The sequence below is a fragment of the Taurulus bubalis genome, assembly GCF_910589615.1.
Source record: "Taurulus bubalis genome assembly, chromosome: 5".
Classification (NCBI taxonomy): Eukaryota; Metazoa; Chordata; class Actinopteri; order Perciformes; family Cottidae; genus Taurulus; species Taurulus bubalis.
In genome coordinates, this window is record NC_136593.1 from 16155227 (window position 1) to 16216174 (window position 60948).

General features: G+C 41.1%; 4 protein-coding genes across 5 annotated transcripts; all 4 read left to right on the top strand.

The window, feature by feature from the left end:
* Positions 1 to 21703: 21703 nt before the first annotated feature.
* Positions 21704 to 29833, top strand: pfkmb (phosphofructokinase, muscle b). 2 transcript variants are annotated; one of them, XM_079217710.1, is made up of 22 exons: positions 21704 to 21829; positions 23096 to 23169; positions 23664 to 23741; positions 24023 to 24212; positions 24392 to 24557; positions 24647 to 24691; positions 25548 to 25656; positions 25765 to 25860; positions 25932 to 26024; positions 26155 to 26280; positions 26429 to 26493; positions 26579 to 26642; positions 26762 to 26908; positions 26989 to 27059; positions 27328 to 27415; positions 27501 to 27653; positions 27759 to 27923; positions 28000 to 28061; positions 28165 to 28276; positions 28382 to 28481; positions 28565 to 28670; positions 29317 to 29833. In XM_079217710.1, the coding sequence occupies exons 1-22, from the start codon at positions 21745 to 21747 to the stop codon at positions 29453 to 29455; spliced, it is 2334 nt and encodes a 777-aa protein (XP_079073836.1). In that variant the 5' UTR covers positions 21704 to 21744; the 3' UTR covers positions 29456 to 29833. The 2 variants fall into 2 exon arrangements, with proteins under 2 accessions (XP_079073836.1, XP_079073835.1); XM_079217709.1 differs by having other exon boundaries at positions 27501 to 27923.
* Positions 29834 to 31090: 1257 nt separating this feature from the next.
* espl1 (extra spindle pole bodies like 1, separase) lies at positions 31091 to 45194 on the top strand (the record flags this gene model as incomplete). The annotated part of the gene is made up of 31 exons (XM_079218690.1): positions 31091 to 31171; positions 31391 to 31693; positions 31810 to 32562; positions 32766 to 32867; positions 32985 to 33096; positions 34080 to 34207; positions 34445 to 34638; positions 34729 to 34971; positions 35124 to 35268; positions 35373 to 35532; positions 35712 to 35851; positions 36105 to 36239; positions 36333 to 36449; positions 36553 to 36724; positions 36830 to 36958; positions 37071 to 37227; positions 38531 to 38640; positions 38844 to 39988; positions 40084 to 40489; positions 40751 to 40876; positions 41165 to 41378; positions 41548 to 41753; positions 42061 to 42188; positions 42637 to 42759; positions 42881 to 43030; positions 43115 to 43282; positions 43451 to 43555; positions 43672 to 43787; positions 43893 to 43976; positions 44482 to 44646; positions 44729 to 45194. The coding sequence occupies 31 exons, from the start codon at positions 31091 to 31093 to the stop codon at positions 44928 to 44930; spliced, it is 6519 nt and encodes a 2172-aa protein (XP_079074816.1). The 3' UTR covers positions 44931 to 45194.
* Positions 45195 to 46465: 1271 nt separating this feature from the next.
* Positions 46466 to 49474, top strand: pfdn5 (prefoldin 5). The gene is made up of 6 exons (XM_079217757.1): positions 46466 to 46560; positions 46899 to 47001; positions 47370 to 47401; positions 47513 to 47587; positions 47692 to 47797; positions 48718 to 49474. The coding sequence occupies exons 1-6, from the start codon at positions 46495 to 46497 to the stop codon at positions 48789 to 48791; spliced, it is 456 nt and encodes a 151-aa protein (XP_079073883.1). The 5' UTR covers positions 46466 to 46494; the 3' UTR covers positions 48792 to 49474.
* A 1088-nt stretch (positions 49475 to 50562) lies between these two features.
* On the top strand, positions 50563 to 60166 carry larp4ab (La ribonucleoprotein 4Ab; the record flags this gene model as incomplete). Its single annotated transcript, XM_079217809.1, has 15 exons — positions 50563 to 50575; positions 52694 to 52832; positions 53113 to 53374; positions 53673 to 53809; positions 55328 to 55431; positions 55739 to 55849; positions 56232 to 56285; positions 57034 to 57246; positions 57380 to 57483; positions 57655 to 57882; positions 58191 to 58242; positions 58420 to 58584; positions 58682 to 58860; positions 58962 to 59130; positions 59807 to 60166. The coding sequence occupies exons 1-15, from the start codon at positions 50573 to 50575 to the stop codon at positions 60164 to 60166; spliced, it is 2280 nt and encodes a 759-aa protein (XP_079073935.1). The 5' UTR covers positions 50563 to 50572.
* Positions 60167 to 60948: the final 782 nt, after the last annotated feature.

The window sequence follows — 60948 nt, forward strand, 5'->3', positions numbered from 1 at the left end:
GCAATACAATTATATATATATTGTGTTAAACTTTCCACACAGTTCTCCCATTTGGTAAAAAATAATAGTATGGTTTCATTCTGTTGTTAACTTCTCCATTCATTTTACTTCACCATTAGATCCCTCCATTTCTCCCCAATAGGGCTTAGTTTCTGCTCCCAATTTGTGTTATAAGTTTAAGAGCAGTTATGCTCAATATTCTCGTTAGCCACTTATCTTCAGTTCCGACTATCTCCTTTCCTATTTTTCCTCATAAAACAAAAGTCCATTTTAAAAACACATGATTTCAGATTTTCAATACACCTTTGAAAAACAGAACAGGACCAAAAGATGTGACTATAGTCCCTCAATCATTTTGGTGTTACTGTTGGGACTTTGCTTGCTGAACATTTTGGTAAATCGTTTTAGACAGCAGTTGCTGTGTTTCTGGACACCTGATGAATTCAGGTCCAGTATTCACTCTCCTTTAACTCTCTACTGACTCCTGAGGGAAATATCTGACTCTTCAACTACTAAATGCTCCACTATGTCCACCAGCTAGTTGCTCACTGTGTCCGTCTGCTGTTTGGAGCAGAGCCGTTGGGTTTAAGAGTTTTTTTTGCAGATGCTGAAAGTGTCGCGGTGAGAGTGAACCAAAACAGTAAAGTTGTGGACATGAAAGCTAAACAATGAGCTGAAACGCACTTTACAGCTCCACAAAGCTGAGGGGAGCTGCATATTTGTGGGCTAAATCGCTGTGGGTTCATCAATAACAAGCAAACCCACATTGTCACATGGTTTTCGCACTGTCTGGAAGGACACTAGGTTTGTATGACACAACCGCATCAATGTCACATCACTCTGATTAGAAACATGGAGTAAAACTATATAGTCTGTAGGTGTGCCAGGTAACACAGCTGGAGTTACTGCATCTGTTTTATGCTTTGTACTATATGGTAAAAGGCTGTTTGTTATCAAATGAACCATTCATTCTTTATCATTGTACCATGTTTGTTTTTAAGTCTCTTGCTTATTGGTCAATGTTGTCACTCACCACGGCTTTAAGTCTTTTCACAGAAGACCGATATGTTTCTGTGTCGGAGCATACTTTATCTAAGGAGAGAACAGGGGGTTGAATGATGTGTTGAAAAAGACAAGACAAGACGGCCATGGATTGTTAGAATATATCGAAGCTGCTTAGCTGGTGACTTATTATTTGCTGCATTCACAGCCGAGACAGTAAATCTCAGCTGACCAAACTCACTCCCTCTCTCTTTTTCTGTTTTTCATCTATCGTTTTTTTTCAGACGCAGTCTGCCAACATTTCTCTCATGCTCCACTTTGTCTTCCTGCCTTTTTGACAAATAATGACTGTGCATCACGATTGCTTCATTTAATAAATTGCCATAGTCATTATCTCTTTAACCCCCCTCTCTATGCGTTTTTCAGATTCTGCCATCTATAGCGAAACATTAATTGTTTGCTCTTTATCAACAGGCTGGCTAGATGCTCACAGGCTGAAATCCAGCTCTGTCTTTGCTCAGTGTGAGTGAAAAGTGGTGCTGGGTACTGTAGGACCTGAATAATTCATGCCTGCTCTGGCTATGTCCATGTGTTTTAAATACTGACTATGGACCTGGTAGTTATGAATCATTCATCAGAGGCGATTAAAGTCTGCTGTTAATTAACCCTTATCCTTTCACAGGAGTATGGAGAGGGTCAGTGACTGGTCCCTGACCCGACCTCTCAGACCACCTGCTCCCTGCCTCAGTCTCTCACTCCTGAATCCAACTGTCGGTTTTGCTGGAGGCACTGTGCAACTGTTTGTCTTTTCTTGGATAGGAAAGGTTGATCCAATTGAGATACAAGGACTTCTTCCCTTCAGAATCACCCCAAAAAGGTATTTTTTTCCCCAAGTGATAAGAGTATGCTGTATTGTTCAATATAAAAGACACTTTGGAAGATTTGTGAGTGTGCTAAGTAGCCTATGTTAAATGTTAAATGTGTGTATGTGCGTGAGTGAGTGTGTGTGTGTAATTGCCGTGACGAGACAAGATGTTGAGAACTCAGCAGTGCGTGTCGTCAGAGCGCCTGAACGCTCCACGGAGGGCCCACAGAGAGGAGGAATGAAGAAGAGACAGAAGGGGGTAGAGGGATGAGAGAAGAAGAGAAGGAGAGACGGATAAATGAATAAACAATGTTTATTGTTTATACAACAGAGAACTTCACAGAGACATCAGAGGGAGCAGCTGGGATGCTGTATGTGTGATTTGTGTGAGAGGAATTTGATCTAAGAGGCTGTGTGTTTAAGGACTAAGGTCAGATTATTACACCCAGTAATTACACCCAGTTCAGAATGTAATTCACTGGTTAATTGCCATACACAAATGTTTCATTATACACAGGATATATCAGCTGTATTTGAGTGTATTTGTGTGATATGTGTGCAGAAATGGAATGGTCTATTCAGATTTGGATGGATTTATTGGCCTGTGGATGAGAAAAGAGTGTTTACACTCTTTAATTCGTCCGTCTCCCTCATTTTCCAAATATATATTATTCCCGAAATGAACCAGTGAAGGCAAGAGTATGACAAGAACAAGAAGGAGAATGGAGGTTTATAAATATACAAAAAACGCTTAGTATTAGGCAGTTCAGGAGGCAACATAATACAGAATAAATAATACAGTGAAAAATATGAAAATGGCTGTCAGATTCGATTCGAGAGCTTGGATAATATAATATAATATTATTCTAATAGTATATACTATTATATTATATTGTGAAGAACAAGACTCAGAGTCCACGTGCAGGTCTGTGAGGCTGTAGTTTGGCACTGAAATGCTTTGAGCTGAATGCTAACATCATCATGCTAACATGTTAACGATGACAATGTTGACATGTAATGTTAACCATGTTCACCTTTTTTGCATGTTAGCATGCTGACATTAGCAGTTGATGCAAAGTCCAGCTGTGGACGGTGGGAATGTCCTTAGTTTTGCAGGTATTTTGGCCAAAGTAATTTTTTTTGTGTAAGAAAGGTCAGGGCATCAACATATAAATTAGAATTCACCCAGAAGGGAACATTAATTTCTGTACCAACTTTAAATGAGCAGTTTATATGATTAGGATGTATTTATTACAAGAAATGGAATATAATATTCATAACTATGTTTTCATTAGTGTATAATAATACTTAAACTCCTTAAGCATGGATTTTAAAGCATGCCACAGCTGTGTTGCTACAAGAGGCTGAACAGAGATCCCTCAGATATTGACTTTAGTAGTGCATCACTGAGAAAAAAAAGTGAGAAAAAACTTGGTTGTAATACAGACTCAAGAGATCTTGGCAACTTTTGACAATATCTTTGTAAAAAGCAATGGCAAATTGGCTGCAAATTCACCATTGCTGGCAGCTAAAATAAAATAAAATATCAACACAAATAATGATTGTTAAGTTAATTTAAAAGGAGCAATGCAGTGTTTGTTTGTATCTGGTTTGACTTATTAACAAATCATTATACGTAACACTGGAAAAGTGGCTAATTTAAGGCATTTCATTAATTAAATAAAGACTAGCAGTGGAAGTATAACCACCTTTGAATAATCCGTGAGCATTCCCAAGTTGGAATAACGGGAGGTTTTCATGTTCTTCCTATTCTGCCCACGTTGAGTGCATGCAGCATTCAAGTATAAAATGGCTTGCAGTGAATAAGATAGTGAGTCTCGCAGGAACCGAGAACGAGCTATGGAAGAATCTTCTGGATACAAACCAATAGGGCAAGAATAGCTCTATAACAGTGGTCACAATTTGAATTAGAATACTGTAGTGGCATCTCAAGACATTATCAAAATATGTTTATCATCAGCCTTACATTTGATGATTTGTTTGATGCAAATTACAACTAATTCCTTTTCATCTGACCACGTTCTTTTTCCCCATCAGACACCCACTTTGGCTCATTTTGCACAGAATTCATCATCAATAAAGAAAGCGGGAGTAATGTCAGAAGAGGGAGGCGGGAAGGAGATGAGGCCTCTGAGGACCCTGTTGATTTCTGACAAGTGAGCAGCATTTTAATTCCATGTATCAAGGCCAGTCGAATGCAGATGGACATGAACACACAAGCACACTCATATCTTTATAGGAACTTCCCTCTGGTCTATCTGTACAGTGTGTCTGTCTGGCTCTCTTAATACACGTACAAGCACTCAGCTGCTCCATCACCACAGCTGTTAACCTGTAACCTGTCCAGACTTTCTAACTCCATTCACCGCAACGTCCTTTTTGCAAAGGCATACAGTAGGTTGGTTGGTGATGCTACGAACAGTATATCGTTGACAGGGCCTGGGACTGATGGAGTATGTGTGTGTGTGTGTGTGTGTGTGTGTATATCTGGTGGTGGTGGGGAGTGACAGGCAGTGACGGTGGGTACACAGCATAACCTTTAGAGTGGAGCCACAGGAGCATGACGGCCAGACTCCAAGGTAACAGAGAGAGAGACAGCGAGAGGTGTGCAGGGTTGTTGGGAGGAGAAGGAGAAAGTCGACAGGTAGGGGAGGTATAAACTTCAATGTATTTGTGTCATCTGCTCTTCTTTCTGTTTGCTTTGTCCCACTGCAAAACTAAGCCAAGTGGTTGCATTTGAAAAAAAAGACTTAAGAAAACATATGACACACATCTCATGCCTGTGCATTTAATATACATTTGGATTTTGTTTTTCTTACCACAATACTCACATGCCCTTATATATATATTGATAAAGTTACAGATTGCTGTTATCATCCCATTCTTCATACTATCCATGAAGTGATCCCTTCTTAATACAACAACACTGTAAATGATGGGGGACAATATCCACAGTTCATATCCATATCCTTGTTATGTGTAAAAAAATAATTCTAAAGTTTAGCTGAACCTAATATGAGGAATTAGACAAATCAAGTTACTGTCCTTTATATATATTTCCCTCTTTGTGTTTCCATGAACTGTGTTTCTTTGCTGAGCCGGAGAGATTTGTTCTGGTTTTCGCTTGTTACTTTGTTGTTCGGACATGTGGCAAACTACATGTGACCACCAGGATGTAGATGCCCACTTGATTTGAAGCCTCATATTAGCTTTGGCTGAACATGAGAATATATTTGTGCACAGAACGACTGTGAATTAAGTGTCCCCTATTTGTGAGAGCACATATACAGTATAAGAGGCAAACTGCCTACTCTTGAGCATCAGTGATATCTACCCTGTTAAAGACTGTGAGTGTTAAAGATCTGAGTGAATTTCTCCTATTCCACCGTGACTTAATTACACAGAGACTTAAATTATTCCTCTTGTCCGGCGGCACTGATGCTAATTAGTTTCTCTGTATACACCCTGCACACACGTACATTTCACACACACACCATCTACATGTGTAATGACACGGTGCCTATTTACACTTTAGACACGCTCAGATGTACACACTGACACGGCTGAGTGTCTCCCTGCAACATTTAGCTCATTAGAATCTCTTTCCCGTCAATCGAGGCTTGGTGAATCATTTATAGATATTGAAGAAAGAATAGTTGGTGGAGGATGTGCGTGTCTAGTCCCTTGTGTGAGTTTTTAAGCTTCCAAAAGTCACTGGGTTTTTTTCTGCCAATACCGTCCTCCAGCTAAGATCTCCTGTTCATTCACGCTGACAGGCCACACACACACGCACACGCACACACACACACACACACACACACACACACACACACACGTTTAGAGCACACACTGAGTCCTACACACTGAATAAAAACACATTCACAAACATATACACGCTTTTGTATTTTTATACTAACACACTGTTTCCTGTCCATTGACTACCACTTAGTTTTTCCGAATACCATTTTTTTTTTTTAAATGAAGGAAGTGTTTATTTTGAAGTATATGTTGGTTTATGTTATGAATAAATAAAGTAAACTTAATTGCGCTTTAATTCACTTTAAACACAGTGCAAGACGAATAAACAACACACAAATGTGAACTTACCAGTGAATATTTGTGTGGAGACATGTTGTCCATCTACAGTTAGGGTTAAGATTACAGCCCCTGTGTTGTAATCTTAACCCAGTATAAAGTACACTATACTGTATATAGAGTACTATAATGTGAGGGGTTTATGCATTTATGACTCAGAGTAATCCACCCTGTTCCAGAAAAACATTACACTGAGTTTTCGCTTTGTAATATTTGCATTTTGAGCAAAAGTCTTCAATAGAAAAACCACAGTTTGAAAAAAATTCTTGATGTGCAATTTACTCTTTTACCCTTTAAGACTTTTTTAATAACTTTAACAAAGGGATTTGAGTGCATGAACATAACCATAAAAACATTAATGATGCTTTAGTTGTTGCAGGTGGATATTGTACTGCAAGAGCAAATGTTACTGGTAAAAAAAATATATATATTGTCAGTCGCGTATTTTGCGTATCCAACATATTTCCTTGTTAGTTGGCAAAGAACTGAAAATTCAGGTTGGTGGCATAATATCTGCCTCCAATTATATTTGCTGTTGCAAATGAATATGACTGTACTGTATATAAACTTATTTTATATTATCTATGATTAGTCACACATACCCAATCTAACAATAGTTTGTATGATGCTTTAGAAAGGCACATATGTCACATCATATGTAAATTTACAGGTCATTGTATTGTAAAGGAGAATTATTTGAGTGACAGTAAAGGTCTGTCCACCTTTTTCCAAAACAAATAATTCTGGAATACCAGTGAGATCTGCCTTTCATACAGGTATGCATGAAGAACTTAGCACATTACACATGCACATATAAATGTTCAAACACATACACATACAGTACAGACTCATATGCATCTTCCACACACAAACACACTGCTTGGACCTCGACCTGTGACTATGACAAGCCCTGCTGTCTGCCTCGGTCCTCTCCCAGGCTTTGGAAGAGGATGGGGAGGAATGCTAAAGAAACCAGGAGAAGCCAAGCATACAGTTCCACTGTGGGGGTGGAGGCTTGGCGTGATGGAGCTGGGGGGGAGGATGCTGCTCGCCACACCACACAGCTCTCTTTCTCTCTTTCCCCATCCTCTCAGCCTGCAGAGACCCCATGTGTGTCAGCCAAGCAGTGGAGCATTACTTCTGTCTATTTTACCTATTTCGCTTTTCCTCCTGTTCCTCTCATGCCTCTTTCCTTTCCTATTTTCTCTTTTGTGTTTTTCATACTTTGTGTTTTATCCTTATTAAGCATGTTTTTCATTTACGGGTGGTGCAGAGGAAGACCCTCAGGGCAAGGACAAATTAAAAGTCCACAGCTTCCAGCATACAGTATATGGAGATAGGAGAAGCAAATGGGAGGAGGCAGAAATGGAGATGCATTGCAGATTCCAGGATTGTGTGTGTCCAGAGTGTGTGTCTTTACCACCTTCTCTCCTCTAAAACATGTGGAAAAACTATTATTCAAAACCAGTATCGATTTGTCTGTCATTATTGGAGTAACTTAAAAAGAAAGAACTAAATTGTAAAGAAAGAAAGAAAGAGAGTTCCTAGAGAAGCGATCAGTTTGCGTATGTGTGTGTAGACTTGTTCCCTGTTAAACTTCTCCACAGCAGGTGTCAGCTGAAGAAGGAGACTTGGAGGCGGAGACATGGAGGAAGAAGGCAATTACTGTTGTGGAGAATTTTGTTTTGTTTGTGGAAGCAGCATTGTCTGGCTTGCTGCTAATGAGGCCCAGCGAGCTTGATAATAATGAATTGGGAAAAAGGTGACGTGTGTGTGTGTGCGTGTGTGTGTGTGTGTGTGTGTGTGTGTGTGTGTGTGTGTGTGTGTGTGTGTGTGACCCCGGCTGAATGTGGTATCACAGCACTGTTTGATATTGATCTGACCACACACACACACACACACACACACACACACACACACACACACACACACACACACACACACACACACACACACACACACATACACACACACACACACACACACACACACACACACACACACACACACACACACACACATGCAGACACTTTTCTCAGTATTTTCTTTCTTTTCCAACTTAACCTTGTAGCTTTTTAAAGAAAACAAATCTATGTCCATGTCAACTGTGCTTGGATTTACCTTTTTATAGACCTAAAGAACGTGTTAGTAAGGTGGGTGTGAGTTCAACCTTCAGCATTGTTTTTAAGAAATGATAGTTCTAGAATTTTCAAGCTCTAGAATTCCCTCTATGTGTTCTTTGTGGACATCTATATTTCTCTGGATGGAAATATCTGTTGATCGGTCAGTCCACCACTTTATTTCAGACTAAAATATTTAAAAAATATATATATTTGTTGTCCAGTCTGAGTTCATCAAAATTCAAATTTTGATCAAATGAAACATCATGATTTCTAGCACATGGTTTATATTCCTTGCATTAAGCAAGGAATATAAACCCATCCATATATTTGTATGGACAAATAGCCTTTTAACAAATAATACACAGCCACAAATCTTTGATCTTTGTCGTTCATTCCTGGACTTTTACATTATTCATTTGTAAGTAGGCTGAAACATAACATAACAAAGTATGAAATAACAACAATCAAGGTTGTCCAATTTGGATTTGGATTTAATATATATTAGGTTATAGTTTATAACCATATTCATAAAAAACGCTGTTCTGGCACAATTCATGCATTTTTCAGCAAAATTAATGAATGGTTGTCTTGTGCTGCATTTTTTATTTGATCACAAGAATCCTTGAAGCCAATATAATATGATCCCACCCATTCTCAAAAATGTTTTGTTTTATATATACAAATAAATAGTTGTATTGTTTTCTGGTGTAGGTGTCCCTCTCACAAACACAAACACAGATAAAATAAAGGCCTCCAAAGACAACTTTTCCAAAGGGCCCCTGTTGTCTCGAGGTGGGCTTGGCTGTAGACTTAGTCGTATTATTCTCTATTTTGTGATGTTTACTCGTGTCTACTCCGTGTCATGTACCAACCTTTCCTTTAAAATCAATACTGAGATATCTTTTTTTTAAGCCTGTTTGTAACTGACCTCTAATTTTGTCCTTTTTTAGCCGTCTTCCTCCTCATGGCAGTGGTGTTCGTCAACTCTGGGTTACTGTGAAGAGCAGTGGGATTTGGCCTGGATCTGTTATGAGAGCTGACCACCGTGATAACAACACCCATACACACACACACACATGTGCTGTATTGAATGCAACAGTCACCGCTGCCTTAGGGTGGCTTTGTGTGTGTGTGTGTGTGTGTGTGTGTGTGTGTGTGTATGTGTGTGTGTGTGTGTGTGTGTGTGTGTGTGTGTGTGTGTGTGTGTGTGTGTGTGTGTGCGTGTGTGTGTGTGTGTGTGTGTGTGTGTGTGTGTGTGTGTGTGTGTGTGTGTGTGTGTGCGTGTGCGTGCGTGTTTCAGCTGGGAGGGTGTATATATGTTGAGTGGTCAGGAGGGTGGGAATTATAACTCCCCTCACTTTGGTGTCTAAACGAAGCCCCTTAGATTCCTCCAGACTAACACCTCCCTGAGGAGAATGGATCAGACAGTCTGGAAAGAGGAATGAATGTGTGTGTGTGTTTGCGGGTGTCTGTGTGTGTGATCCCTGTGGATGTGCATGACCAGCAGCCATGTTGGAGGGTTTGGTTAGCATAGATAGACCAAAGACCACTGACAGCTTGGCTCCCTCTCCTCCATTACATTTTCTCGCCTCTCTTTGCACTCCAGCTCCTCTTTGTCCCTCTCCATCTTCATTGTGAATACAGCCTGATCCTTCCATTTCTACTGTGAACTGTTAATAGGCTATGTCAACACCAGCGGTCTTTTCTCTGAATGTCTGTCTGCCCACCTCCATCACCACCACCACCACCACCACCATCAAAAGGTGAATACTTTCAGCATCCAGCTTTTGTCTATGTAGCTGTCTGTTTTTGACACTTTCTCTCGCTGCTTTATAAACCCTCTCTCCTCTCTTGTCTCTCTTCCTCCCATCTCCACAGAGACGGTGACCAAAATATACAGTCTTGTTTTAAAAACAGCACACTTGTATGCCTTCCTCCAGCCATTTACCTTTTATCACGTCACATGTCTCCTTTCATCGCTTTCCCTTTCTTTTACTCGTTTGTATCCGGCTGGGCAGAGCACAGACGTGAGGTGCATTCTCCTTCTGACTTATTACTTAATGTGTTTGTCTCTTCCTATCATTTTAGTCCCCTTTTCCATCCTTTATCCACCAGACTAATGGACAGACAGATATTTAGAGACATTTAAGTCTGAGTTATCTTGTTCCCTGCTTCTGAGTCGAGTGCATGCGTCATGTGTCTTCATGCATCTGTAGCTGTGACTGTCTGCTGTCGCTAAGTCAAATGCTGGGGGTCTCTTGTCAAACGTGTACTAAGGGCTTTTCGTTCTCTCTCATTCTGTCTATCTGTGTGTTTTGCTAGCTCTCTCGCCCCCTGACCAGCCTGTCCCCCCGGGCTGGGTCAGAGGAGAGGCCAGTGGACCATGGCAGATCCCCTCAGTCAGGTCTCATCAGCTGGACTGACAGCTGTCAATCAATTGTCTGGGCTGCGTTGTGACAGGGTGAAGCGTTGATAGACAGTCACTGTGTTCGTGCGTGTCTTTACACTGATCAATAATATGCTTCTTTAATATCATCCGCCATTCAAAGTCAAACTTATTGTTTATACAAAACTATCCGAGGGATCATGATCGCTTTCTGTAGGGATTCAGCCTCTTTATTCAGTCTCTTTATTCAGTATGCTAACACAAGTTCATTATGAAATACGATTTGATTTCAAAGATCTCCTGAATTGGGCTTGTTTAAATAATGTCCTAATGATTGAGCATTCATTAAAGTCAGCCAGGTGACATTCAGCTCAGGAGCTTTCTTATTCATTTAAACATGCCTCCTGTGTTGGGTTATCAAGTAAGCGAAACATTTCCAGACGTTTGAATGTTTTTTAGCCAGTGGCAGAAGAGCAAAGTGGCGAGGATTTCTCAGCTTGTCTCTTTGTTGTGTGGGAGCAGTCACATCCATTGTTTATCTGCATTATTATTCTCCATTGCCACCAAATCACTAATGACACAGCATTCAGATCAAACCCCTCTATTTATGGCAGCCAGGACAGAACGCAAGCCGTATTCTGCAACAGTGTGGAGAAATAATGCCTGAACTGAGCGAGCCCGACGTGTAAGGCAGGAAAAGAAAATCCCAACCTTTCAACACTATTTCTCGACTGGATCATCACAACTTAACAAATGTAGACTGGATTCTAATTCAACATTTTGTTTCTCTATAAATTCTGCCAGTGTAAAGGTGCCCTTGACTGAAGCTAAAATGACACATCAATACCACAATGTTAAAATACACCATAACAAGTCAAAGCCCAGCATTCAAAATCTCACATGAGTAAAAGTGCATATGTATTGTGAGCAAAAATGTACTCAGTTATATTGTAATAAAAAGTTCACTATATATCACAACTCCAAAATAAACCGTGGAGAAACAACCTTTGAATAAGATTTGGGAAAATAACTTAGGAAACCAACCTGTTTTTAGGCCTCTGATCAAAAATTGCATACCCCAACTATAAAGCCACTAGTGCTATTTGAATAATTGTGGTGTTATAATAAAAGGTACACATGTGAGATTTTGTTCAGATGTGTAAATATCAGTCTTTATGTTACTGGTTAAGAGTAAATGAAGATGGCACACAGCAAAAATGAAAAGATTTCAGGTCCGCCTTGAAAAAAAAGCACTTTCAGGAGATTATTTCTTTGGAATGATGCAGCTGTAAGGTCTTAACTCTAACCCAAATCAAAGCACAATATGTGAACATTCTCTCTGCAAAGGTTGACTTTGATAAAGTGAAGCAGAACAAAGTTAGAGAGGGTTTAGTACAGAGAAAATTCAGACGAGGTCTCCAAAATTTACATTGGGGCACATTTGCGTACATTTGCGCAAATCTGTGACATTTGAATTTTTTCATATACCAAACCATATATTTCACTTATGGTGTTCAATGCATCCAAATACAGCAGTTTTGGGCTTTTTTTCATAAAACAAGCTATGATTTACAGTTTTATATAACAATCGCTCAGTCTTTGGTTTTCATATAGACACTTCATTCCCACGGCTGCTACTCCGAGTGAGCGCGGGACTGGTTCAGCTAACACTAACGGAGGTTGCTTTGATTTGAATGGTGCGTTCAACCGTTACTGTAAAAATGAGTATGGGCCTATGGTAATGCCGTGTTCACACCGGACGCGACGCGAATTTGCGGCGCGACCAGTTTACATGTTAAGTCAATCCACAGACGCGCTGCGGCGCGAATTTGCGAATGTGCGGCGAGATAGACGCGTTGGAGGCGGCGCGAACAGAACGTTTGACCTGGGGCGAACAAAGCGAAGGACGCGGCGCGAATTCGCGTGAGTTGAATTATCCCAACTCTGGCGGAGAAATCGCGTGACGCAAAGTTGCGGCAGCCAATCAGCGTTGAGAATCAGCGTTGAGAAGCTCTGCCCGTCACCACCGCCGTCTCCCCGTTTCTGAATGAAACTGCTGCTGCTCCGCCTGAACCAGCGCTGACAGCGGCTTCATTGAGACGCTGTTGTGGGACTACGGATAATAGTATTAACCCAGACACTATGGAGTTTGATGTTCCGACATATGTGGAGTTTACACAAAAAGTATAAAGCAGAACTGGTGGTTATTTCCATGGTGGATGGCATAATCGGTATCGTTTTACGGAGATACGCGAGACGCTGTTCCTGGAGGAGTCGGTGAAATTCACCGAGCTGTGTGCGGCTACGGATGATGTTATGAACCCAAATACGAGGGCGTTTCATGTTCCGACATGTTTGGGACTTCCACAACAAATATAAAGCAGAACTAGTGGTTATTTATTCCATGGTCGATAGCGGAAATGAAAGCTTCGTCGCTTGTCTCTCACAGAGGCAAGCAACAGAGCTAAGCCACGTCCCTTTGGTCGCGCCGCAAATTCGCGTTTGGTGTGAACACCCTCTTTCTACTCGCGCGAGTAAACTTCGGCGGTGGACGCGGCGCCGCACATTTGCGTCGCGTCCGGTGTGAACACGGCATAACACTATCATGATGTGTTCAAATGTAATCTTGTAAAATGTGTTTTTTGGTGAGAAACTTAAATTATCTCCAGGCACGCAGTTTTGCATCGAAATACGCCTCATCCTACCCCGATTCCCCCACAGCAAAACCTGACACATGCCATTCTTAAACTCAATCTAAATAACAACAGCACATTTGTTCCTCCACACAGAACAACACTTTTCTGTGTGAGACTCAACCTTATACAATATATACACATTTTATCGACTACATTATTCTGGTGATAAATGGGCCAAAAGGTACCGATCTGTTTGTCCGGAACGTCCTAGATGCCACCATATTCCAGCCTCTCTGGGTAGTATCAAGTATCTTGAAATAAAAAATTTTAATATGCGCGCGCGTGTGTGTGTGTGTGTGTGTGTGTGTGTGTGTGTGTGTGTGTGTGTGTGTGTCTTATGCCAAGGCTGCAACATGTGTTGATAAATTCAAACACCGCATCTGTCTATTCTCACATTCTCGCACATTTTAGCCTCTGTCTTGCGGGATCCTATCAATAAATATAGCTTTGCCCGTGTGGTTCCTGATCACAACTGATTAAGGTGGCCAACATTTTCTCTGCTCAAAGGGCCTTTCAATTGATTTTCTGAAGAGAGAGAAGCTTTTGATGATGTAGAGGAAGATGTTTCAGAATGTGAGTATCACATTTATGAAAATTCTGAGTCTGACTGACTTTGAAGATCGAGCATCAGCTAGTTCCAAAATGAAGACAAGCACCAGGACCAGCCCGTCAGCAGCAAATTAAGAAATATGGATGATCTGACCTCAGAGTTCTATGCTCTAACCTCAGGGTTCTACACTGTATCCTCAGGGTTCTATGCTCTAACCTCAGAGTTCTATGCTCTAAACTCAGAGTTCTATGCTCTGACCTCAGGGTTCTATGCTCTATCCTCAGAGTTCTATGCTCTGACCTCAGGTTTCTATGCTCTAACCTCAGGGTTATATGCTCTGACCTCAGGGTTATATGCTCTGACCTCAGGTTTCTATGCTCTAACCTCAGGGTTATATGCTCTGACCTCAGGGTTATATGCTCTAACCTCAGGTTTCTATGCTCTGACCTCAGAGTTCTATGCTCTAACCTCAGGGTTCTACACTGTATCCTCAGGGTTCTATGCTCTAACCTCAGAGTTCTATGCTCTAAACTCAGAGTTCTATGCTCTGACCTCAGGGTTCTATGCTCTATCCTCAGAGTTCTATGCTCTGACCTCAGGTTTCTATGCTCTAACCTCAGGGTTATATGCTCTGACCTCAGGGTTATATGCTCTGACCTCAGGTTTCTATGCTCTAACCTCAGGGTTATATGCTCTGACCTCAGGGTTATATGCTCTAACCTCAGGTTTCTATGCTCTGACCTCAGGGTTCTATGCTTTGACCTCAGGGTTCTATGCTTTGACCTCAGGGTTCTATGCTCTGAGCTCCAACCCCAACTGCTGACTACACAGAACAGGCCGGTCAACTCTTTCAAAGAAAGGGAAGAATGTGGTACTCATGAGTACATTACACAGGGATGGGAGAATGTGGCCAGGAGCATCCCTCATATCTTGATTATAATTGATTTTCCTTTTTTATTACATTTTATAAATACAAATAAAAAAAAAAAAAACGAGTAGCACATTAATTCATACATGTGATCAAGCAAAGGTAAAGGGCAAATATTAACCATAAATTAAATCTTATATAAATGATCTATGGTGTGATTAGGGGAGAAAAGTGCTGGATACATTCCTCATATTAAGCCTTTAGGGAAGCTGTCGAGGTTAAAGATGCAAACATGTAATGGTAAAGTTCTCAGTTCCAGTTCCAGTTCCTTGATTATCTGGGAAAATGAGGATGGGAAAAATTATGCCCTCACCCAGTGAGCGAAATACAGTGGAAATCAAACATCAAAACCCATCAACAGAAACATACAGGTCACACTGGGAAACCCCAGCTATGAGGGAAGGGAATTGCAGAAGCGTTCAGTTGAGTTTAGTTATAGCTCGATACTAAAAACATAAAAACCAACAACTTCTAAAAATCCAAATGTATTAAATACATCCCCAGATTTAAGTTAAATTGTTGTTAAAACATTTTCAATATCGTGATGTAGTGTTTGCTCCAATAAATAAATAATGAATTTCTCGCCAGCTAATTTTTCTTAGTTAAACAATTCATCATTATGTGTAATGAAAATCGTATTATCTGAAGGCAGTACAATTAAGACTATGATTTATATGACTGCAAATTAACATATCAATAAGCCTTATAGGAAATGTCTCATTAATTAGGCATCCCTTAATTGGCCCTGAATTCCATTAGCGCACTGTGTGTGTTAACCATGAGTTAATTAATAACATTATTGTGCGACCTGGATCTGCATGACCAAGCTAAGATTAGTTTAACTGTTGTTGCCACTTCAGCTGCTGCATGACACGTGTGTGTGTGTGTGTGTGTGTGTGTGTGTGTGTGTGTGTGGGTGTGGGTGTGGGTGTGTGTGGCTGTGTGGCTGTGTGTGCGTGGGGGGGGGGGGGGGGGGGGGGTTGGGCTGTGCAGTGTTTACGTGTTAGGTGTGTGCGTGTGTTTTGAAAGATATGACACCAATGCCCAAGCTGATGTACAGGCTGGTTCTGCTTTGATCAATAGTGCCTGGCATCGGGAGGGGTGGGGGTGGGGGGCAGCTTGAGGTGAGGAGCTGGGGGGTAAGGAGGAGGGGCGGGGGGGTCTGAACCTCCCACTGGTGCTGATGAAGACGAATGAGCTAACAAGACATGACGGAATTGCTTTTGCAAAGAGGGGGGCTGAATGGTGTAGCGTGATATTGTGTTGAGGGCGGCTAAAGGGGCAGCTTGATTTATTGTTCCAGCAGCAGATAGCCACCGTTTTACCTCCCCTCCCTTCCTACTTATTCACAGAGACCCTTCGGTCTTTAATTACAGCCCCCAGCCTCCTCCATTCTTTCATACATGTCCTTATTAGAAGAGTCACCACACATCATACATCCACACTGGCAGAGGACAACAGTAAATAAGAGACAAAGCCTGATGGAGGTGGGGAGGATTGGTGCCCAACATGTCACGGCCATGCCATGATTTTTGCATTCATTACCACCTTATGGTCAGGAAAACCAGGAAGAAAGGCAGTGCATGGATCTGAAGGTCAAAGCAAGAGCTAGAAAAAACAGGGAGTGGATGAATTCGAGGAGAGGAGGAAAATGGGGCGATTAAGATATGTACATAATGGGAAAAGAGGGATCGGGGGATGACAAATGGAGAAATCCTCAGAGAGAGGAGGAGGGATAAAGACATGTTAAATGGTGTGGGAGGCCTATTAGTAAGGTGGAGCACGGTTGTCCAACCTGATGAATTCATAAAAAGCTTTTAGACGAGTGAGGAGGAAAGTGAAACAATAGAAAAATGCGCAACTGAGATAAAATAAAAAAGGTAAAAGTTGGAGGATTATAAGTGAGAAAAAGACAGACCAGAAGCACTTATTGCCTCATTGCCCAATTACTGATTAGTTTTGTTTGTTCTAAAATTAATATGAATAATGTAATTATACAGTACAAGACTTCCCTGCACCAATAAGTGGACAAATAGCTGTGCAGGTCTACATTAGTGATTCTCCGCAGCAAAAAGGCGAGAGAGGGGTGTGTGTGTGGGGGAGGGGGGGGGGCGGCGGTGGCGGCTCACCCAACACAATTTATCACTGCATTGCCATTCGCTCAATGAAATATCAGCCTATTAAAACATTCATTGAGATGATTAAACTGCAATAAAATCTAACAAAATTTGCACTGACACTTTCAGTGCATGATTTATTAGGCCAAGGCTTTGCATGTGCCTCTCCAACCCCGATAAACACAAAGATGGGAAAGATCAGATGCTGCTGCCACCTGTTGGCTGACTGTGAGCTGAAGGGACTTCAGTCCAACAGAATCTGTACTGAATAGAGAAAAGTATCCATATTAAAATGACTCCTTAATTTACTTTTTAATTGCATACAGACTTGTTTTGAAACTATGCATTTTTCGTCCTTGTAATGTTAATATCTCTTTGATATTTTAAATTGAGATCTTCTTAATTAAAGACAATTTTCAGTGTTACGTTATATTTTATGTTTCAGTGTGTTGCTAATATTATTACTTAAAAAAAGATCTAACATGTTTGCTTTCTTTCATAGTTCACCATATAGAACAAACAAATAACTAAGTTATTTGTTATCATGGATTACTCTCACAATCATTTTTCTAGTGTTTGTTAAAGAGAACTCATAGATACTTAGATACTAAGTCCCAACTATCTGTTGCAGTATGTGACTCTAAGAAAGCAAGCAGAGTAGAAGGCATTAGAAAAAGGTTTCGTAATATAATGTTAAATATGCAGCTTCATATCTCTAAATGTCAGAGCAGTTTTTTTATGCACATTTGAATTACATTATTATGCAATCATTGAGAACTGTGTTGCCATAATACAAGTAATTATCTTAACAATCCCATTCTCTTTCACACAGCATGATCTAATTACTTTACCATATGTTTTACATAATTGGAGAAGTTGAGTCAGATGGTAACGATATCCAGTTCACATTTCACTGCATTAGCTGAGGTGGAAGTGTTTTGTGTTGAACTGGTGTTGTATTGATCTGTATGGTTTATTACAGGCCGTGCCAGTGTTAATACTGTCCGGGAAGACAGGAGGGGGGGATTACCTGGAAATGGTGCTATTGATCGGGTTTGCCTCAAGAGAGGGCTACACGTCGCTCAGCCCACCGGGGGCACAGTATTAGAGAGATGCTGCACAAACAAACACCACCGAAGACATGTGTTTATGACGAGCTGCTGCCTTTTGACCACAGCGATGTATCAGCTTTAGAGGTGGGAATGTTTTAAAAGAGTCACGATGACCTTCACAGATGACATGAGTTTATGAATCACATCAATATAAATACATTTTTATTATAAGCCCTTTTAACTACTAGAATGCCCAGTGATTGTTTGGGTGTGTCTTGTATTTATATTCACGAGAGCACCAATTTTAATCTTTTGACCTGGCGAGTGGCGACTCAGAGGGCGGTTTGAGGGTTGAGACTAGAATCAGGTTTGTTTGCGTGCTTTCACATTGTCAGGCTCCCTGTGCTTCACTATTGTAATCTCAACCTGCTCCGGCATGAGAGTCACTCCAGTGTCACAAGCACATTGCTGCATAGTTCACTGTGTGCGGCGTGGTTGCAATGTCAATCAGCAGTGATTTAAATAACTTTGACCCAAGACTTCTTCATAGCTACATGTATACTGTCACGTAGAGTGCAGCTAGAGGCATACAGTCATGTAGTTAAGTTCACCAAACCTTTCAACAAAATGTGTCAGTTTAATATAACTTGATTTAACTTTACTCTCTCCATAAAGTCCTGTGAGGCATACTTGTAATTTAAGGCACCACGGATTACTTTATCTGTCACAGGAAGTCGTATCATATAATGTGGTTTGATTTGGAATAATATACATACAGACACTCAAATTTAATTTTGATCTGCAAGAAAACTATATTTGTATTAAGAATGGCAACCATTATAAAGCACATAATATTAGGTTTTTAAAAAACATACAGTTTTGATTCACCTGTATCGTATTTTTAGAGTTAGATTGTTGTCTGGTGGTGTAAAGGAATACTAATTTAGTCATCTTCTATTCATGAAGAAAACTTTGTTTGTCTCACATGCCTCCAGACGAAAACAGAGTGAATCCTTAATGAGTTCAAATGGAGGCCACAGCACCAAAACTATATAAAAACATCCGTTTACAAACTTTGATGTAACTCATGCAGTATAATGGAGATCTCTTTCTCACAGTCCTCTGCTCCCCAAACATATGCATGTTTGCCCAAATTATAGCACTTAAAACACTTCTGCAACTAACTTGCACATGCACACTGCGATTCCGTGCATGATTGGCGGTAGTGTTTTAATCCATATAATTTTGCTGACCTCCATTTACTTCAAGTCAACAATGATTTCCTTGTTCGGCCATTGTTATATAGTGATAGGTAAAATAATGTAAAATAAAATAGCGTTAGATATGTTACTACTTATTCTGCCATTCCCATAGTTGATATATACTTGATGAGGAGGTGCAGGTGTGTTTTTGTAAAGTGCGTAGTTTAAATGTGCCAACATCTTCAATCTCAGTAGATGCTCCTGTTGTTTTGTGTTATACTGTCATATTGTACTATAATGTGTTGTGTTACTTGTGTTACATCCCCTAGCACTGCTTCCCTCTGATTATAACAGACCCTGGTGGTGGATTGTATCCACCACTTTTAGCGTCGAAGGTCATTCCTCCACAATGAAGTAGTGATATCAAAGCTATTAATACAGATCAGATGCAGAATGGTTTCTCAAGAGGAGAGCTGCTGTGAGGATGTGGTGTCCGGGCGTCTTTTCAGCCCAGTGGCTCTTCTGTGTCCCACTGCTGGCCTGGCTGATGTTCTGGCTCAGAAAGAAGGCTCAAGGTACAGTGTTGATATGTGTGTATTTGTGTTTGTTATGAGTCATTTCCGTCTCATGTAGAAGCCTATCCTTAAATTAGATTTGTCTGAGCAAAGCTTGTGGGCACTTTTACCATGTCTTTTTATTTGGGGGGGTAAATTGTCCCTGTAAATTTACTGGTTTTGACATGTTTAGTTGTGGGGATGACTGTGTAGTTTCACAGTAATGGCGATAAAAGTGGGAGGGGTTCCTGTGTCCTTTATAGATAGCAGCACTGCATCTTGTATCTATTTAAAGACAACTCCAGTAGGCTGCCTGCAACAAACACCCTCCCACTCTCACTGTTGTCACTTTTGTTTGTGTAGTACTGCTCCCTATCTACTCACACATCTGATTCATAATTCCAGACAGGAATAGAGGACTAACACAATATAATGTGTCTGGTAGTGGAAGAGAAGTCAATTAAAAAGTAACTGACAGTTGTGTCATGGGGGTTAAATTTCCCTCCATACAGAAATTACTTGCACTAAGAAATTACAAACAAGTACAATTGTTGATGTGAATTGTCGGCTTTGTAAGTGGGAGTCATTCATATATAATACCCAGAGGTCTAGTTTGTGTGCAACCAATTTTATCTTCTAGCGAGAAATACAACATCAATCTTTATTGAACTGGACTTATGTGACTTGCTGAATTCACAGGAGACTGTATTTCTTTGTGTTAATAAAGGGAAATGTGCAAAATAGGTTTATGTGCTTGTTCCCTGGCACACATTCCTCAGAAATCAGCTGCAGCTGATAGCAACAGACATAAGGCCAGTGGGAGTAAACTAGTCTGCCATGTACAGATAGAAGACGTACATTGTGATCACAAATGCTTGAAATTAGAGAAAATACTGAGGAATAATGCTTGAGCAAGCTGCCTTTTGTAGAAAAGGTCAGTCATGTGAGTGACTAGCTGCCTTGTGCTCTGGAGTGTCTTATAAAGAGGTTTTCATATTTCATATTCTGGCAAATATGTCATGGTTCTCCCTCTTCAGGTAGTAACGACCTCTCAGCATCTGAATGTCAAAGCAAGACGACCTCGAGCTCTGATCCACCAGAGGATGCTGGTTAGTTGGACCTCAACTAAAGATCTATCATTATCAGTTTGAATATATAGAGTGTCCAAAGTAGGGCAGTCAATTTCACACCATAATTAATAATGATTTTGTTTCATGTATTTGTACGATTTGTACCTGCAGTTGCTGTGACAGCAGATAATAAAATGCAGTAGAGATATGGTACAAAGCTACAACACTGAATCACAGTGGATGTTAATAGAACTTTTTGATGCAAATCCCCCAAAAAACAACATTTATGTAAAAAGAGTAAAATCAAATAGAACTAAATTAAATGCAGGTATTTAATCAAATGAAAAGTAAATAAATAGAATAAAAGGAATGACATCATCTTTCACCCCTTCACTATGACACATCTTAATCAATCCATTGATTGTTGTTAACACACAGGAGCCCAATCAAGGTATGTTGTTCTAACTACTTCCTCTAAGGTCCAACGGGCACTTTCTTTGGGGAATATTGTATCATGAAAAAACTGTCAGGAGCAACAACCTTTCTATGGCAAATAATATCTCAGAATACCTTGAAACAAAAATAAAAAAAACAATCCTTCTCAAACTATAGAGGTGCAGGATTTATATATTGCAGTGAAAAACAAGGGCACAGTGAGTAACATGTGACAGGAGCAAAGCACACCCAAAACTGCTTGAGGGTCAAAAGATTAATGCCATACAGTGGTCAGTGTATGAGGGGCGTTGAGTGCACTGTGTACTTGTGTGTGCGTCTAAATTTGTGTGTGTGTGTGTGTGTGTGTGTGTGTGTGTGTGTGTGTGTGTGTGTGTGTGTGTGTGTGTGAGTATGTGTGTGTGTGTGTGTGTGTGTGTGTGTGTGTGTGTGTGTGTGTGTGTGTGTGTGTGTGTCTCGATGTCTGTCTGCAAGAGGATAGTTAAGCTGAGCACTTTTGCACCTGTTGTTACTTTCTCTTAGTCGGCAGGTTGAGTTAGAGGTGAGAGGCTCCTTGTACTCCACACAGTGCAGCAGGGTAGCAGGGCTTTTTACACTCAAGGACTATTTCCCTTAGCCAGCTCCAGGACCATGCCACAACCGGCTTCCACCGACCCCACCAAGATGGGAGAGGGTCGGGCGATAGCCGTGCTGACTTCAGGAGGCGATGCCCAGGGTGAGTGAAGGGTTTCCAGGGCGGTATGTGAGTGTGCGGTGCCAAGGCAAAGCATGTCTGCTGTTTGTACGCCTGAACAGGTGGTTGAGTGGATCTGGTGTGAGGGAAGTCACTACTTAGTAACAGGGATTAATGACATTTAAAGAAGTATTTGAGACATAAAGAGAGTTAGAAACTTAGAAATATATAATTATGATGCCTCTTTAATGGTCATTGGTTGTCCTAATAGTTACTGTAGCCTACATGCAAATATCAATACTACAGGTTTAAATGTTATACAATATGTCCTTTAGGTAGTTATTAGCACTAGAAATAACACAACTTTTTTACCTAAATTCTAGCCCCTATTTACTGTCATATTCAATCATAATTGCAGCTTCCTTTTATATCAAATTTGACGACTCGTAATTTTTTTATTAGCAATAATCATACTTTAATGACAACAGAGGTGCTATATATCGCAGAGCTAACTTATGGAGAAGGGCAACATGAATTCCTTCACTGCCAGCTTGGATGAAATTCTTCATCCAAGCTGCTGAAAGCGAAGAGTGAGGCAGCCGCTCCGCTGACCTTTAAGTTGATTAGAAATATATCCACTGTGACCTTTGGGAAGTGTGTCAGTGACCTCCACACAACCCTGGAGTTTTGAGCGGGTGAGACAGTGAGGTATCCATCTCTGTTTTTTTGCCTATTTGAAACTTTTCAAGAATTTGGTGTTTAAATGCAAAACTGCACAGATTGATTCCTTCATTACAACCTTACCTTTTTACTAATCTTGATATTCTTGAATCCAGGTTACTTCCTCTGGTCCATCTTCCTCTCCCTCTATAACACTGTATCTGTTATGGGTGTTAATTTTAGAGGCATGACCTTTCTGTCATGCGTTTGTAAAGTGGTTAGGTGAAGTGAGACGGCTGTCCTCGGCTTCTTTTCGTTCCTCTGCTCCTTTACACTGTAAGTGGAGTTGCTTTTGGCACCATTGAAGATCTAATCCCACCTTGTCCTTTAAGCAACCCCCTGAATATTGAGAGTGCAGACAGAAGCTCTCCATGATCACTGGCAATTTAACTGTTCCCAACAATGAATTTACCGGTACAGTCAAATCAAATTTTACTATAGTATTGTTTAATTTTTTTCACCACCACCATTATTCCATTCATTCATGTATTCAATTCAATGATTCCTGCCACCTGAGTGTAAGCGCTGTCACAAGGTTCTCATAAAATTATCTGAGCTAATGTGCACGCACACACACTGTGCCTACAGGAATGAATGCAGCTGTGAGGGCCACAGTTCGAGTGGGAATTTACACGGGAGCCAAGGTGTACTTTGTCCATGAGGTAAATACTTCACTATTTGATAGACCATCGATTGCTCGTCAAAATACATTCAAAAAGATGGTAAACATGCCTGTCATCAAGTTCCCACAGCTCAAGGCGCTCCCTTCAATTTGTACTTTGTACTTCAATAATGTACTGTCTGTCCAACAATCAAAAGCTACACAAGTTATTCAATTTACAATAATATAAACAGAAAAACCAGCTGGAACCACCGATGGTTGTCATTTTTGCATGAAAAGTGACATTAACACCAAATAAATCACAAGATTTGCTTTTGATTGGCGAATTGTTTTTGGCACTATTCCATTGTCAAACACACAAGATCAACCTCACCTATAGATGTCAAAAGCAAATCCCAATATAATTAACGCATCACCTGTTGGACTGAAATAGCTGCACATGGCAGAGAAAAAATATGGTTTAATTATTAAGCCTGAAGCTTCTTTTCAGCAATGACCCCTGTCCAAGGAGGTGATATTTTGTTTTGTTGACAGGGTTACCAAGGACTGGTGGATGGAGGAGACAATATCCGCCGTGCTACTTGGGAGAGTGTATCAATGATGCTACAGCTGGTGAGGAAAAGCATATTTATCTACACGTACCTCATCATCTCCACTCTGTTTTTAACTTGTGGCCAGTAGTGGAATGGATGATCAGTGTAACTCTAGCAACTCTTTAGCCTCTACGGTGCAGTTCTGTAGGTCAAAGGGTTATTTAAATGCCATGGTTCATTAAACAGTTTAAGGCTTAATGGACCCTCGACATGAGCTCCAGGTTTCAGATTACCCAACCCGTTTTTCTTTATCTGCCTTGTGATTTTTCATTGAAACTCTTTCTCCTTGCTTTATGTCAGGGTGGGACTGTGATTGGAAGTGCCCGTTGTCAAGATTTCCGCACCAAAGAGGGACGCACCAAGGCCGCTTGTAACTTGGTCAAGCTGGGCATCACCAACCTGTGTGTGATTGGTGGTGATGGCAGTCTGACGGGTGCCAACCAGTTCAGAACAGAGTGGAGTGAGCTGCTGGTAGACCTGATCAAAACTGGTGAGAGTAGACAAATGTATTGTTCTATGCAACACAGCCTCAAATGAAATGTCTCAAGCACATATCTGCCCCTCTATACTGATGTTATGGTACAAGTTGCTTTTGGTTTAGGCATAGTTCAGGCTCCAGCCACTCTTTGAGAATGAACAGCTTAAGAGTGTTGTCACCTGTGGTCTCAGGTAAGATCACATCAGCTGAGGCAAAGAGTTCCTCCCATCTCAATATCGTTGGCATGGTGGGCTCCATTGACAATGACTTCTGTGGCACGGACATGACCATCGGCACTGACTCTGCCCTGCATCGCATTATGGAGATAGTGGATGCCATCACAACCACAGCACAGAGGTATGCATGTGAATATTACTGCATTTATTGAATGGACAGACTTGCCATGCCATTTTAAGAGTCTTGACATGCTATGTGTTGTTGTGCAGTCACCAGAGGACCTTCATCCTGGAGGTAATGGGCAGGCACTGTGGGTGAGTGCAGCCTGTGTGTTGTCACTGTTACTGAACTGCTGGTTATACAATACCTACAAAACATACTGCATATGGATGAAATAGGGAAATGTCCCTTTCAACTACATTGGAGGAAGTAAGAAAGACAAAGGATCTACAGCCATGCAGCTCTGTGAGGCTGATGTTATGCTCAACAGAGGCAATGCTGTCCTGGCGATGTTTCGCTGGTAATAATGTTCACCATTATAGTTTAGCATGATATCATGCACACATTTTGCACTTGCCACAAGATACAGCCTTGGCTGGTGAGGATGTGATTACTTTTGAAGGTGTTTAGTTTGGGTTTTATTTCAAATATTTGTTATAATTGTGTCCTAATGATGGCGCTGGTAGAGGCAAGAATAGGTTTGACAGTTTATTGGATGAACTGAACCCACTGGTCTGAAAATGAACTTGCATATGACGCATATCGCATATTGTGGGCGACTGTGGTTCAGTAGTGAGCAGATCATCCTCAATCAGAGGATCGGCGGTTAAATCCCCAGCTCAGCTAGCTCATGTCAATGTGTCTTTGGGCAAGACACTTAACCCCAAATTATTCCCGTAGCTGTGCCCACGGTGTATGAACGTGTGTGAATGTTAGCTACTCCTGATGGCCAGTTGGCACCAAATAGTGTGAAAGTGCTTTGAGTGGTCTAAAGACTAGAAAAGTGCTATACAAGTACAGGCCATTTAACATTATATGATGCATTATATGATTTTTTAATTATTTTTTTTAAATCAGATTTATGATGAAACATCACCAGCCTTGGATACTTACTTACCTTTCAGTTTTGCAAAAGACACTTGAGCCCTGCGTATGACTCTTAACTTACAGTTACCTGGCTTTGGTGACAGCTCTGTCCTGTGGCGCTGACTGGGTGTTCATCCCAGAGATGCCCCCAGATGAGGGATGGGAGGAGCATCTGTGCAGAAGACTGACAGAGGTAAATGTCTTGTCCTGCATTGTCTTCAAAAACTAATTTAAACCTAGCTTCTTCTTTCTTTTTTTAAGTCTGCTTGTTGATCTTAAAGGTTTTCTCTGTCCCTCTCAGCAAAGAGGCCGTGGCTCACGTTTGAATATTATCATTGTGGCAGAAGGAGCAATAAACCGCAACGGTAAAGCCATCACATGTGACGACATTAAAGAGGTCAGTAATGACAAAACTCCAATATCAGCTCACATATAGGGTCTTTCTAAAATCCTAATCATTCTGTCCAGCTGGTATCAATGAAGCTAGGCTTTGACACCCGTACCACCATCTTGGGCCATGTGCAGAGAGGAGGAACCCCTTCTGCCTTTGACAGAATCCTGGTAATATTTCCTGTCCCATATATAAACCTTTTAAATATTAATTCCACTCATCATATTTTCGGTAACAATGTAAATAAACACTAGTGTGCCTGCTTCTCTAAGCGTCTGCTTTCTGATTGTCATGATTCAGGCCAGCAGGATGGGCGTGGAGGCTGTGATGGCTCTGCTGGAGGCCACACCAGACACTCCCGCATGTGTGGTCAGCTTGTCTGGAAACATGGCCGTCAGGCTGCCTCTCATGGAGTGCGTGCAAATTGTGAGTCAAATCTGTTCCAAATGCAAAACACATCATCTTTCTTCACTTTGTACAAAATGAACCAATGAACAAGCAAGCTTACAGAACTTTTTTTGTTCCGATTAAATTCTGAGTTTCCTCTTTGTCTTTTGACCTTCTGTCACATCAGACTAAAGATGTGACTACAGCTATGGCTGAAGGGAGGTTTGAAGATGCGGTGAAGCTCAGGGGAAAGTGAGGCATGCTCTTTTTCCTTTTCTTTTTAACATTCTCATGTGTTGTCTTGTGTTTTAAATGCCTGTACATTTCTCTACAATAGGAGCTTTGAGAACAACTGGAACACTTACAAAATGCTGGCTCATGTGCACATCCCTGAAGTAAAGGTCAGGATCTAAGTTGAACCATCTTATTGTACACGTATCTTATTGTACACTTAGTCAATAACTCCCAGTGGAAAATAAATGTATCTTGACAATTGTCTCTGTGAATGTGCCCGTGCCAGAGTAATATCAACATTGCCATATTGAATGTGGGAGCTCCGTGTGCTGGAATGAATGCTGCAGTTCGTTCGACTGTCCGGATTGGGCTCCTCCAGGGTCACCAGATGCTGGCAGTGCACGATGGCTTCGATGGCTTGGCTCATGGAAGGGTAAATTACACATTACATAAACAAACAAGACGGCTGTTACTTTCAGAGGATGATAGAGCATACCCTCTGTCCCTACACAGATTGAACCTATTGGTTGGTCTGGAGTGGCAGGATGGACTGGAAAGGGAGGCTCCCTGCTGGGCACAAAGAGGTGAAATATTTCAACAAACTACTTAGGGGTGACTGTGGCTCAGGGGTAGAGCAGGGTCATCCTTCAATCAAAGGCATGGCGGTTCAATCCCCAGTTCCGCCAGTCCACGTCGATGTGTCCTTGGGCACTTAACCCTGATTTGCTCCAGCAGGCTGTTCCTGCGGTGTATGAATGGTTGGATAGTCTTGATAGGCAGAGGTTGAAAGAATAGAAAAGCGCTATACAAGTACAGTCCATTTACCATCCTGTGTTTTCTCTTTTTATAAAGGTCCCTTCCACATGACTTTATGGAGGAGATCAGTCTGAGCATCACTAAGTTCAACATTCATGCTATAGTCATTATTGGAGGCTTTGAGGTGAGCAGCAAAGGAAAAGATTCACATCCCAAACATTAAAACTCAACATTTTACTGATTTCCTCGTTCCTCCCTGTCTTCACTAGGCATTTGTTGGTGGTCTGGAGATGGTGCAGGCTAGAGAGAAGTACGAGGAACTTTGTATTCCCCTTGTTGTTGTTCCTGCTACTGTTTCCAATAATGTTCCTGGATCTGACTTCACTATTGGCGCTGACACCGCCCTCAATACTATAACTATGGTACAATTCATATTGAACACAAAACAAACACCAGGCAATCCAAAAACGAAATATTGCTCACTACATTCTTCTTTTCTTACTTCTTTTTCTCTTTCTCATTTTCAGACATGCGACAGGATCAAACAATCTGCTGCTGGTACCAAGAGAAGAGTGTTCATTATTGAGACGATGGGGGGATACTGCGGCTACCTGGCAACCATGGCTGGCCTGTCATCTGGAGCGGATGCCGCTTACATTTATGAGGAGCATTTCAACATCCATGACCTAAAGGTCTGTCCTTGTCAATGTACAAAAGCTATAAAGCTCAGTGATGACATCAGTGGTCTCATACTAGACTTGTTTGTAGGTGAATGTGGAACATCTGGTGGAGAAGATGAAGACCACAGTGAAGAGAGGACTGATTATAAGGTTTGTGTGAATTAACATACATTATATTCCCAGTAGAATCAACTTTACAGTCTGCAGCTCACTGTAGCTTCACATCTCACCCAATATTCTACTTTTGTTTCAGAAATGAGAAATGCAATGCCAACTACACCACAGACTTTATCTTCAACCTGTACACAGAAGAGGGCAAGGGTGTGTTTGACTGCAGGAAGAATGTACTTGGACACATGCAGCAGGTGGGCCACACGATGCAGACCTTCTATTTGTTGTATGCGGACACATGATATATGATAAAAGATTTAATTTCATAAACAATAAGGAAACCTATCCTCTGTTATTAGGGTGGAACACCCAGTCCTTTTGACAGGAATTTTGGCACCAAAATGGGTATCAAGTCTGTGTTGTGGTTGACTGACAAGCTGAAGGAATGCTACAGACATGGTGAGGACATGTTGCATATTGTGGTCGTGAGTTCTGTGCTGCTAGTGCTCATGTGTATTATATTTTTAATCCCAAACCTACAGGTCGTATCTTTGCCAACTCTCCAGATTCAGCCTGTGTGCTGGGCATGAAGAAGAGATCTTTGGTCTTCCAGCCTCTGGCAGAACTTAAAGATCAAACTGATTTTGAGTAAGACTTAATTTCTATCCTCTCTTTTTATTTTATTGTTACTTATTCTCTTTTGCTTTGTTTTGTGTTTTCTCACATTACACAGTTAGGTAAAAAAAAAATATATATATATATATATATATATATATAATAAATATTGTACTTCAATAATATACCCATATTCATGTGATTGTGCCACATGGGTTTATAGGCAGTTGATTGCTAACATGTTAATATATTTTAAAGGGACAGTTCACCCCAAAATCAAAAATCAAATGTTTTCCTCTTGCCCCCCGTGCGATTTATCAGTCTAGATTTTTTGGGAGTGAGTAAAGCGCCAAAAAGATACATTTGAAAAACTTGACAGCAATATCTCTTTCCAGAAATCATAACCCGATTACACAAGATAATCATCTTTTCAAATGTGTTTTTTGTCGCTTTGCACACCACAAGCTGAGTGCCTGAGTGTATTTTTAATTTGGAGATTAACTATCCCTCTAACCTTGTTGTGAGTTGACTTTGGAGTCTTTCGCCCCCCCTAGTGGGCAAGAATTACTTAATCAACTTTAATTAAAATATCTCACATACATTATTTGACTTCCCAGGCTTTAAGGATGTTGTTCTTTTTCTTCTTCTTCTTTGCACTGACAAATGTTGTCCTCTGCAGACATCGTATTCCAAAGATACAGTGGTGGCTAAAGCTGAGACCCATCCTGAAAATCCTGGCCAAGTACAAGATCGATCTGGACACCACTGAAAAGACTGCTATGGAACACGTCATCAAGAAGAGAGGCAGAGATCCTTAGTAGCCTTTCGCTCTCTGACTGTTTGTTGTTAAAAGCACTCTTTAAACTCTCTCTCTGAGAAGTAATACAAACAAAGATGCTAATGATATCATCAAAACACATCGCTAGCAGGTGCTATTTTTTAAAGAAAGCATTTCTGCTGCCTGTGTCACAGCAAAAAAAGAAAATATTTGTATGGTGTAGTTTATATAGCTGTCTCCATACACCGAGGCTCATTGCAGTTATTGGTATCTGTCTTGTGCATCTGTGTCCATCTATTTTCATCTAAAAATCTAAATTGTATTTATTTTATTTGAATTGCATGTGGCTCGGGTCCAAATGTAAATCCTCTCAGACATTGATATTATAAATCATTGCAATCCCAAATAAACCTAAACCGTATTATTTATGTGTGAATTATTGAATTAGAATTTATTTGATTGCTGGTTACTTTTTTGCTTGTCCACACTTTGTTCACTCACTCCTCAACCCTTCAAAAATCATTCTGACAGAAGTTGTCTTTATAGTATATTGATTAACTGTTGTGACAGTAGTGGGCATTCCACAAAAAAATAAAAATCTGCTAAAGTTTGTTATGTTGCAAGTGGAAACAAACCCTTAATAATATTCATCTAGCATGCAGTTCCTTCTATAGAGGATGGGAAGTTTCAACTGTTTAAATACATGTGATCTGCAGTGGGCTAAGAGGGGGAGTGTGAACCTGTGCCCTCTGGTGGATATGTTACAAACTAAAATCTATTTCCATCACTCCATTCATCATCACAAATTATTTGGGATTTACAGTGACCATAAAAAGCATTCACCCCATGGAACCTTTAATGTGTTATTGTTTTACAATAGTGAATCCCAGTAAATGTAATTAGTTTGTATCAACCAAAAGCTGAGAGTATCGTGGAACTCCAAACATACATGTACAATTCCATTTGTTTAAAATCCAAAGCGCTTACTATACAACATTCATTCAAATAATACCGTAAAATACTGTTTTTAATCCATCTGAAGAACGCCCAAAACATGTGTCTCGGCCTACCTCACATGGCCGGACGACGGAATTGTTTTAATGACATTGGTTTACAGTACATGTTTCTGGGTTGTGTAGCAAATGTTTGAGCAAATACAGATGCAGATTAATGCCTACAAATGTTCATCTATTTCATGGTTTTACAACTCATTGTGAAACTACAGAATGTCCCTCTACTTCTTGTTAATGTATGATCATAAAACTACAATACCCACAAGTCCCAGACAGAACTTCCGGGTGAAAGCGGATGTGCTGTCTGATTGGTTAGCAAACACCTTTTCAAAAACAGTGCGCGGGGGTGCAGCTTCCATGATTCTTTAGGATTTGAATCTTTCAGCTTATGTAACTTTAGCAGCAACCTTTACCGCTGCTTAATTGTGTTGTTATGGAGAACAAGTCTGCCTTTTATCTGTCGTGGATATAAACGTGTGGCCGTAAAGGTGTCCTGCTTCAAGTAAGTTACTGCATGTTGTCCTGTTAAAGCTGGCAAACGTTAACGTTAGTCAAACGGCTTCATGTTGACGTTGATGCTAACGTTAGCTTAGCTACGCTCCTCGGTTAACCGAAGTTTAAAATCAAATGTACTTAATAACCGGGTTTCTACAGCTGCAGTCATGAAGTGTTTGAAAGTGGATGAGTACGTCAAGCGGACTTCTTCTGTGGAAGAGACTGAGCGGTTACTTCACGAGCTACAGGTTAGCATAATCATACAGATAAACCACTCGTATTCCTAGTAACGTTACACGGTATTAGTTTTCTACAAGCAAAGACGTTTAAACAATAAGCAGCAAGTTCCATTTGCTGTGTTAAACATGTTTTTGAGAAGAAAAATGCCAAAACACATTAGTTATTTATAAATCCCGCTTTTAAATTAATCTAAACCTGTCTTTTTCATTCATGAATATGTTTTGCAGAATTATGTGAAGAGTCGATCGGGCCTTCAGGGTCGCACACTGTGTGACCGGGTCATCAGGGCCTGTAACCATCAACTTGGAGTTGCATCACCTAATCTTGACCATGTCAGTCAGTTGGTCCAGCTGGTGGAGCTTTCCCTGCATGGCTATGACATTTCTGCAGCACTTGTGGCTCAGAGCAGTCCACTATACATGGAAAAGATAATTTTCCATATTGTCAAGAAGCTAAGCACACTAGAAGCTCACAGTCTGTGTAGCCATGTCGCTGGGTTGCTTTACAGCAGGCTTGCCTCAGCCCAACAGGTACGCATCACTTTTCTATTTTAGTTCATTTACATGTGTTGTGAATTCTACATCTGCACTGAATGATCACCTTTTTAGTGTCTGCGTTAACAGGATTGTTCTTATATGGTCCATAGGGTGAGGACTACAGTGTTCTTGTGCGGAGCTGCTTCTCGGTGCTCTGGAATGGACTATCTGCTACCAAAGAAAAGAAAATCCTGAATACCCGTGACAAACTCCACTGCCAGATACAATCGCTGAGCTTCCTTCTGTTGTTGGACATAGAAAGTGCAACCCCCTCTTTCTCCAAGGTCCCCATATATACAGAGGATGCCATCGCTGAATTTGAGGGTAGCTGTGAAGCGGTAACCAAGGACGATGCCTCTTTTCTTCTCCAAGAAATGCACACACTTTTCAACAGATGCTGGACTGATGGTCAAGGCTGTGAGGGGGGCAGGTCCAAGCAGTCTACTGAGACAGCAAGTTTATATCCGCTTTTTGAAATGGTGTTAACTGTAGTGAAGGTGCTTTGTAAGGCTGGCCAGTATGATCTGGCGTTCACCTTCTTGAATGACATCGAGAACAAGGTTGCAGGCAATGCTGACTGTCACCGTACAGCCATGGTACTCGGCAAATGGGCAGTAAAGATTCATTCTACAATGAAGGCTGGCGGAAAGAGTGGCCAGGCTTTGACAGAGTGTGCCAGGGCATTGAGGTCTCTTTCAGCTGCCCTGGGGGACAGAGAAGCTCATGCCGTCCTGGAAGGTTGTGGACTAGTGACATGGGCTGTCGAAACTGGCCACAGCAAGGCAATAAGTGGACCTGTGCTACTGGCTTGGTTTTCTTTTTGTGAGGAGCACCAAGAACGGCTAGTGAAGACGCTAAAGAAGGTGGGTATAGTTGGTGACTTTAGGAAAATTCGTTATTTTTGTTTGTGTGTTCTAGAAAAAAAAGGTAGGGGAATCATTCTGTAAAATAAGAGCACTGTTGGCTTTTTCTCAGTTGCCATTAAATAGCCATATTTAGGTTAAATTAATTTTCTTGAGGAAAATCTATACACATTACAAACCTTTTTGATTTTCTTTATTTACAGAATTCAACATGCCAGGCTGAGTGCAGCAGACTGCAACAGGCACTTTGCTTCAGTATTTACCAAGGCTTCGTGTTTGCTTACGAGAGCATGCTCGCATCACAGGTGAGGCTGCTTCTGTAATAGAACAAATAAGACCACTGAATCGCACAGTTGGAGCATGTTGCTGCTGTTCTAATTGTACTTCAGGTTTGAGTACTGATTGTGATTTGTTGTTCTCAGCTGGAGAACAGTGACACATTGGACAGAGTGCTGCTCTACTGCCAAGCCACAGCTGGACAGATGATGACTGAACTGCGTAAACTGTCTAGTGAAAACCTTCTCGTCAAAGCAGGTGATATTACAGTCTAGATTGTTAACATGTCAGGCAGGGTAGGAAATTTGAGGGGGGGGGGGCACCCTCTGCCCCCCCCCCCTCAAATTTCCTACCCTGCCTACCCTGCCTACATTTTTTCTATAGCGCCAGATCACAACAGAAGTAATTTAAGGTTCCCTTTCCCAAAGGACCTTGTTCTGTTATTAAACAAACTAAACGGTCTTATGTTATTGATCTTATCTACACGACGGCATGTCATTTCTGTCTCTCTATGGTCGCACGTTTACAACTCTTCACTGCTCTCAGTACCGCGCACGGTGGAGTACCGCGCACGGTGGAGTTCCGCCCCGATGCTCACAGACACGTGTGTGTGTGTGTGTGTGTGTGTGTGTGTGTGTGTGTGTGTGTGTGTGTGTGTGTGTGTGTGTGTGTGTGTGTGTGTGTGTGTGTGTGTGTGTGTGTGTGTGTGTGTGTGCGCGCGCGCGCACAGGTGAGCGCTGAGCACTCACACCAGCGGAGAATCGACCAATATGTGGCGTGAAAACGCTTTGAAACGCTCCCAGGGTGAAGACTGCAGCACTCGCTACTCCTGCGCGGAGCACCGGAGTAGCTCTCCTGCTCCAGGTTCAATAGAAACGAGCCAAAGTGCTTGTGTATTGTACTCAAAACTGAGCCTGCTGCCTGCGCATGCGCAAATCGCCGAACCTTTGCCTATGGCAACTAGACCGGGTCTTATAGGCTACGATGTTTTTGACGAGTTCATTAAATTATCATAATTATTAGAGGAAATTTTGGGGGCATTTTTTGCCCCTCTCCTAGTGATATCAGAGGCAAACTTATATTTCTTAGGGGCAGTTTTGCCCTTTGCCCTTGTGTATTTCTGACGCTGATTTCAGGTCTTGTGATTGGTTCTGAAATGCTTAGTTAAATTGCAATATATAGACGGTTCACATTTTATTGTTCTACTGAATGACATTTTAAGATTATCGTGTGTCTTGCAGTGATTGCTGTGAGCAACTTGGCATGTGGATTTTACAACCGGCGTCTCTATGACCAGGCCTTCACACTAGTTGAGATTGTCTGCAAAGATCTATGCAAGAATTGCCCTGTCTCGCTCTCTGTCGATAGGGTAAGTCCTTTTAAGTGTGTTTTTATTTATTTATTTATTTGGCATATCGTATACCTTCACATTAATACTATAGTGTATAAATCATGTCTTTATCTTGAATGGGCTTGGTTGTTGGTATACAGATTACCTCCTGATTTTAAATAGGCTGTGATGGAAGTAAACCCAAATGATCCTGAGAGAAGAAGAGACATTTTTTTTTACACATCTCAATCATTAACATGGCTTTTGACTACCTAGTTGAGTCGCCCCTTCATGCTGGCCGTGCAGACGTCTAGGCGGGGTGGACAGCTGGAGCGAGCATTGGACTGGGTAATCCTGTGGCTGAAGGCTTTGGGGGACAAAATCACTACCCATATGTCTGAACCGGTCTCCCTGTGGGTGAAAACAAAGACTGACGCTACTCGTAACTCTGAGGAGGATATCCGTCTCAGGTACAGAGAAACTTGATTTTTATTTTTTCATATAGAGGATGTGTTTTGTAGATTTTTAATAGAAAGGAAACTTGTCCCATCCTGAAACAGAACATTACACGATGGTTTTGGTCCTGACGTCCCAGATGAGCGAGTAATGCTTTGCCTATTGGAGGAAGAGTTGCGTTGCTATAAGGACGTGGCAGGAGACACGGCCCAGGAGCGTTACAACACACTCTGTGATCTGTTGGACATCTGCCACGAGGACAGCTCCCACACCCATCTGCGTGCCGTCTACCTCTGTGACATGGCCCAAGTTGTGTGTTATCAGGATTTCAGTGAACAGACTGACTGGTAGGAGCTTGTATCTACATAATTTCTAATGAGTGGTGCTCTTTGACATTTACAAATACACTGTTTTATTTGTGTGGTTGGGGCAAATAATTTAGCAGCTGGCAACTTAAGGCAACAGCTTACTGTCTCTGTGTTCATTTGTAACTGTACAGCACAGCGGTTGATTTCACCCATGAAGCTTTACGGCTACTTGAAGAAGAACCAGAGACTCCAGAGAATGCTGACAGACTGAAGGATGACAAGGCCCATGCTTTACTTTGGCTCTATATCTGCACTCTTGAGAAGAACCTTCAGGAGGTGAGCTCTATTATTACTGGAAATCAACTCTCTTTAAGTCTTGGTTTAATACACTGGCCAACTGTCGTGTGATTAATTAATGGGGCTTGTTTGTTTTTGGTCAGACCATTGACAGGGACAAAAAAATGAGAGAGTTGCGTGAGCAGACACGGTGTGTGGCCAATCAAATGGAAACCAATGATTTTGATTATGAAGACAAGCAGAAGACACAAGACAGCATCCTGGTCTATGAAGGCTTGCATTTTAACCTGGCTGCAGAGAACAGTAAGAGCCCTTTTTCGTATCATTAATCATCCTACTATAGACACATGACATGATAGTTATACTTGTACCATAATCTGTTGTTTTGCTATTCTGAACACATCTCTGCTAGGCACTATTGGTGGGTCTAGTCACCTTGCTGTTTTTGAGATTAATATACATATTTTTTTATTTCCTGAAAGAGTTGTGCAAGCCTTTGGAAAGCGCACTTGAGGAGTGGTCCGCTCTTCTCCAGAGACGCGTGTTGCCTTCTGTCAGAAACTCCAAACAGACCTGTAGCTCCATCGCTGTGACTGCAGCTCTCTTTAAACTCAAAGGAAAGGTAAAAATACATTCTGGAGGGTCTCTTTTTAGTTTCTCTCTCATCACCAAATTGATTACGCTTCTATCAAATAAGTAATCACTTGGTTAAGAACTTTGGAGAAGAATTGTTTTAATTTAGAAGTTTTACTGGAAGAAATACATAGATGTGTATGTGCTATTTTATGGTGTATTCTGTGGTCAGGTTATTATAAGTATTGTTCACATCATTGATAATTAATCTGCGTATTTATCTAATCTAATTTCTTATGTAGCCTCTAAAGGCTTTGGAAGCTTACCAGCTTGCGATTGGACTTTCACGCCAACTTGCAGATGCCCACGGCTGTGCCAGCTCCCTTTGTCAATCAGCCAGCCTTCTCCTAGATATGGGCACTCCTGAACTGGCTTTGGTAATGCAGTTTTGTAATAATTATTCGTAGCAAACATACTATATCTCATTTTATATACTATATCTCACTTTGTTTATTGTGCTGATTTTTAAGGCCCAGCTAGAGCAAGCAGACATGTTTCTTACCTCTGTTTCGACTGCTGATGGACCTTCTTCTCTCTCTATGATGGCCATTCTGTTGAAAGCTCAGTACTGCTACAGCACAGGACAGGTCAGTGCCATGTCTGGAAGCATTATTTCTTGCATTGTTATTGTGCTTTTGCTGGAATAGGTGATTCTGTTAAATGGCCCCTTTTCTGTTGACCATATCGCAGGTGGATCGTGGAGTACCGTATCTGTGTGAGGTACTTAAAGAAGTGAACAAGCAGAGGCAGTCAAAGAGTTGGTACCTGCTGCGTGCTCGGATGCTCCAGACCTGCAGCTCCTATCTGAGTTTAGACACAGCTGCACTGCCACAAGCCCAGAGAAGCCATATCACACAGCATGGTTAGATAAAGCATTTGCACCACTATCATTTTTGTTTTGCATCGTGAGAATGTGGAGAGGAGGTTTGTAGCTTTAATGAAGTAAGAACATGTGATTGTGTCTCAGGTCTAAATAGCCCGGACAGTGCCCTATATGAAAGTCTGAAGCTTCTCTGCAGCCTGCTGGTCACTTTAGTGGGGAAGGGCCTATATGGGTCAAACGGCAGCAGCTCAGACATGCGCTTCATCGACCAAGGTAGGTTTCTCCCACACATGAACTGAATGAAAAAGGTTCTAATACCTTATTGATGTCTCTTTTAGTGCCGTCTGCCATGATACTCTCACTCTCCCTCTTGATCTATGAGCAGGAGATAACTTGGTGATGAAGTGGCAGCTGCTCTCAGAGCTTCTGAACTGCTCTATGAAGGTCGTGGCTGTGAGGAGCAGCTGTGGAGCCGTCAACGATGCCAGGCTCCAATGTCTAGAAGCGCTCAAACTGGCCATCAAGCTGCAAGCGCTCAGCCAGTACGTACACATGCATGGTCGAGGGTTAAAATGTAAATGGTGAAGCAGTGTCCAAAAGATATTGTGCTCTGATATTATTGTTGTTTACTGGCCATTCTTAAATAGGGTTGGGTACCGAGAACCGGTGCCAATATGGCACCGGTTCCAACACGTCCGGTACCTACTGGACCGAAAAGCAACGCAGATTTCGGTGCTTCCTTCCGGTGCCTGAGCTGATTTAAATACTTTTTTTTTTTTTTTACACTACTCTGTAAAGTTGCACGGTATATAGATACTAAAAAGGTAGCGCGGTACCCGCACGCCAAAAACGATTATAAAAATAGCGCGGATCAGAGTGCACTCGCTGCGGCGCTGTCTGCCTGCATGCAGAGCGGGGCTTAAGGGGGCGGGGCTTCCAGCGCTCACACACACAGCGCGCGCAGAGATCGCTGGAGACACGAGCACGAGCTTTTGAACGTCCATCCACAGCTTTCTGGAACAAATCTCTCCCAGTTGATATTAATGATGACGTGTAGTCCAGTAAAGCAGCAGTTTGTAGAAGCCATCAGTGTCTGAGTTCTGTTGCACACGGTTCCATCAGAACACCTGATGCTTGTGTCTGTTCTTTTTGAAGTTAAAAGGTTTGAAGTCAAGTATTTTGTATGTATTTATTTATATTTATAGTATACTTTAAACAGTTAATATTTTGTTCAATTTGAAGAAAAAAAATTGCCTTGGCAATAAAAAAGTATCGGTTCAGGCACCGTTTAGGCACCGGTATCGGTTTAGCACCGGTATCGGAAAAAACCCAAACGATACCCATCCCTATTCTTAAATTATTTTTTTTTCCTGCAGTGTACAATACTAAACTTATCGGCAGGTCACAACTTGTTTCTGCTTATTTTTTGTGTGCTGTTAAGCGTGTTTATCCATTTATTGGTCCTGAAGTTTTTACTGCAGTCCCTTTTTTAATTGTTCAAATATAATCTATACAGTATAGTTCTCTTGTGTATTTATTTATAAAGAAATACTAAATGTTATAGTCAGTCATATACCCACCCTGTACAGTCAACTGCAATCTAATACAACAGCCATGTAATAAATCCCAATTATAAGATGATTATTATGGATTCCTGCTGTTTCAACTCTAAAATATAAAACAGTCCAGAAACAAAGTATAAACAAAGATTTATATTACTGCAATTACACTGTTTAACAGTGTAATTGCAGTAATATAAATCGGTATAACTATATGAATTTGTTCTAATAGTACATACTAAGTAATGCTGTCTTCATAATTTATTTTCTCTTGTCGTTGTTTTAGATGTGCTGAGCTGCTGGTGATGAAAGCTGAGTTGGAACTGATGCAGGGGGAGAGGGAGGAAAGTAGAATTGATTTAGACAAAGTCAGAAACCTTCTGGAACTCTGTACAGGTATGTTGAATACAAACCTTCTGCTCAAATAAGGCTGGATATTGGTCCAACATGTGTATTTGGCTTATAGTAAAATTGTGTATTTTAAAAGTTGTGGTCATGTTTATTCCCGGTAAGTTGTAAAAAATAAGGTTATTGTCTAATTTAAAGCATGTCTTTTCCTTGTACTGTATAACGGACCTCTATTTGTTTCTTTTCCTCAGATTCTTCTGATCAGGTGCAGAAGGCTGAAGTGAAAATCAAACCGAGGAAAGGTCGCCCGGCACAGAAATCTCAGTTGCTCCTTCCTGACGTAGAGGATGATCTTAAGGGCATCCTAAGCACTAGGTGGATTGGCAAAGAACCTGTAGTGAGGGATGTGGCCAGCTCCCCGCCCCTTAAAGCCCAGCCTCGCCGCTGGCTCTCCTCCCTGGCGCATGAATCTGACTGCCAATGCCCCTGCTGCTCGGAGCCATGTCTGGGCCGTGCCACTGTTCGCTGGGCAGCTACACAGGCTGATCTGGTACTGCAGCTAGATCCCAATGAAGCCAAAGTCAGTTTTAAACTTCAGACGGCAACATTAGCTCGCTGTAAGAGTGTTGTTGCCAAACTTGGGGCAAAATTGGCTAAGCTCTTCCCTCCCTGTGGCCCCGGCAAACGCCCCTCTAAGCCCTCTCTGATGCAGGACGTGGTGGGCCGTGTCTACCTCAACATGGCCCTGTCTGGACTGGAACCAAGGCATAGCAAGGTCTATGGCATATGGAAAGTACTGGAAGCAGGCTTGGCATTTGTTGATTCCACACCTTCTCCTATGCTAGGACCTGTGAGAGCAGGCCTAATGGCAACCAAAGCCATTGTGTCATTGGTTACCTTGGCTGAGAAAAAGGGCTGCAGCCCAGAGGAGCTCTTCTCAAATGTTTGGACTTGGAATGCACCAAAAGAGGATAAAAAGCTGAAATCTGAACAGAAAGTGGTGGCTCCCTCATCCGTGCTTAAGAAGCCTAAAGGGTCCAATAAAAACCTAGATATTCCTGACGAAACAAAGGAGGCCAAGAAGGTCAAGGTTGTCAAGCCCAGGAATCAAGTGACAAGCTTTTCAACCAAAGGAAAGGGACTTGTTCCCATGACACCAGTAATGGTAAAGCCTGAGTCATCTAGTAGGAAGCTTGACTATTTTGACTTTGACACGGTGGTACCTACATTGGCCTGCACTCCTATTCAAAAGGTGAAAGCCCCTTCTTCAGTGCAGAAAGCACCGAGGACTGCTTCTAAGCTCCAGTTTCATGTGTATAAGGAGTTGTCTCCAGTTCAAGACAAACCCCAACCTGTGCCCGCTGCCCCCAGACGCACAAAGAAATCACGTTTTGTGGTAGGCATCTAATTGAAGCAGTTTTTATTGTTGCGAAAAATATACCGCTTTTTATGTGTTTTATTAACTGTCTTTTTTTTTGTATTTCAATACAGGTGGAGTTTAGCGATGAGAGTGACACGGAAGCCAACATCCCGGCAGAGCCCAAGGATAAAATAGATGTCCCTAAAAAGCGAACCACCACAAGAAGAGCTGCGCAGACCTGTAAAACAGCCCCAGATCCACCTGCAGAGAAGGTCCCACCCAAGAGGCAGACCAGGGGTAAGAAGACCACTGCAATGCCGCTGATGACTTCTGAGGATGATGAGTCTTTGGTCAACCAGACTGCCTCAACCAGAAGAGGAAGAACTAGAAGGGAGCTGTCCAGGGTAGAAGCAGATTCAGTGGAGGAGCCAGACAAGATGAGGACCATTGAGGAGGACACTAATCAAGTTCTGGACATTAGCATTGAGCAGCTCAGGACATCTGACTCTGAAGAGGCTGCTTCAAGTAAAGATACAGGTGTGTATTTTGTGCACGTTTGTGAAACTCCCCATTAATGACTAAACATGTAACTTAATTACCTGGCATTTGCACAAAATTTACCACGATAGGTTTATTTTGTGCCATCCATCATCATATTGCTTGTTGAAACATGCAGTTTAGTGATGCCTTCAAAGCTCACTGTTAATGATTTGAAACTCGATAATAATGGTCATCACTGTATCTAACAACATATTGATAAAGAGCCAGAGTTCTAATCTCTTTCTTGACTCTACATAGATTTAGAGGTTTTGAGAAGGGATATGAGTGGTGAATTGGAGAGAGACGACTTGTCTGAAATAAGGAGCAGAACCCATCTGAGAGAAGGTCTACAAACTCACCTCTCTCATTCATACACCAGGCCAGGTGAGGCTTTACACTACTGCAGTTGGTCTGAATTATGACACTATCTTTATGGTATAATGTATCCTTTTTTTTTTTATTGGAGTCCGACTCGCAATCTTGTAATGTAACTTTACAATATGTGTGTATGAGAGGAGGGAAACATGCCACTAATATAGGGAAAGCATCTTGTAATGAGAAATAAGGGTTACGATGCCTAAAGTAAAGAAGTAAACACTGTTGGTCTTCATTGTAGCTATTTAACCTTCTTACCTCCAGTTGTGTCTGTAATTTAAATGTTTCTTCTCTCAGACAATCTTTCTCTGGAGGATGTTGAGTCGTTGCTCCGAACAGCATGGCTGGCCCTCCAGCACTTCCCCTCCCCAACTATCTACCCGACCCTCTGTGATCTCCTGGCCTTGACCAGAGGACAGCAGGACCCCATAACTACAGCCATGCTGCACGCCCACTCTTTGGGCATCACAAATCGTCATCACACAATCAGGCATTTGGCCAGTTCTCTCAAGTAAGCATAGGTCTTGTATGTACAGTGCAATGTCGTGATGTCCCTCTGACCAACACTTTTAGAATATATTTAAAATAATTGTTTTGACAGCTCAAGGCTAAAGATTATTTTAAATTGACAATATTACAAATGGTTTAATTAATGTTGCTTTGTGTCATCATTCGAACAGAAAGCTGAGAAAGGTGTCCAGTGAGTTAGCAGACAAGATGGATGCTCTGAGTATAGATGAGGTCACTCCAAACGCGTCCAAGAACTCCACTGAACAGAGGTTTTTGCGGTTGGAGAACATCTTCTCCTTCCCAACTGCTGACTCTGCTGCTTTCCCCAAGAGCCACTGTCAAGAGTTTCTCCAACTAATTCAACAGCTTCCCCCAGGTAAAGTAAGAAATACTGTCTTGATCTCAAACTGGGTAAATGTTCATGTTTGTTTCCATCAAAATCTGTTTTGCATTATTAGAGGTTATGGCTAAGTTTTAGATATCTGTGATAAACTCACAATAAAAACTTGCTCAGAGATCAAAATCCAAACGAGTATGTCATTCCTTTTGCTACTGTAGCTATACTAACTCGGTGAGTGTGAGCTGTTTCTTCTCCATAACCTGATTTAATTCAGATTACTATTGCACTGCATTATGCTCATGTACTATTATCCTTTCTTTATGTGCATCCCTCTCCTTTACAGGGGTTACTGTGTGTGTGATGTCTGTGCTTGGAGTAAAACCTGGGGAGATGGGTGACAACGTCATGCTGTCACGTCTTGAGAAGGGATCTGCCCCTGTCACTGTTCACACCCCTACCTCTAAACAACAGGTTAGGGGACAGTACATTATTTTCTGAGTCGAATGGTAGCCTTAATCTAAAACCAGATAAGTATATTGTGCTGTAAGTGTTTAGCAATGTGGTGACACAAGTTACTTTAAAATCTTGCCATGCTCATACTCTCCCATCTTTTATCAAGTAGCCTAGCTTAAAGGGAAATATTTACTACAGCTGTAGCTGTATTTATTTCAAATATAAAGGCATCGATAAAAATATTTTAGAAGACAGTCCTACTCCATATTCATCCGAAATGGTGAATGCAGCAACTGCTTTTTTGCATCAATGAGTCATTACGTCACACTAAATTCAATAGAAAAATAAATGAATAAAAGATTGCAGTGTAATACTATGATGTGGAAGAAATGTTTGCTTGACTTGGAATTTCCCTGTGGTTTATCATGAACTTCCGTGATTATAATGCTGTCTCTGTGTTATGCAGCACTCCATCGGTTGGCTGGTTCAGGAGATAGATAGTATTCAGGTGGAGCAGAAGCTGGTGAGCTCTGTGTCTGAGAAAGCCAAGTGGTGGGAGGGCCGCGGGGCACTTGACTCTCGAGTTGGGGTAAGTGGGGAAGAACGAGGGTGCTACTGGGGAGTCTCGGGGGACTTCAAAATGTCTGCGTTATTTACGCAGTCTCACTTAAAAGTTATACACTTCCACTAAGAAAACACATTTCTTTCAGAAACTGTTGAAGGTGATGGAGAAACTGCTGGGGTGCTGGTGGAGCTTTCTCCTACCCCCGTCATTGGATCCTAAGCTCTCCAAACAGGCACAGCAACTTTGCAAGTCTTTGTCTGCAAAGGGAGTGATAGTCAGTGAGGAAATGTTGACGGTGTGTGTTATGTTTCCGTCTTGATTTCTGTTGGAAAAGGAACAGTAAAGCAACATCTACTCACATTACACTTCTGTGTTTCAGGCTGTGCTGTCTGCCTCTCCTGTGCTCTCACAAGAGGACCTCAAGAGATTTGCTCTGGGAGTCTCTCTGCAGTGGGATACAGAGTGTGACCAGCTTCTCCAGACAGCGGTGTCCCAGCTCGCTTGCAGAGATGAGCCCCGCGGTCATGTGGTTCTCATCTTGGACAAGGTTGGTTTCGTCATCTCTATTAAATAATGCATTTTCTTATAGCCTGATTTGTACATAGTGGGGCCTTTCTGGGAGAGAAAATACCTTCAAACGCACTTGTGTGATATGTTCTTTGTGAGGTAGGATGGTGCTAAAATGAAGAGGTATCTTCTCCCGTTTCTCTTGCAGTACCTTCAGAAGCTGCCGTGGGAGAGCACCTCCATATTAAAGTCTCACTCTGTCAGCCGGATGCCTTCTCTGCACTCTGTAATTGGACTGAGCATTCAGAATGAGGTACGATTAAGCTCCATTACTGTGGCAATATGGCCTGTGGTGAACATGTAATTTACGTCTCGACAGTTAAAGTGAGTGGTTGTTACGGATATTGTTTTTTCAATCGTCCCCTTCAGACTGACTCTCAATCCATCCTAAAGCAAGGCGTGGATGCAAAGCAGGTGTTTTATGTGGTGGACCCTGATGCCAATTTAAGAAACTCTCAAGGACAATTCAAGGAATGGTTTAGCAGGTGAGACCGACACTCATGACAGATGAAACCTTTCGATCTGGCAGTAAGTCTTCATGTCATCAGCCGGTTTTCTTCCCATTTACTACATTACCGTTCTCATTACAGTCAACTGGATTGGGACGGCGTTTGTGGTGTTGCTCCTGACTCGAGTCAACTGGAAGAAGCTGTTGCTACAAAGGATCTATACATGTGAGTTTGATCTTAAGTATCCTGATAGGTAGTGGAAATAATACTTGCAGTTTGTAATACTGCAAAATGTGGAAAATAATGCATTATGAAAGTTCTTCAAAATCACTGTTTTAACCAATTAAAGCTAAACACAATTCTTTGATCAAATAGCAGATCAACAGGCACATTATTTTTTGCCTGTTGATGCTAATATTTTATTTTTTTCCAGCTTCACTATTCACTAAACAATTCATCTTTTTAATTGAGTTGGTAGATTAATCTAATTTAAAATTGTAGCTCAATTCCTGTCACAGATTATTTTCTTTTCAAACTCCCAAAGAAAAAGTATTCAAAAACATATTGTAAAATAATTATAAGAGGATAACCTTTAACAAACACTATGTAGTGGGTTTAAAAAAATAATAATTCAGTTGTAAAAGGTTCATGTTTTATACTGAGCTCTTTGATTTGACAACCAGTTTTACTTTATCGGTGTCCATGTCCTTCTCACCCCGGGATGCTTAAGTTACGTGGGTCATGGTGCAGGCGCACGATTCTTCGACGGCCAAGCGGTCCTGAAGCGGCCGATGAGAGCAGCTTCTCTGATCTTTGGTTGCAGTAGTGCCGCTCTGGCAGTGCGCGGCAATCAGGAAGGACAAGGCATCGTCCTCAACTACCTCACAGCAGGCTGGTGAGATTAAATTTACTCGCAGTTGAATAAGGATCGGTTAAATGTGTCCTATGAATACATTAAAAACTTGTTTTTCCCGTAGCCCCCTTTTTTTGGGAAACCTGTGGGATGTCACAGATCGGGATATTGATCGCTTCACCAAAGTCTTGTTGGACTCCTGGTTATCTGCTGGTTCCGGAGCGTCCCTCCTGGATTATATGGGCCAATCACGTCAGGTCACGCACATGAAACACCTCGTAGGAGCGGCACCTGTGGTGTATGGCTTACCTGTTCACCTGCAGTAGATGAGCTGGAAAACCCAAACTCTGCTAGAAACAGAATGTATACAATATCTGAATTGTATTGTTTCAGCACACGAGCTGGAGGAAATTACTTTAACTTAAACTTTGTTTCGTGGGTTTTGGCAATTTATTAAAGTACTGCATTTTTATTTTATTTAAACCAATGTTTCGATTTTTAAACCAATGTTTCTATAGTGTGAATGGTTTTAAATATCTTGCAAATTTTTATAAAATGTTTGAATGGACATTTAATGTGTTGATTAAACTTTTTTTTTTTTTTTTAATAAATGTGTTCTCCAATACAGTCGGTGTCTGGTTTGTGGAAATTACTTCGTAATTAGTCACATTGATGGAAATGTACAGTATTATCTTCGACAAACAAGAAATATGTTCAGAGTAAAATGTGAACCAGTTTCGATCATTTGGATAAAATCTATTTACTCTGGGACCTAGTTAGATCTTACACAACACATAGATCTTGTTCTTACAACACTTGTTTGTATTTCCTTGAAACTCTTGTTACAGCTAAAGCTATGAGATGCTTAATGGATAAATCATTTTCTCAATTTTGTAGAGTTGGCTCTATAGGCAAAGCAAGTTTATTTGTATAGCACATTTCAACAAGGCGATTCAAAGTGCTTCACATAAAACCATTATAAGCATCAAAACATAATGCAGAAGAAAACAAGATTTAAAAACATGAACATTCATTAAAACAGTCAAAAAGCAAAAAATAGAATAAAAGTTGCAGTGCAGTTTAAGAAATGAAATGCTGTAGTGAGATGCAGAACTTGATTGATTATCCTTTAATCTGGTTCAATTAAAGGCAACAGCAAACAAGTCTTCAATCTGTATTTAAAGGAGCTGAGGGTCTCAGCAGACCTGCAGCTTTCAGGAACCTTGTTCCAGATATGTGGAGCAGAAAAGCTGAACGCTGCTTCTTCATGTTTAATTCTGACTCTTGGAACAGATAGACATTGATTAAAAGCTCCTAAGTGTTGGCTGTAATGTTGAGGGGGATTTCATTTGCATATTGACATTTAAAGTAAAATTAACTTTGGGTAACCCGAACTGGAAATTACATTCCGATCATATGAATTTAAATTATATTGCTATTTTCGGTCATTAAATGTCAGTTTGCAGGCTCACAGTACAAATTATACATTAAATGGAGATGACTGAATTTGCAATTTCAAGTTTACTTACCAGTATTAAAATGAAATGTCACTGACTGACGGACATATTCTAGGGTATGTATTTGTATTTGTTTGATTGGTAATGTAATGCAATGAAAAACAAGAGTGAGTTCTATCATCATGACATTAATTTGTTCAAACGATTATATATTGTGAACCCTACATTTCCCAACGTACAATATGGTCTGTATATATATTGTATACGTGTGATATGCATTAGAGCGAGAAAAACGTATTGTTTAATCACGTTTAAGTTGAAAAGGGACGTGTTCGTGACTCGTCCACAGGAGGGCGGGGTTTCAGACTAATGACCGCCCCCCTCCGTAACCCGGAAGCAGTCAGAAAAGGTCAGCTAGCATCGCGCTTCCAACATGGCGGTGAATCTCACAGACCTCTCCCTGCCTCAATTAGAGGGCCTGAAAACCCAACTAGATCAGGTAATTGCGTACTAAAAAGTTACGTGTGAATGGATTGTGACTGTTATTCGATATCAACGTTATGAGGGCGATCATCTGAATGAAAATGGCAGAGTAGGGTAGCGAGCTAGCACATCTGAAGCTAACGGTACAAACGCCAACGTTACTTCTATAGGCAGCATCTTAGTGTTACATGTTACTTATGTCGACAGGAACAAATTATACCTTGTAATGTGGTCACATTTGGTTGTTCTAATTGTAAATCGGTGGGTTTAAGTTATCGACTAGCGTCCCACTCTTGTTGGAGTCAGACCATCTCCAGGTGTGGTCGTTAATTTGTACATTTTACTGTTTTGCAGGAGATCGAGTTCTTGACGTCTTCAATAGGTCAGCTCAAAGTTGTCCAGACGAAATATGTTGAAGCAAAAGATAGTATGAACGTCCTGAACAAAAACAACAAAGGTGAGTACAATACGTGTCTGTGACTTGGTGCCCCACCAAGCCTGTAAAAGAGTCACTGCTGGAACGATTGATTAAAAACATTTAGTTTAACAGTGGTAATATTCATTTGCAATAATTCACGCTACCCTTTTCTATGATATAATATATTGAATAAATCTCTAAAACGCAGTCCTATATAAACGTTCCTATCCAAAGGGGTCACTGCACACCAGTGTGTTGCACAAAATGATGTTCTTTTTATGCATTATTTATCCAAATGTGTAATGTTGTCTTGTTAATGAACGTTTGTGAATTCAGCCTACAGCCTACATCTGTGAATCTGCAGCTAAAGACGATTGTGTCAATTCTTTCTCTCCTCTGTCACACAGGAAAGGTACTGCTCGTGCCACTTACCAGCTCTGTATCCTTCCCCTCATGGTCTCATACTTTGCTGTTTTGCGTGATGTGCCTTTAATGAACTTGTGCGTCTCTTGAGACATGCATACTTTCCCTTGACATTTGGTCTTCTCAGATGTACGTCCCTGGAACATTGAATGATGTGGAAAATGTGTTCGTGGATGTGGGCACAGGATACTATGTTGAAAAGGCAAATATATTTGCATTTGAAAATCCATAAGTAATGTGATCCATTACTCGATAGTTTATTAGTAGTACATTTAATTTATACTCTATATTTTTCTGTCTTTGAAGAATGTGGACGACTCAAAGTCTTTCTTCAAACGTAAAATAGAATTCCTCACAAAGCAGATAGAGAAAATTCAGCCAGCGCTTCAGGAAAAACACGCTATGAAACAAGGTAAGTTTAATTTTTCCTCATTATTCCACTAAATGTCACATTTGTCCTGTTCAAAGCCAGATATTTTAATGCTACAAGTCCCTTATATGTTAACTAATATAATGGATACCACAAGAAAAGTCCAAAACACATAAAAATATTTAAATACTGGTTATTTTGCTAAGGGTTTGTAAATTAGATGATGAATGACAACGTTATGTTCACTTAACTTCCATCATCCAGTCTTACAAAAACATGTAGAAAGAGTTTTTACTTTAAAAGTTATTAATATACCACAGATAATACTGTAGAATACAACAATGAATTTGCTAATATACATGCAACAGCAAAATATGGTAAAACGGCTTTCCGTTGAAAATATTCTATAATTGATTGGCTTAATACATAACTGACAAAAGGTCAACATCAAGTTGCTCTAGAAATATTGGGTACAGTTGTATCAGAATAGTTTACAATAGTACATGAGCACAGTATCGGACCTGATGCCAGCTACTGGTACCGGTGCATATCTAATGGTGTGGTTTGTTTATAGCCTAATGTTAGCATTTTACTTTTACCGACTGCATTCAATAGAAAAATCCTATTGGCTTTTTTCAATTTGATTTGTAATTCAATTTTCCCTCAGAGGGCTTTACAATATGTACGACATACTCTGTTCTCGGACTCTCGCATCCGATAAGGAACAACAATTACTACTATAAATAAAACCAGTTTCGATGGATATAATGGACTGATCATAAAAGTACTTATTGTACCAGTAATCAAAGTAGAAATGTGACTGATGTGATGGTAGCAGTGGGTGTCAGGAAGGGCCACGGCAGCAAGCACAATCATGATCCATGGAAACCTGTGAAACTCATCATGAATGCAGCACTCTATTGCACACTTATTTACTTTGCACATTGTGTTATTTCTTACAGCGGTGATCGAAGTAATGAACGCAAAGATCCAGCATCTCCAACAGAACCAAGTGGTTGGACCGACCAAGGCTTAATGAGAACACTTGTTTGAACTCTTCATGATTGTGGGGGGCGGGGTGGGTTATGTTTGTGTGCAAATGATCAAAGTAAGTGCGTAAACCATGTCACCAGTAAATTATAAGTAGGCTATTGTCTTGGTAAAGAAATGTCTACTTGGTCAATTTAAACTTAATTTCATTGGTGTCTGATAAATTGGAATAATTAAAATGGTCACTGTGCATTTATGGAACATGTTGTTTTTTGTATTGTATATTCATTAGTGGGGTCCACTACCTAGAACTTTTTTTTTTTGTTATACTTCCGAGCTGGTAAAAGTTATGGCAAAAGGCATTATGTTTTCCTTCCCATTATCGTGAATTCGATGTCTCTCTGGTATTATTTCAGCTTTTGTTTTGGCCAAGCTAGTGAACACATACACGGGATTTTACTTTTATTTTTAGTGATTTGGACCCCAAGACACTCCTCCTTCACTTCCTCTCCGTGGATGACAACCAGGGCAGGTAGCCACTTGTTACGCTGCTAGTCCAGCTCAAGGTCATCGGCTTTACTAGTATCGAGCATCAGGTGATTGTTGTTGCTCTTGGTTCTCTATCAAAAATGGGGACTCTGACTGTAGCCCCAGTTCAGTACCAATTATTAAATGTAGGGTTTTCTGCGCCTTTACAATTTGTTTATTGCACTTGCTAGATGATTTCAGTTTCCAACCAGTTAGTGGTTACTCCACTTCTTTCAACAACAAAACAATTACTAATAAAAGACAACTTATGTTCCACCCCATAAGTTGTAAATATGTCATGGATACTATTGAGGCATGCAGCAATATGTTTTTCATCTGATGACCAGTTCTTATAAAAAGAAATAGGAAGTTAAAAATTAATTTACAAGATAAATGGTGCTATTTTAAGTAAATGCATGGATATATAATTAACTGATTTGTGCCTGTAGTCTTGTGCATCTGTGTTTTTTTACCGACCTTTATGTTCGTCAATTGGGTAATTAATCAAATATTAATATTCCATGGTGTGACAATCTGAGTAAAACTTCGTTGTATTTAAATAAATATATATTTCGATGTGAGCAAATATAAAATTCTGCGTGAAAAAAGATAAAACACTTCTCAGAAAGTTGCTATTGAAAGACTGAAGTTTGCCCATATCTGTGACAAACTTTACATCGGGTTATATCCTCTCAGCAACGAGCAGCTGACGATAACTATTTGTTTGCAAATATGTGAAATATAACTCACAAAATGCCAAGTAATTAACAAGCTCCGGAAGTCACGTCGTGACGAGCTTAATTAAGGCAGGTCTCGTAAGTGCATCGACTGCTCCACGAGCCGCAGCGTCCTCTCTCAGGGGTCACAGGCAGCCGCTGCTGGTATTAGCTTTGCTGTTGCCGGGCGGTGTGCAGCTCGTTGGGACAGACGGTGCAGAGGACGCAGCTGTCACATGCTGGACGAGCGGAGCCTCGAAGAAGCTGAGCAGAGGAACGAGGAATGAAGTGTAAAGACCACATGTCTTCAAACGGGAAACGATTTGTTTAAAGACGTAAATCAGCGAAACAGTTGTTAGTGTTATTTATAAGCTTTCAAAGTTGTTGTCCGCGCGGACGCACCGTTGGAGGCTGGAGCGCGTGACGAACGTTACCGGGAAGACTGTAGTTACGACGACGGGCCACTACAAATACGTGCAGACGGTATTTAGTAAGCGGTAAAGCCTTCGACAAGAATCAAACCAACGGGGCAATTACCACTGCCGGAACTGAGGAGGACATCGTAAGAAGGAGTCGAAGCAGCATGGTGAGTTTTGGGCCTGGAAGAGGGCACGCTAGCTAACACGCGACAACCTGTTTGCGTCCTTCCAGTGTGACTCGTGCCGTCGCTAGCTCGAGCAAACCGTTTTGCTCCGTTGTAGTAACTTTAAACTTTACCCCTTAAATTAATGTCCATACTCCGAAACACGGATGTTATTATTCGCACGGACAACTCGCAATGGGTTTATGTCGACCTGTCAAACAAATTAGCTTAGGGTTAGGAGCGTAAAGTAAGGCCGGCTCTAACTGGTCTGCTAGTTAACTTAAGCTAGTTAGCTAAAAGCAGGCAGGTATTTATGGAGTCGCTAGTCACACTATGGTTGACGGCGAAACACCCGACAAGCTTAATGTCACCCTATCAACATGTGTTTGAGAACACAATGAAATGGAGAACACATGACGTCTCGCTTAACTACTAATTGAGCTAAATGCAAAGCGCGATTATTTTAGGGTTCATGTATAGCGACCACTAACGTTACACGGTTTGGGTTAGCTTTATGTTAGCTGTTAACAACTGTGCAGCTAACGTTAAATAGCTATCGAAGAGTTCCGCGATAAAGGTCATGGCAATGCGCTGCGGAGACGTCCAGCTTGCGAAGGGAACACTGTGGGGGTGATTTCATAATCAATTACCAGCAAACGCCATGTATCCAGAATTAGTTTTGTTTAATGGCATTTAAAGATAACCCATTTTGAACATCGTCACATATGGTGGTGTGGGCACGTCGGCACCATGTGCTCTTGCTTCCCGTCCCCAGATCGACGTCACGCTGCAAACCCAGAACTGCTGAATTGTAACCATATTATGGGGTATCAGACTGTTTATGAAACGGTCGCACAATGGGTTTTACATCGATGATTGAAGCGCACTTGAGGTGTAGCATTGGATGACAGGTCGACATGCCTTGTTTAAGTTACGCTGAAGCTCAGAGGCAGACTTGCTGCAGCGCAATGTATGGTAACATGTGACCGCGTGAGAGGCGGGGCAAGAGGGACAAGGAAGCCAATGAAGCAGTCAGAGTTGTGTGACAAGGGGAAGAGCTGAGGGCCCTCAAAGATGGAAACTGGTTTACTAGATCTCTGATCAACTATACTGGATTGGCAATGGAGGAAGGGAGACGGTTCTGAATGTTTTGAAGTATGCTGCTGAGGAGTAGTAACTTAAAGGAATGACTGTGTAGCTTGCAACATATAGAAACTGTTTTGATACTTTTATTCATTACTTAAAAATGTTCTATTCTGTTATTGCTTGAAGGGTGGACTAAACATTACCTGAGGGCATGCAAATCTGCAGGGTTTCAAAGAAGAGTCGGGGCTCAACAGTGACTTTTAAAAGTGATTGCCAGGCTGGCAACCAGGCATAAGCTTTTGTTTTTCCGACACTGAATAAGTCACCCTATATTTTGAATAATTAAGATGCTATGCAATTATATGTGTATGCATGTCACATTTGTATTATTAAGCTGTCAGCTGAATCAATTTGCACATTCTTTTGTGACCTCGAAGGGATAGTTGAGCTTTTCATACGAGAGAAAATGACTTAATTTGCTTCACCATTGTCTCTAAAAACAGATGCCTGTGCGCACACACAAGTAAATGCACAAATGTGTATGCTGTGTTGTCTGTTTCTGGTTAAATATCACTAATGCAAGAAATATGAATTATATATTTCGTCTGGGGTGCATATTTTGCCGTTAGCTGTCTCTTTTTATATGCTAAAAAGTGGGTGCTAGCAACCGAAGGCCAGCATTGGCAACCTGAAAACCCTTATGCTACGTTGCGAATATTCACTCCGCGTTTACCGCTTCAGTTTACTCGCTCTACAATAATGCTGCGTATTTAAAAATGTCCACTAGACATTTGCTGTCCTTCCACAATTACAGTTTTGAGAACAATTGTTTTTCTAATGACAATAATCACTCATGTCTGAAATCAGTTGCAGGGAAGGGAACTCCACACATCCGAGTGTCTGGCTTAATGCATTACATCCCATCATGATCAAAACATTGTCCTTCTGACTGTACTCTTGTTTCATGTAACTTTCTACTGTGTAAGGTGTACCAAAAGTATTTTCTGTTTCTCAGTGTATATTCTTATAATCTAGGTTACCACAAAGGGAGCAGGGCTGAACCCCAATGCTAAAGTGTGGCAGGAGATCCCTGCCCACCAGAATGACAACCCGGAGGAGACTGAGGATACTCCTTGGCTACTGGCCTACCCTCCTCCTGCTGAGATGACTGATGGTATGACCTTATTCAGTTCTGTGTGCAGAGACGTTTTTCTCCATCTTCCCCTCACTTATATTAATTTTAATGTAAACCAACCCTCCACCCCTCTGCACTGGTACATCACTAAAGTATGGGGGCAGACTGTCACACATGTATGTATGTATGTATGTATTTATTTATTTATTGATCGGTACCAAGACAATCACAGATAGGCGTGACCACGTTTGTTAAGAGCATTAGATCCTGTTGTCTAAACATGACAGTTATTTCACAGACATTTTGTTCATGTTCACAGACTCTTCTATTTTGGGTTACTCAGACGTTCCGTCTCCAGGAGGAAAAGGATACGATGCTGAATACCTTGATGGCACTGCTGACTATACCGCTGTACCCACAGAGGGCATTGTGAATGGCACTGACCAACCTGACTCAGGGTATTTAGTCTTTGACCCTCAATGCGAATCAACCTTGGATGCTGATGCTTCTGAAGAGCAACCAATGTCTGAGGAAAGCCTGAGAGCGTCTTTGAAGAAACAACTTGAGTTCTGCTTTTCTAGGTTAGTTGTGAAGAAATATAAATAAAAAAAATGTATACCACACATTGCAACCGTTTCCAGTGAGCATACAGCTACGAGAACAACATCAGTAATGAATCATTTGAATTGCCGTGGGATGTTTTTCATATCTGCAAAGGACTAGCTGTTCCCTCGATGGAGGATATTAGTATACCTGAAGCCCTCCCTAAGGGTTATGAATCATTCGTCTAACAGCCATTGATTAAATTGAATTCTTCAATGACTGACATTTTTAATGATTTTTTTCTTTCTTTTTGTCCAATGTTTTCGGTGTTTGCAGAGAGAACCTATCTAAGGACCTGTACCTGATATCCCAGATGGACAGTGATCAGTTTGTTCCCATCTGGACTATTGCTTGCATGGAGGACATCAAAGCCCTTACCACTGATATGACCCTCATTCTAGATGTACTGCGAGGTACCATTGATGCTGTTCTACCTACATTTGTGAGAAATGCTAGCAGATTCACTGACAATAGACAGAATCTATATATCTTCCGAATTGAAATTAACTTGAATCTTTTTACAACTTAGTGGGATTGGGTGATTGTTAAGTGACCCTTTGCCAAACCCTACCCCTGCTTCTACTCCACCAAGGTGTCAGAGCTGAATGGAGCTCACACATTCACTAGCTACATAGAGAAGCTGACTGAAGGGTCTACAATATGTGTGTTAAGACTATAACCAGGATGTCAAACTAATTCAGCAGTGAAACAAGTTTAAACGGTAAAGATAGAAACTAAAGCCTACAGACCAGTGTAAAAGTTAACGACCTGGCCCTTGAGACAGAAAACAATGAAATTAAGGAATACCATGTTCCTTTAAAGCTGGGTAGGTCTTTATTCTTGTTTTTAAAATCATTAAAAAGCAAAGCAGCATGGGTATATACATTCAGTATACCTTCATTAGGCGTGTAGCATAGAAGTGCCAAGTAATCACTATTGCACAATGTTTAACCATGACTAGCTCGAAATTCATAAAACAAGCCTGAAAATGAAGAAACTCTGAAACCATTGTCTATGGAGCAGAGATGGAGAGTTGTTGGACACTGGTCAGAGCGTGATGATGTCACTCTATGATTGGCCAAATTGAGTTCTGAACAAGATACTTAGCGACAGGCCGAAGTTGAATAAGTGAGCACCTTGAAATCCCAGTGAAATGGAAGTTAGTTAGTCTTTAGTCTCTGTACTGTGAGTAATCACAGTGCAACTGAATATTTGCCTGGATTTGAATGAATCCCTCTTGTAACTGTACACCAAATAGTGTGTGGGCTTAGTGTTGCGCACCATACAGAATATGGTGGATCGCTTGCTTGATGAATGTCATGATATAATTGGTTGGTACTAGCTTATTGCGTCATACTTTGTTTTCCAGGAAGAAAAGAGGATTGAAGAACATTATTTTTTTTCAGAGTAAAATACACTGAACCACACTTCCAAATGCAAAAGCTGTTGACAAATTTTGCAAGGCTATTGTTTAGAGCAGTCACCTGGTAAATCCCAACAAAGTAGATGGCGTAAGGATCCACCACAGTCACCAGTGACAATTAAATATCTTGTGTCACTGCTAATTGATGTTGATTCCAGAGAAATTCTGCTGATGGATGGTGTTTTTTTTTTTTTTTGCTGTCATGTCTGAGGTTTCTCAGAATGTTCTTTCCTGTGATATTTACCACTTCTGCAAACTGTTTTCCCAAGGTGAAAATCCTGAAGGGTGTTTGCAACTTAGCAGTCAATAACTGTTTTCCATTCATGCCTTTTATCATAGTTCTCCTAAACAGGGTTTGGTTATGTTGATAAGGATACTGAGAGAGCTTGCTGAAATTTCTTAGTAGTTATTATCTAATGGCACACTATGTGTGTGTGTGTATTAGGGGCCCTGCAGTAACTTCCAGATGGCGAACACACTTGTATTGAGGTTGTGTCTTTTGTTACAGCTTCACCTATGGTGCAAGTTGATGAAGCTGGAGAGAAGGTTCGGCCAAACCACAGTCGCTGCATCATCATTCTGAGAGAGGTGCCAGAGACTACACCAATTGAGGTAAAGAAAAGTCCATACTGCATGCTACTAATAATCCTCCACATCACCCACCCATCTTAACTATCCCACATGCTCGTGCTTGCTCACAAGGTGTGCAGAGAAGGATGCTGACAAGAATTCAGTTAAAGATGGGGATGTTTAATACATGCCTCACTGCATTTTGATGTTAAAACTTTGTGAATACATTTTTTGTTCTCGGTATATTGTAGCTCATTGACAATGTATTATCACAGAGCCTGCAGGGAGATGTGCAAGTTCATTGTTGGAGGGTTAAATGTATAATATGTGCCCTTCATCTCTTTGATAGGAAGTGGAGGCTCTTTTTAAGAGTGAAAACTGTCCAAAAGTGTTAAGTGCTGAGTTTGCACACAACAGTAACTGGTACATAACATTTCAGTCTGATATGGATGCACAACAGGTATGTCTCCACATTAATGAACATGTGTTTTTATTATTTAATTTGTATTAGTATGCCATATAAAAGTGTAACGATATAATTACTCATTAGATGTAGGCTGTCATTTGCTCTGGTTACATTTCTTTTTTGAAATCAAAGGTGACTTTCATGGTGTGGCTTCAAGATTTTAATTAGATAATTGTTAATTACAGTAGCCTGTTCACTTTTATAATGCAAAAATGTACCTTTTTTAGTAAATAACAAGTTTATAGTTCTGAGCACTGGGCCTCACACTAGTGCTCTGGGAGTGAGGGGGAGGATAGCTTGTATTTCTTAGACTTGAAAAGGACCAACACAGATTTTACAATGGTGAATATTTGGTTGTTTTCTGCTTTATCCTTAGGCCTACAGATACCTAAGAGAGGAAGTAAAAATGTTCCAGGGAAAACCAATCATGGTGAGTTCTGTCACTGAAATGCTACACCAATAATTTACTTTATTTAGTACACTAAGTTATTATTTCAGGCTGAATTGCTGCTTATTATTGGTTCTATTTTAGACTGTAGTATGGAACCCAGCAAGCCTTCGGTTACACGAGTAGTTGTGTTGTCAGCTGTCACGTCACTACTCTCTGGCTGAGCCGTTGCCTCAGGAGTGACCTTCGGATATGTGCACAGAGACTTGATAAGCAAGGAGGTGTTTGTCAGAAGTGTTGCACACGTAAATCTCCAGACACTTTGATATCCTTTATCACAATGTGACATTTACCTTTGCATTTCAGGTATCTAATGCATCCTTTTTTTTGGCTGGACTTTGTTTTCTCAAGGGCCCACAAGGTCAAATTAAACAAGGTTGTAATAGTAACTGTTCTGTCTAAACCCCAGTGATGATCAGTATTGCCTGGAAGGACCCTTATGCACTGTGGCTGGCTGGGAGGAACTTTTTATCTGTAGCCCCTTCCCTCCTCCTGCTGTATCTCTTTCTACACACTACCTCTACTCCCTCTTTTACTATATATCTCTCCCTCCCCCTTTGTTTCACCTAGTCAGTCCAGTGTTGTATGGCCTAATGACTTTGAGATTATGAGATCTGAGGGGACTAAATGACGATTGACAGCTCTAAAATGCTACTCAACGTAGGTACAGTCACATCTTCACTCTTAGCAAACATAGCTGATTATCTTCTTTCTTTCTCTCTCCCAACAGGCTCGCATTAAGGCCATTAACACATTCTTTGGTAAGAACAGCTTCCACAGTGTGGACTCAACTGTGTACAGTCAGCATGCTCAACCACAGGCTCAATATAGCTCCCCAGTCTACATGCAGCAGGCGTACAGCCCTCAACAGCAGTACCCTGTATACCCTGTGGTGTCTCCCTCCTGGAACCCTGCGGTCATCCCTTACTTTGAAACGCCACTGGTGAGAACCTATCTTTTATCTGGAGAAATTCTTAACAATTGAAAGTTATGTTTTTTTTCTTTTTTCTAACGTATTCGGAGCATCGGATACAATTTTATGGAGCTTATTGTCAAATTGTATTTACCCCTTCCAGGCACCTTTTCCGCACAGCGGTTTCATGAATGGTTACAGCAGTCCTGGGAACTACGAAGCAAACTCAAGCTCCATCAACACCCATCGACCCATGAGCAGGAACCGGTGGGTGCAAGTCACGATGACATGACTGTCTTTCATCGTTATGCTGTCCAGTCTTCATTAAAGCTCTTGAATGAAACATCTGAGGACACATTTGAAGCACATATAAAGGATATTAATTAGTGCTTATTCAGTAGGAAGTAAGCAATGTGTTTTTCTTTTGCGTTCACCCAGAAACCATGTCAAGGGTCACCCTAGACCTGGAGACATGCCGCCTTCTCTGCCTCCGGGGCCCCTGATGGATGGCCTGTCTGGTCCCTCGAGTCCACGGCCCCTCCAGACATCTGGGATGGTGACTGACACCACTTTGGCAACAGCCTCCCTACCATCCTTCAGCCTTAAAGACGCATCTCCACAGGCCACCATACCCAGTGGATATCTGAGCGGGGCTGCACGGGGCAGGTTAGTGAATATTATCCTGCTTATTAACTCTATGGAGATGAAGATTTACAACCAAAATATAACTGACCAATATGCATTGAGGCATGTGTTTTGTGTCGTGAATAATGTTCCGTTTGTATACCTTGTCCTGTAGCTTTCTGATCACCTGTCAAAGATACATTGTCTAGATTTCAAGCATTTAGCAGAAATCAAACTTTTTGACTTTCACGGTCCGTTTCATGTAAATGCAACCTATTTCATTCTTTGTTTTATTTACATGTAAATGCCATTTCCATGTAAAAATGTAAAATGATCTGTGTTCATTGTAGGAGAGGAAGCTACAGAGGCATGAGGAGGAAAAGAGAAGATGAACATACCACGGTCAGCATATTTCCTTTCATCCATTACTTTTTTTTTTGTGAAGTATGCATTTTCCTATGAAGACCAAGGAGGTCCTGATGTTATTTCCTTAACAAAAACTTGTTGACTATAGTTTTTTTGTAAGCTTCACTGTATTATTTCTTACATTTGACTTAAACTGTGCTTTTGAAATTACAGAAGCCTATCCCTCTGATGGAGACCAAGGTACCACCTCCACCAAAATTTGACCTGGCAGCTTCCAATTTTCCTCCTTTGCCGGGATCTGTGGTCAGTACGCTGGGAGAAACTATGCCAGAGATGCGCCTTTCTGATGTCGTGCGTGGCCTAAAGGTGACTAACAAGGTACATATCTATTCCTCTTTGACACATTTTACTCTGTGTAAGCAGCATTTAAGTCACAGTTGTTTAAATGAACATTTTAAATTCTTGATTATTTCAGCCTGTGAACCAAGAGGTTAATGGGACTCGACAAACAAACGTATCTGAAGAGACTGTAAACAAACCAAATGCTGTTACCCCGGTTGCTAAACCTGCTCCTGCGGCACCACTCGCGGCGGCACCACTCGCGGCGGCACCACTCGCGGCGGCACCACTCGCAGTGGCACCACCAGTCTTAAGGTGACCTTTTCATCAAGTTAATAGCATGTCTGTGAATAAAAAGGGTGTAAACATAGAAGATGACCTAACCTTTACTTTTCTTTCTTTTTTTGACAATTTAGCGTTTCTCGTTCGGTAAAGGATGAGCATAAAGCTGAACCTTCTCTTCCAAAAGAAAAAATCTCCACATCCTCGGAGGCTGCCTCCCCAACAGCCTCTATTACTGCTCTCTCTGCTTGCAGCCAGTCTGTTTCTACTGAAGCATCTCCCCCATCTCCAACATCGGATCTGGTAAGGCCTGCCTGCCTTCTCACCAGGAGTATTAGCTAAAATGAATCATGGGTCAGTCAAAGACCCCCTTGGGCTGTTTTTGACTGCTTTGCAGGACATGGTGTGTGGCTGTTGTAGTTTTCCCTTGGTGAGTCTGTAGAAGAGTCAGTGTAGAAGAAGCTGTTACAAGTTGTAGCCAAGTGTTCATGTCTGTAGACAGATGTTGTCACTATGATAGCGCCACAACCCTTCAAGATGGAGTCATGAAACAGCATGTGTGTAGTGGAGATTAAAATGAAAGGCAGAGTTTAAAATTGGGTGTGGTCCGAGCAAGGGTGCTGGAAGTAGTGGGTTAGGAAGTGGGGAAGGATCTATTGTTTGTGTGCTTCCATCTCAAGATGGTCTCAAGTGTATTGTAGCAAAGACATTGGGCCACAAAAAAGTATTAATAGAAATCTTTGTCCTTTTTTGAAGAAGCTGGGATTCACAGCAGTTTCAATAGATGCGGAATGTATAAAAGCATCCTCTCAAACTACCACTGAACCATAACTCACTTCTCTGCCACTGATCTTTATGGTCATTTTGTGTTGATGGATTATTTTATATTTTGTATAATATGGTCTTCACCTGTTTTTGTGTATGCTTACATGTAAATGTATGTCTAAATTTGCAATCTTCACCCATTTTTGCTTCCCAGGGGGCAAGAAAACTGAGCTATGCAGAGGTGTGCCAGCGTATGGCCAAGGAACCGCCACCAGTACAGACACCTCCCTCCCCTCCTGTCGCCTCGGCTAGCCAACCCCTGCAAGAGCTCAAGGTCAACAGGGTTGAGGATCCTCGGCCCAACTCCAGACGCACTACAGAGAAACCCGGAGACAGCCGCCCGCCTCGTCAACCATTACGCTCCTTCAGAGGAGCGAATAGCCAAGTCAGATCCGGCGCACTGAGGACTCGGGAGCCCCCAAGAGGCCTGAATACTGGCAAACCATTTTCCCCCCATCGGGGAGCCAGACGCAGTGGCAAAGAACAGAACATTCCCCCTAGATCTCCAAAATAACTAAAGAAAAAGGAACTTATAATACATTAACTAAAACAGAAAGGGAAAAACAATATTTATGTAAATATATGTAAATAGACAGATGAATATATTTCATTTGACAGACTTTTTCAAAGACTCTTAATATTGTTGCAGACCTGAAATAATTTTTTAGGAAGATGCATATTGTCTGCTGACATAATTGATGAAACATACTTTGCTTCAAGTAATATTACCATGACGTTTCCAAGAGATGCCTCCAGAAATGGGCTAAATCTGTCGTGTGTATCTGCGTTTATCGTGAGGGAGAGAAAGAGGGATATTGTTACTTTTAAATATTAGGTAGAATTAAGCAAGCGCTGTCGACATCCAAAATGATGAGCCACATTTGATTTTGTGAGTGGTTCTGGTTGGCATGTGATTCATCGAGAGCGTGATACCAAATGAGTTTTATATTGAAATCAAGGATGTACGTATGATGTGGAAGAAGTTGATTCCATGGCGGAATAATAGAAACAGTGAGGCGTTTGATTAACGACAGAAGGTTTGAACTTTGAGTAGCTATATTTCAAGGCCTTACATGATGTAGAAACTGTCTACAAAGATGCTGATGAATACGAAATAACATGTATTCATAACATTGCGTTGTGTAATGATTATAATCCTTCAGTTTTTATGCAGTAGTCATCTTTGTGATGCAGATGTTGAATCACTACTACTAAAATTTGAAATAAGCCTACTTTCTGGAGTAGATAAGCTTATTTAGTTTTTAAGTTTTTTTTTTTTTTTTTTTTTTTTTTACA

Excerpts from the sequence above, each read along its gene's own strand:
- pfkmb (XM_079217709.1), top strand. The coding sequence starts at position 21,745 with ATGCCACAACCGGCTTCCACCGACCCCACCAAGATGGGAGAGGGTCGG. Across the intron at positions 21,830-23,095 it reads TTCAGGAGGCGATGCCCAGG|GAATGAATGCAGCTGTGAGG; the intron begins GTGAGTGAAGGG and ends CTGTGCCTACAG. Across the intron at positions 23,742-24,022 it reads TATCAATGATGCTACAGCTG|GGTGGGACTGTGATTGGAAG; the intron begins GTGAGGAAAAGC and ends GCTTTATGTCAG.
- pfdn5 (XM_079217757.1), top strand. The coding sequence starts at position 46,495 with ATGGCGGTGAATCTCACAGACCTCTCCCTGCCTCAATTAGAGGGCCTG. Across the intron at positions 47,402-47,512 it reads TCGTGCCACTTACCAGCTCT|ATGTACGTCCCTGGAACATT; the intron begins GTATCCTTCCCC and ends TGGTCTTCTCAG. Across the intron at positions 47,588-47,691 it reads CAGGATACTATGTTGAAAAG|AATGTGGACGACTCAAAGTC; the intron begins GCAAATATATTT and ends CTGTCTTTGAAG.